We start from the raw sequence: 72089 nt of genomic DNA on the forward strand, positions 1-72089 counted from the left end.
AGACCTACAAAAACAAAAACAAAACAATTAAGAAAATGGTAATAGGAACATACATATCGATAATTAACTTAAATGCTAAAACTGAAAGTCGTAGACTGGCTGAATGGATACAAAACCAAGACCCATATATATGCTGTCTAGAAGAGACCTACTTCAGACCTAGGGACACATACAGACTGAAAGTGAGGGGGGGGGGTGGAAAAAGTTATTCCATGCAAATGGAAATCAAAAGAAAGTTGGAGTAGCACTACTCATATCAGACAAAATAGACTTTAAAATAAAGACTATTACAAGAGTCAAAGAAGGACACTACACAGTGATCAAGGGATCAGTCCAGGAAGGAGATATAACAATTGTAAATATTTATGCACCCAACATAGGAGCAGCTCAACACATAAGGCAAATGATAACAGCGATAAAAGGGCAAATCAACAGTAACACAGTAATAGTAGGGGACATTAATACCCTATATTCACCAATGGACAGATCATCCAAAATGAAAATAGGGCTTAGATGGTGGCGCAGTGGTTGAGAATCTGCCTGCTAATGCAGGGGACACGGGTTCGAGCCCTGGTCTGGGAAGATCCCACATGCCGTGGAGCAACTAGGCCCGTGAGCCACAACTGCTGAGCTTGCACATCTGGAGCTTGTGCTCCGCAACAAGAGAGGCTACGACAGTGAGAGGCCCACACACTGTGATGAAGAGTGGCCCCCGCTTGCCACAACTAGAGAAAGCCCTTGCACAGAAACAAAGGCCCAACACAGCCAAAAATAAAAAAATAAAATTAATTAATTAATTAAAAAGAATAAATAAGGAAACACAAGCTTTAAATGACACATTAAAAGGGATGGACTTAATCGATATTTATAGGACATTCCATCCAAAAACAACAGAATACACTTTCTTCTCAAGTGCTCATGGAACATTCTCCAGGATAGATCATATTTTGGGTCACAAATCAAGCCTCAATAAATTTAAGAAAATTGACATCGTATCAAGTATCTTTTCCAACCACAACACCGTGAGACGTAGATATCAATTACAGGAAAAAAAAACTGTAAAAAAATTAAAACACATGGAGGCTAAACAATACACTACTAAATAACCAAGAGATCACTGAAGAAATAGAAGAGGAAATCAAAAAATACCTAGAAACAGATGACAATGAAAACAGGATGGCCCAAAACCTATGGGATGCAGCAGAAACAGTTCTAAGAGAGAAGTTTATGGGAATACAATCCTACCTCAAGAAATAAGAAAAATCTCAAATAAACAACCTAAGCTTACACCTAAAGCAATTAGAGAAAGAACAACAACAAAAACAGAACAAAAAAAACCCCCAAAGTTAGCAGAAGGAAAGAAATCATAAAGATCAGATCAGAAATAATGAAAAGTAAATGAAGGAAACAATAGCAAAGATCAATAAAACTAAAAGTTGGTTCTTTGAGAAGGTAAACAAAATTGATAAACCATTAGCAAGACTCATCAAGAAAAAAGGGAGAAGACTCAAATCAACAGAATTAGAAATGAAAAAGGAGAAGTAACAACTGACACTGCAGAAATACAAAGGATCATGAGAGATTGCTACAAGCAGCTATATGCCAAGAAAATGGACAACCTGGAAGAAATGGACAAATTCTTAGAAAAGCACAACCTTCTGAGACTGAACCAGGAAGAAATAGAAAATATAGAAAGACCAATCACAAGCACTGAAATTGAAACTGTGATTAAAAATCTTCCCACACACAAAAGCCCAGGACCAGTTGGATTCACAGGTGAATTCTATCAAACATTTAGAGAAGAGCTAACACCTATCCTTCTCAAACCGTTCCAAAACATAGCAGAGGAAGGAACACTCCCAGACTCATTCTATGAAGCCACCATCATCCTGATACCAAAACCAAACAAAGATGTCACAAAAAAGAAAACTACAGGCCAATATCACTGATGAACGTAGATAAGAAAATCCTCAACAAAATACAAACAGAATCCAACAGCACATGAAAAGGATCATACACCATGAGCAAGTGGGGTTTATCCGAGGAATGCAAGGGTTCTTCAATATACTCAAATCAATCAATGTGATACACCATATTAACATATTGAAGGATAAAGAACCATATGATAATTTCAATAGATGCAGGAAATGCTTTCAACCAAATTCAACACCGATTTATGATAAAAACCCTCCAGAAAATAGGCATAGATGGAACTTACCTCAAAATAATAAAGGCCATAAAGGACAAACCCACAGCCAACATCATTCTCAATGGTGAAAAACTGAAACTATTTCCACTAAGATCAGAAACAAGACAAGGTTGCCCACTCTCATAACTATTATTCAACATACTTTTGGAAGTTTTAGCTACAGCAGTCAGAGAAGAAAAAGAAATAAAAGGAATCCAAATTGGAAAAGAAGTAAAGCTGTCACTGTTTGCAGGGTACCTGATACTATACATAGAGAATCCTAAATATGCTACTAGAAAACTACTGGAGCTAATCAACAAATTTGGTAAAGTAACAGGATACAAAATTAATCCACAGAAATCTCTTGCATTTCTATACACTAATGATGAGAAATCTGAAAGAGAAATTAAGGAAACACTCCCATTTACCATTTCAACAAAAAGAATAAAATACCTAGGAATAAACCTACCTAAGGAGACAAAAGACCTGTATGCAAAAAACTATAAGGCACTGATGAAAGAAATTAAAGATGATACAAACAGATGGGAAATTATACAATGTTCTTAGATTGGAAGAGTCAGCATTGTGGAAATGACTATTCTACCCAAAGCAATCTACATATTCAATGCAATCCCTATAAAACTACCAATGGCATTTTGCACCGAACTAGAACAAAAAATTTCACAATTTGTATGGAAACACAAAAGACCCCGAATAGCCAAAGGAATCTTGAGAAAGAAAATCGGAGGTGGAGGAATCAGGCTCCCTGACTTCAGACTATACTACCAAGCTACAGTAATCAAGACAGTATGGTACTGGCACAAAGACAGCAATATGGATCAATGGAACGGGATAGAAAGCCCAGAGATAAACCCACACACATAGGGTCACCTTATCTTTGATAAAGGAGGCAAGAATATACAATGGAGAAAAGACAGCCTCTTCAATATGTGGTGCTTGGAAAACTGGACAGCTATATGTAAAAGAATGAAATTAGAATACTCCCTAACACCATACACAAAAATAAACTCAAAATGAATTAAAGACCTAACTGTAAGGCCAGACACTATAAAACTCTTAGAGGAAAACATAGGCAGAACAGTCCATGACATAAATCACAGCAAGATGCTTTTTGACCCACCTCCTAGAGAAATGGAAATAAAACGAAAAATAAACAAATGGGACCTATTGAAACTTAAAAGCTTTTGCACAATGAAGGAAACCATAAACAAGATGAAAAGACAACCCTCAGAATGGGAGAAAATATTTACAAATGAAGCAACGGACAAAGGATTAATCTCCAAAATATACAAGCAGCTCATGCAGCTCAATATTAAAAAACAAACAACCCAATCCAAAAATGGACAGAAGACGTAAATAGATATTTCTCCAATGAAGATATACAGATTGCCAACAAACACATGAAAGGATGCTCAACATCACTAATCATTAGAGAAATCAAACCAAAACTACAATGAGGTATCACCTCACACCAGTCAGAATGGCCATCATCAAAAATCTACCGACTATAAATGCTGGAGATGGTGTGGAGGAAAGGGAACCCTCTTGCACTGTTGGTGGGAATGTAAATTGATACAACCACTATGGAGAACAGTATGGAGATTTCTTAAAAAACTAAAAATAGAACTATCATACAACCCAGCAATCCCACTCCTGGGCCTATACCCTGAGAAAACCATAATTCAAACAGAGTCATGTACCACAATGTTCATTGCAGCACTATTTACAATAGCCAGGACATGGAAGCAACCAAAGTGTCCATCAACAGATGAATGGATAAAAAAATATGTGGCACACATACAGTGGAATATTACTCGGCCATAAAAAGAAACAAAATTGAGTTATTTCTAGTGAGGTGGTTGGACCTAGAGTCTGTCATACAGAATGAAGTCAGAAAGGGAAAAACAAATACCTTATGCTAACACATATATATGGAATCTAAAAAAAAAAGGCTCTGAAGAACCTAGGGTCAGGACAGGAGTAAAGACGCAGATGTAGAGAATGGACTTGAGGACATGGGGAGGGGGAAAGGTAAGCTGGGTAGAAGTCAGAGAGTGGCATTGACATTTATACACTACCAAATGTAAAATAGATAGCTAGTGGGAAGCAGCTGCATAGCACAGGGAGATCAGCTCCATGCATTGTGACCACCTGGAGGGGTGGGATAGGGAGGGTGAGAGGGAGACGCAAGAGGAAGGGGATATTGGGATATATTTATATGTATAACTGGTTCACTTTGTTATACAGGAGAAACTAACCCAACAATGTAAAGCAATTATACTCCAATAAAGGTGTTTAAAAAAAAAAGAATAAATATGACCCTTAACTCCTATTCATACCATTTATAAGCATTAATGCAAGATGGATGATGTACCCAAAGATAACAGCAAAACGATAAAGCTTGCAAATAAAAACACTTGAGAAATTCCTCATGACGTGGTGGGAGGGTAGGGCTAGGGGCTGATGTATGTCAATCCTAATCTATCAGTTCATCCCACCCTTCCTTTCTCCCCTGTGTCCACATATCTGTTATCTATGTCTGTGTCTCTATTCCTGCCCTGCAAATAGGTTCATCTGTCCCATTTTTCTAGATTCCACATATATGCGTTAATATACGATATTTGTTTTTCTCTTTCTGGCTTACTTCACTCTGTATGACAGACTCTAGGTCCATCCACATCTCTACAAATGACCCAATGTCATTCCTTTTTATGGTTGAGTAATATTCCATTGTATATATGTACCACATCTTCTTTATGCATTCATCTATCGTTGGACATTTAGGTTGTTTCCATGTCCTGGCTATTGTAAAAAGAGTTGCAATGAACATTGTGGTACATGACTCTTTTTGAATTATGGTTTTCTCAGGGTATATGCCCAGCAGTGGGATTGCTGTGTCGTATGGTAGTTCTATTTTTAGCTTTTTAAGGGACCTCCATACTGTTTTCCACAGTAGCTGTATCAATTTACATTTCCATTTGTAATGTATATAGCTAGAGGGAACATGCTGTAAAGCACAGGAAGCTCAGCTTGGTGCTCTGTGATGCCCTAGATATGTAGGATGGGGGTGGGGTGGGAGGGAGATCCAAGAGGTAGGGGATATAGGTATACATATAGCTGATTCACTTCCTTGTACAGCAGAAACTAACACAGCATTGTAAAGCAATTACACTCCAATAAAAAAATTAAAAAAATAAAAGGTCTGAATATTGTTTCTTAAAATACAAAAAATATAAATTTTTAAAATTAGGAAGAAAAAGACACGATGAGCCATTAAAAATGGATAAATTTCACTTCTGCCCTTTGATGACATAATTAAGACAATGGAAAGGCAAGTCAGAAACAGAAAATAGTTTCAAAACATATACATGACAAAGACTATTGCCTGTTAAATACAAATACGAACTCACATAAAGATAATGCCAGGTTTCCCCTAAGTCTTCCTTAGAAACTAGTGGAAATTTAAAATAATACACCAGTGAAAGTGGAATATGGTAGAACTACTCTGGAAAAAAATTATTTATTAATTTAAATATATGCTTATCATTTAATCCTAGGTATTTACCAAAATAAATGAAAACATATCAACATGAATTGTACATGAATATATAATTTGTACAGAATATTAATAGCATATATATTCATAGTAGTCCAAAACTGGGGAGAAAAAAACACAGTAGAATAGAAAACTAAATTCTGTGTTACTCCAGTGGCAATACAATAGTGATAACTATTCAGTTATTACAGTGCATAATAATATGGATGATCTTAGAAACATACTATTGAGTTGGAGAAGATACAAAATTCCTTTTTGTATAAACTGTATGATTATAGCTATATAACGTCTAAACTGTCAGTAGTGTGAGAAGTCAAAATGGTGGTTACCCTTTTTTTTAAAAATTTTTATTGGAGTATAGTTGCTTTACAATGTTGTGTTAGTTTTTGCCGTACAGCAAAGTGAATCAGTTATACGTATATATATATCCCCTCTTTTCTAGATTACCTTCCCATTTAGGTCACCACAGAGCACTGAGTAGAGTTCCCTGTGCTATACTGTAGGTTCTCATTAGTTATCTATTTTATACATAGTAGTGTATATATGTCAATCCCAATCTCCCAGTTCATCCCACCACCCCCTTCCCCCTTTGGTATCCATAGGTTTGTTCTCTGCATCTGTGTCTCTATTTCTGCTTTACAAATAAATTTATCTGTACCATTTTTCTAGATTCCACATATAAGCAATATTATACGATATTTGTTTTTCTCTATCTGGGTTACTTCACTCTGTGTGTGACAGTGTCTAGGTCTATCCACATCTCTGCAAATGGCACTATTTCGTTTCTTTTTATGGCTGAGTAATATTCCATTGTATATATGTACTACATCTTCTTTATCCATTCCTCTGTTGATGGACATTACTGTTGGTGGGAATGTAAATTGGTACAGCCACTATGGAGAATAGTGTGGCGGTTCCTCAAAAAACTAAAATAGAACTACCATATGACCCAGCAATCCCACTCTTAGGCATATACCCAAAGAAAACCATAATCCAAAAGGATATATGCACCCCAGTGTTCATTACAGCACTATTTACAATAGCCAGGACATGGTGGTTACCCTTTGAGGGGGCAGTTTGTAAAGGGGCATGATCGTACTTCTTGAGTTCCAATGATATTGTTTCTTGATTTGGATGCTGCATAGAAGGCTTTCTTAATTTTTTAAAAATCCATTGTGCCGTAAACCTATGATTTGTGCTTTCTTCATCATCTTTGTTATATACTTTTTAAATTACACAAAAATGTTGTAGGATTTCAGAAATGGTCATATGAGCTTGAGGTAAAACTGGGATTTAGTATGACTTTTGAAACATGATTAGAATTACATTATCCCAAATATTTTTATTCTAATAGTCATAATTTTGTATACAACATCTAATGCAATGTTTGGGAAATAGTAGGCACACAATTGCATTCATTTTTGTTTCAATAATGAAATTGAGTGAGTTACTACTATATATAAAACCAAGTGTAATATTTATTATTATTTTCACAAAAGTAAAAATATGATGGGAGTAAAGGCACTCAGGGGTGATCAGAGCAATGTATTTTTCTTAATGTATTAAATTCTAATATAGTAAGATATATAGATGATCAGTCAAACTTGTAGCGACTTACTACACATGATTTTTCATTTAATTATTTTTTGCCATAACGGCTCTTGAAAGCTGAAACCTTTATTGACAATGGCTTGTTTTTTCAGTACAATGAATTTTTAATCCTAAAACATTCTAAATAACATGTATTTTTACATGACAATTTCAGGCAATGAAACACTCATTAATTTTCATGGCACTAGTTTATATTCAGAACATATCGTACAGAACAAAATTGAATTGTGCACCATTGAATTCTTAATGATCCCTACATGCTTTTCTTTGTCTATGTATGCTAAGTGAGAAGGAAGTGGAGGTAGCATCCTTGATAAATATTTGTTCGTATTTAGGTTTTGCATTTGTTTTTGAAGTACCCTAATGTTTGTCTGTAATTTTGCACCAAAAATACTTTAACTTAATATTTAAGTATGGACTGAGTGCAAGATGACTATGAACCTGTAAAGTCTGTAAAGCTGGTGAAGAAAATGTATCAAAAAGAATGAAATTTTTTCTAAAGAATGACTCCCTTACACACATTCTCTGCCAGTCACCAGCTACGATTACACATCCTGCTTTGGCAAGCACAATATAAATTCATTATATTGCACGTTATGTACAAACTACTGTGTTTATTTTCAAATTGTTACCTATCACTTGTATAAACTTGTTTTTATTACAAATTTATATAATTTTCCACCTGTAAAATTGTGTATCTTGGGTTAGGTTGGACCGCATCATAATTTTTCTTGTTAGAATTAAAGGAAAATATTTTTTCATGTTACTCTGTTTTTTCTTAGCAGTAAGGTTTATAGTAATGAGTTGAAGTAAGCAAGGGATGGGTGTGTATGATCTTCTGAGAAGACCAGTAACTCTAATTACAATAAAAATTTTAAGGAATTAGCATTTTACAGACAAAATATATTTTTCCTTTAAATGGAAGTGTCAACTATTACAGACTGGTGGTTCTTCTTAATTTCTACATTTGTTCACTTAAATCTCCTTCAGATTTCCAAGTTCAGCATGTTCAAAAACAAACTCATGATGTGCCATCCTCAAAAACCAAAGGTTCCCTCTTTTGAATTTCCTGTTTTGTTTAATAATCTTGAACTCACTTACCACCTTAAAAACCATGATCAATCCTCACCTCTCCTCTGTGAAATGCTTCCCTCAAAGTGTTAAAAAAAAATCTCACCATCAGTTCAGACATCTTTATAAATGAGCCTGACTTTTTCTCTGATTTGTGAATGCACATTTAATATGCACATACTCAACAGCCAATATATACCCGTGCTTATATTTTCTGTTCTCTGGGAAGTCACAATCTAGTGAGGTAGAGGGGTCTTTTGCTTTCTTCCTCTCCGCATACATTTTTTTCTTTCATTAATGTGCTCATCAGTAGAGAAGTTAGAATTATGAATCCTTCATCACTATTAAAAAACCTCTTGGGATGTGTCCAGGAAAAGCCAGCATTCCCATTAATTTATGCACTTATTCCAAAACAAGGGAATGTTTTTGCTTGTCAGGCCCCATATTACCAGTGGAGTGATATAGTGATGAATTAAGATGCAGGATATGCCCTGCAGGAATCAATTGTCCACTAGAAGAGAAAAGTATTCAACAAATGATTAAATAAAATGTGGTCAGGTCAACACAGTACTCTGTGGGAATATTGTGGAGAAACCTCTAAGCTTGTCTTTGACAGGACTAAGAAGGCAGTCTGGAGGAAATGACTTTTAAACTATGGGTAATCTGAGTTATCTAGGGAAGAACTGAGAGGAATATGTCTCATTTGAAAAATGTGGAAAGGATTGAATGCAAAAAGAGTCCTCTATGAGCCTGTAACTTCTGTAAAACTGGTGAAGAAAATGTATCAAAAAGAATGAAATGTTTCTGATACATTTCTTCTGTTTCTCTTCTTCCCCTGTTAGAGTATTATAGATGCTGTTTATCAACTACCCAATATTCAACACCTCAGTGTTGAATCCTCCTTTCTAACAGTAGCCAGATTTTCCTTTGGCCTTGCTCCCCTTCCTCAAGGCAACCCAGTGGAAAGTGACACTACCTCAGGCTCTTGGGTTGGGCACTCATTTATTTAAGCTAATCAGCACTTTCCAACCCTCTACCTTAAATAGTCCAATCCCAGTGAACTTCACTTGGAATCTCCTTCTGGGTGGGGTGATGTACACATGTGAAGACTAGAAATGCTGTAATGATTTTTCCATCATTGCAAGATATCAGCCGTGGAATGAAGCTGACACTGAAAGGCAGATCAGAAGGCAGAAAGAAATTAATTCCAGCCTCTTAATCAAACGAAGTTTGAAGACAAACTTATCTCTAAACTTTCAATTGTGTGAGACAGTAAATTCCCTTCATCATGCATTGCATGTTGGGTTTTCTGGGAAGTAAACTTTTAGCTGGAGATCAACCTGCAAGAAATATATTAGGCAGTGTTCATGGGATAAACATCCATGGAAGGGAAGGAAGAAGGCAGGATTAGGCAAAGGAAGAAATTAGGCTGCAATGCTAATTCCTAATTTGTCTGAACTAGGTATGGTCCTCCAGAGCAGTACCAAGTTCCGACAGGGGGGCTGGATGTGGACTGCCCTAAAAGGTGAGGTCATCTTAGTCACAGCAACTTGGTCAGCCAAGGTAATTCCCAATTCCCAAAGCATTCCTGTCAATTGGGAGACTAAGTCCTTAGGTCCTAAGGGGGATTAGGTGGTCCATTACTGTGGTCAATACATTGTTGAAGTCAGTTGGTGTTTGGCTTTCTTTTAATAGCTATAAACCAAAGGCATCCCCACGGATACAAGGAGACACTGTGACTTGAAGGAAAGACCGAGTATGTGTGTCCGTGGACAAGTTACTGCATCTCCTGGAACTTTCTCTTTTATTAATAAGGATTTTTGTACAAGTTAAATAATAAATTACTCAGCACATACCTTGCCAAAGGTATGAGAGTCCTTTTTCTTTTCCTCCTTTTTTGTGAGGTGACAGGGTGTTAAGGCTGAAAGCATAGACTGAGGAGCCATTTGGCCTGAGATCAAATCCCATCTCTACATACTTACTTGCTCTGGCACCCTGGGTGTGCTACTTACCATCTCTGTTGCTCAATTTCTTCATCATTAAAATAGGAATAGTATCAAAACACATAGATTTTAAGGCTATTAATTAGCTAATACATACAAAGCATAGTATGTGGAAAACAGTAAGCTCTTTATAAGCATCTGCTATTTTAAGTTTTATGTTACACACTAAGTATTTTCTATGACACATTTTGGCCCATCTACACAGTTTCAATAAAACTGTAAAATGATAGGCAATTACCCAACAGTCATGTTTAAGGTTTTATTCCATAAGCGTGTCTAAGAGATATTAGTTAATCAAACAATAAAACATGAAATAAAATTTGTACAGTCAACTCCAGTAATTTTTGGTAGAAGTTTCAAAGCTTAATATGGAAACTGAATCACTATGCATGTGAATCTGAAGGGATGGGGGAAGCTTAGTGGGGAAAAAAAAAAAAACTGAGAACCTCTACTATTTCAAGTGTGAAATTCTAGATTTGCCCATGGCAAATTGTTGATCAGATTCTTTAATGGCACTTGAAATATCAATTTTTGAATATATTACTAAAATATTCACTGCATTGACGGTTGGGAGAGAAACAAGAGTAAATTATATGGAGGTAAAATTTGTTCTTAAAATAAATCACAAAGAAATTTCTGCACATTCATTAAAACTCTTGACAATACTAATTTAAAGTAGCACTTTATCAAAAACGTAAATAAAGAGTGATATATGTTTATGTGAATAGTGATATGCATATATGCATATGTCCATATAAATCACATTGCTAACATAATGATTTAAAATTGACACTGTACTGCTAACAGAAAATTGGTCACATTGTTGGATTAATGAGAATATATATTTTTATTAAGAAAGACACTGTATTATGTTTCTAGAACGTAAGCTTGTCTAAAATATTTGAAACATAATTAATTGAGTTTGTTTCTGTCTTAGTTCTTATTTTAAAGATTAAAATTTCCCCTAAAAAAACTACCATTATTATATCTCCTGGATCTGTAAGGGATTAAGTCTCCTTTGCTTCTTAATCTTTAAAAATTTGATTTAAATTTGACTTTGGTATAAAATATAATTGTCAGAAGGAGATGCTGCAGAAAGTTCTTTGAACAAGATTAATGCAATTCTATATTTATTACTCCTGCCTTAAGCATAAAATCCAGAACTCCATGATGACATGTACTATCTCAGAGTACACTTTTTAATACATCTATTTTGAGTTATTTTAAAGTTTTCAAAGTATGAGTATTAAAGTAGGAATCTGATTCAAAGTGAAAGTCTCAGAAGTAAGAATTCAAACCATTTTCTTATAAGGCAGAGATAAGAAGTGGTATGGACAGTCTTGGATTCAGCTCAGAATATCCCTTGAGCTTTCTAAAGCAAATGTTGTTCAATTAAGAAAATACTGGGCTTGACAGTACACTATAATAATGAAATGTACTATATTTCCCAGTCTCTATTCCTCTTTTGAAACTTACTTGGGATAATTAATTTGCTTATTATCTCTTTTCTTGAGGGTAGTTCGATTTTAATTTGTTTTTCTCTTGTCTGCGGTATCAAATGAAATTCTTTTGGTTACAAGCAACAGACACCTCAATCAGACTAGCTTGTGCTGAAAGAAAAAGACAAAGAATAGAATATACCAGAAGAATATGGGCCATCTCAGTCAAAGGTGAGGTAGTATAGTTCTTCCTCTGAAAAAGAATGCACAAAAGAACTGGAATGGCAGAAAGGTATCTTTGTCTCTCTGGTGCTGTATGCTCTTCTGTCTCTACTTTTCTTTGGATGTGTTCTCATTTCACTCTCTACACACTGGTTTTTCTCTGCTTCGGTGCCCTAGTTTTTGGAAAACACAGACTCTTGTCACTACATAGAATCTCTTAATTCTAATTCCAAATACCAGGTAGGGAGAATACGAATGACTTCATTTGGGTTAGGTGTTCATCCAGTGTGCTATGGCCAAGGCTGGTGAGGAAACAGTGTAATTATTCGTTCTACAGGAGTAATAGGATGAGAATTAAAGCAGGGGACTTGGGAGCAGTGGATGTAAGTAATAAGGGAGGGGACAGGGGGGTCGGTAATAAGCACTTCTAAGGAAAGGAGGCACAGATCCAACAGGCTCACAGAAACATTGCCTACACTCACACTGACAGTGTTCACTTATCTGCATAGTTTAATACTAAGAATTCCTTGAATCAAAAATTTTGTACTTGCAATGAAAACCTACCCAATATGAAAACCTCATTCACATCAATAATCCTTAAAGGGTTTTAATATTATGAATATTATTATAACATTATAATTGGATTTGATAAAATTTAAGAATTCTGACCCTGTCAACATAAATTTCATAAGTTCTTTTAATCATACTTGATGTACATAATAAAATAGTCTTAAATATTTATGAAATAATTAAGAGAAAGTAGTCTTAAGGTCACTGGAAATAAAATATAATTGACAGAATTAAACATGATGGAAATAATATAGAGAATATTATATAAAGTAGGGAAGAAGTTTGTTTTTATTTGATTTTTATGGATGCCCTAAAATTTTTTTTTTTTAAGTTGAATCCAGAAGCATTGGCATGGATCACCGATGCTTCAGTTGAATGGAACTTTCCATTTTTTCCTTACCAGAAGAAGAGCAAAAATCCAACCTGGATTTGTTCAGCTCCCTCTTCACCTCCTGAGACAATCAATGCCTCCAGGATCTCAGCAACAGGCAGAATGTTGCCAAATGAAAATGTCCACAGGATTCTACTTTCTCATTTTAGCTACTGGCTTTGAGGAGTGCAAATCTCCCATTGCCTGCCCTGTGTGTTTCTCATTCTAAGGTAGTTGTGGGTCAAAAGTGAAACCAGCCCTCAGTGATAACAAAAGCAAATAACAGTCTTTGGATGATCAAATCAGGACTCATTGCAGATTATATCATCTTCCCCAGCTACTCAATTGAAATCTTGAATCAAGAAACAAAATGATGTGTTCTTTACTTTTCCTTTTTAACTTAAGTGCCCAAAACCAAATATACCTTGATGGCTTCATCTTAAAATGACATCAAAAAAAAAAAATGACATCAAAAACAACAGGCTTGGGACTTCCCTGGTGGTACAGTGGTTAAGAATCCGCCTGCCAATGCAGGGGACACGGGTTCGAGCCCTGGTGTGGGAGGATCCCACATGCCGCGAATCAACTAAGCCCGTGAGCCACAACTACTGAGCCTGCGTGCTGCACCTACTGAAGCCCGCGAGCCTAGAGCCCGTGCTCCGCGACAAGAGAAGCCCGCATACCGCAACCAAGAGTAGCCCCCGCTCGCCGCAACGAAGACCCAACGCAGCCAAAAAAAAAAAAAAAATGGGGGAAAAAAAAAAAAGCAACAGGCTTCTAGCTCAGTAGTTGTCCAAGGATGAGAGATAGTTCTCAAAGGTGACATTCTAAGTTTTAGTGACAGGAAAGAATATGATTGTGTAGGGTACTTTTTTTTTTCTTTTCCTGACACCTGCAAATAATTCTCAATAGCATTTTTATCTAATTTGAATGAAGCATTTTATCCCTTTTTAAAATAAATACAGTTAGCACCTGAAAATATTATCGTGGCCTATGGCTGATACAGTTTCTCAGCTCTACTAGTAATTTAAGAGCATGGAATAATTCCATGTATGATGTGTACAGCATATCAAATATAACTATACATCAGCAAGTGAAGGAAATATAAGCAAACATTTGGCTGTTTTGAAAAATTAAGTTCTACCACCTAAACAATGCAACTCCTAAATGGAGTTCTATTTCTAACCATGAAAAAACACTTGGTGGTATATGAAAGCAAATCTATCTTAGCCAAATTCCTGTTTTCTTAACACCAACATCTTGGTGAAAGAGATACTAAAGATAATGCCAAGTTTGCTTATATGTTATGAGTAAGTCAGAAAAGGTGATAAACTTTAAGAAAGTTTATTGCATGAGAGAAGGAATTTATATAAAGCCCTGTAAATCATATAGGATCATCATGTTGGGAGGTGAAATGAACTTAAAGAAAACCTAGTCAAAATTTCCTGCTTTTACAAATAAGGAAACTAAAAGGTGAAGCATCTTACCCTTAGCCTATTGTTTTCTCCTTTGTTTCATATTCTTTCAGTTAATCCTACTTTGGTTACATTTGCATAAAGGTTTAGGCAGTCAAAGTACTAGACCTCTCTAATAGTCAAGTTCTCTTAGTTGTCTAGGATTATGCGAATTTCTCAGTTTCTTCAAAGTGGGAATCATGGTATTCAAAGAAGTTGTTGAATGCTTTTTTGCACTAAATAAAAGCTCCCAGTTAAAGTTATGTTTCACAATAATTATTTCCTAATATATAATCAGAATACAAGGGGATTTAGAAAGGGGAAAAAAAGCTTTCAATGCTTTACTTGACTAGATTTAAGTTTTTTTCAAAAGGTTGAACAGTACTTGGGCTTTGCTTTTTTTTTTTTTAATGACACTTAGTAATATTAAAGTAGAGCCCTGATGATCTTGAATAAAGAAACTCAATCACCCTTGAACTGTATGAAAAGGAATTTGATGAACAGAATCATCTTGTTCATATGGTGATATTTTAAACTTTTCCTTTAGTGAAGCTTTCATGGAAACATCAATTTATCTTTCAGTTTCAATAGTATGTATAACAACTAAGTCAATAGGCCTTTATCTAATTCAAACAAGTTAACATTGTAATACAATTACGTTTTCTAGAACACTTTCCATGAGTTTGTTTTTCCTTTTAGGTACATTCTTACTGAATATTATATTACTAAATCTGTGTTCATTTCTTTAAATTGAAAAGCTAAATACAAACAAACTAATGTAAAAGTGCATGGCTATTTGCAGGAACTATAAATCAATTGTTTAAAAAACAAGCATATATTAGATTAGGCATTCAAATCCATTAAAAAGACTTTCATTCTCCAATAATTAAGGTTTTAAAAATCAAGGAACATTTTCTTAACATCAGTGATACTAGTTTTATTGGTTAAAACATTCCTGAAACTTTAGGAACCTTCATTAAAATTTATTTTTTTCACCTCCTAGAAAAAAGCTATTGCAAAACTACCATGTCTTTATATGGCATCCTGTAAGCCAGACACACAGGTTGTCTCATTCTAATAGTGACTATTTTCAAATAAAAGCTTCCTCCAGATGTGCTAAAGGAAACAGTAATCAGACCCAAGCTTCACCATCTCTAATATATGCTACTCCACTTGGAGTTTTTTCCTTTGAATTCTTAATTAAAAAAATCTTTTAATGAGAAGCAGCCTGAGTGTGAAGCTGACAGTTCTACCCTCATCCTTGATGCATACCAAAAAAAAAAAAAGAGAGAGAGATTTCACTTTTAAAAGAAGCTCCAGTTTCTTGAGACATTTGTATTCAAACATAACTCTCTCTTTCTCCTTCTTTCTCCTGGGAGAACAGCTCTACTCTCCAAATGAAAAAGAAATAATAAAACACGTCAGGAACAGCGGACCTCAGACCTAGCGTTTCTCTCCTTGTTTGGGAATGTTATTTCCATATAGAAATCTACTCTAATGGGACACTTGTAAATGGCAGGGAATTTAGCCCTTGTGGAGTCCTCTTCAGAAATTGGATTTTTGCTTAAGCAAACAGCAAACCATGCAGTGGGGGAAAAGCTATTTATCTGGCTGTCTGTTGAAGAGCCTTACAAAAATACAATTCAGTCTGCTCTGACCATTGAGTCCATCGGTATACATTGGAAAACAAAATCCAGTTACTTGTGTCAGGTGTCAGACGAGCTCTTTCATGTAACAGTTAATCTCAAATACACTTTAATGATATTTTTCTTGATTACCCTTTTCTTAGACATAACAGCTTTTGCAGTTTACTTTCACATTAAGGAAGGGTAAAAGGCTTATACAAGCTGCCAACTTCTATCCAGTCTTTTGAGAGATTATTTATAATCTTTGCTGTCCAAAAACAAGCAAATTTGTATTAAGGAAAGTTAATCTCCAGTTTATGCCATTTAATAATGTCATTCAAAAGTCCTTATGACAACACATTTACCTTCTTAAATCACATTTAGTTTCTAAAAGGTTCTTATGATTTATATGATAAATATTTCATAATCTTTTCATTTGCTTCCTAATTTAAGTGTCAGACATCCTTCCACACACATCGATGCTTTTCTTCTTTAAGCACGTACCTCCCCCACCAAAAAATCTTTTTCTAATGTCTCCAAAGTGTCCTTCTAAAGGATAAGAGGTCATATCTCTACTGAAGGATCTTCTTTTAGGGATAAGAAAGATAAAGATAATTCTTAAGAGGTGACAGATCTACTAATTTAAGCTTTGTGAATATTCGCTTATACTTGCTGACATTTTGGTGTGTCCTTTGCAGCAGGTAGAGCTGCTTTCACTGTATTTCTCAGAAACAGCTTTTCTACGCTAAAATGATTTCCTCCCTTTTACCAACAATTTCTGTAGTTAAATATCAATGAAGAAAATGAATACTTCTCTCTGATTTTTCCTTCTCCTCACCTCCCAACCTATGAAGACTTGATATTTCACTGTAACCAGCATTCTGCACTCTGAAGGAAAGTATGGAACAATGACAGCTTTCTAAGCCAAATATGTTTGTGATTTACAGCCAGCTCTCTCCCGTAAGCCCAAGAATGATTTGCTCAGGCAGAGATCTTTGTTAGTGAAACGTGTTAGAACCCAGAGCATTTAGAACTAGCATGGCTGGGCATTTTCTAGGCATTGTGGTGGAGTTTCCCAGGCAAATATTTAATCAGACTCCTTTGTTTATATTATGTGCTAGACAAGTTTTAGGTACTCAATATCATTGATGAGCATGTAAATGATTGTATAGATATTTTGTAATAATTTATAATATTCATTTTAAAAGTACATATTTCTTTTTCATTGAAGCGTTCATGTCTGTCCATAGTTAACATGCAGAAATCACAAAAGGTATGCACTAGAATGTACGTTTATTTAACATTATAGCAAAAGTCGTAGTTTACATTGGTGGGGGCAGGGGGAATAGTTCAGTCTACTTCTTTCTTTTCTCCATAAGAAATAAATGATATCAAGCCTAAGCCTTCACATACTGAGTAAGAAATTTAAACAAATGATCTTAACTGACATTTCCAAATTATAAATATTCTGTTCTAAACTGTATGGAGTGTAATAAGAAATGTTATCCTTGTTTTTTGTTTTTAAAGCTTTTTTAAAAAAATTAATTTATTTTATTTTATTTATTTTTGGCTGTGTTGGGTCTTCGTTGCTGCACAAGGGCTTTCTCTAGTTGCAGTGAGCTGGGGCTACTCTTTGTTGCGGTGCGCGGGCTTCTCATTGCAGTGGCTTTTCTTGTTGCGGAGCACGGGCTCTAGGCACGCTGGCTTCAGTAGTTGTGACTTGCGGGCTCTAGAGCGCAGGCTCAGTAGTTGTGGCTCACGGGCTTAGCTGCTCCACTGCATGTGGAATCTTCCTGGACCAGGGCTCGAACCCGTGTCCCCTGCATTGGCAGGCAGATTCTTAACCATTGTGCCAACAGGGAAGCCCTGTTATCCTTGTTTTTAAAGTTATAATTTTATTTCCGAGATATGATGTATAAGCAACAATTCATTGCAGAAAAATTATATGTAACAAAGCAATAATACATGCACATTTGCTTAGAAATGCTTATTTGTAATTATTGGACTTTTGTTCATAGTAGAGGTATTTAAAAATATAAAACATTATAAGGAAGAAAATTAAAATTATATATAATCCTGTTTCACTAATCATCAAAAATATGCTAATTAAAACTACAAAAAAATATTACTACATGCCCACCAGAACGGATGAAATTAAAAAAAAAAAAAGACAGAATAATGTAAAATGTTGACCAGGATGTGGCAAAACAGGAATCCTGCTGGTGGTAGTGTAAATCGGTAAAAAAACACTTTGAAAACTCTTTTGCAGTGCTTAATAAAGTTGATCATAGTCATGCTCTATGACTCCATTCCTAAGACTCTAACCAACAGAAATGCATATATACATGCTCTGGAAGAGAAGAAGATTGAGGATCTTTGTAGCAGCCCTATTTGTAATAACTAATACTGGAAACTATGCAAATATTTATCAAAAGTAAAACTGATATAAATATATTGTGTGTGGTGTATTCATAGGGTGAAATGCAATAAAGTGATGAAAATAAATGAATTGCAGTTCCACACAACAACATGGATACATTTCATGTACATGATTTTCAGCCAAAGAAGCCAGACATAAGAGTACATATCACATTATTACATTTATATAAAATTTGAAAGCAGTGAACACTAATCATGGTATTAAAAGTAAGGATAGAAACTTCCTTTTTTCTTATGTAGGGACTGAAAGGGCACAGTTGGTTTCAGAGGGTTTATCAATCTTTATGCTTAGGATTTGGGCATTTTCTTAATGTATGATAATAATTTTGCAAGAGAAAATCACATATACTCAAACAAAAAAAACATGCATTTGTGTGTTTATTTGCAGCCATTTAAAATGCTTAAAAATTGAATTTTTAACATAAAATTTTAACATAAAAATTGGAATCATAACATAAATTTTATTTTTTAATTTAATAATATAATGTGTATTTATCTTTCTTTTTAAGAACATAATTTTTAATAGTTACATGGCATCCAATTATGTAATAAATAAAAGCCAACAAATTTAAAATAATTTCTCTTGGGTAGTTTGCTATGCATTTTCAGTGGTATAAATAATGCTGCAACAAACATCCTTCTATATTGATGATTTTCTTCAGTATTAAATCTAAGTAGTATGATAATTGAGTCAAAAATATGATCATATTTTGGGCCTTTGATACATTTATCAAATTGCTTTAAAAATATTCTGTCAGTTTGTACTCCCATCAACTGATGGGAACAAAATAATAAAGTTTAACGATCTTTGCCAAATGGGCAAAATAATCTCATTATTATTTTAATTTGAAGAATATTTACTTTCATGTAGTTTAACTTTTTAATAAGCTTCAATAGATAACTATATTGTTTAATGTAGCTAATTTCCATGCATGATCCATTTCCATTTTAGCTGGGAGATGTTTTTCTCTTTTTTGCTTACGCTTTTTCTTTCCTTGATTTCAAAGCATTCTTTATCAATCATAATAGCAGTTTATTTATTGCACATATTCTTTCAAGTTACTTTATTGCCCTTACTTCTTGGTAATTTTTTTTAAGTAGAGTTTAAAATGTATGTATGTATCTTACTGAATTTTTTCTTTAAAACTTCTTGAATTTATTTTGACAATATGTGCAATAGTTTTATCTGTTACAGTTATTTCCCAATTACATGTTACTTAAATTAAGGTATACATTCTTGACACATAGTTGTCACACTGTAATGGGTTATTGAATGAAAGAATTGAATCTTTTAAATAATGAACTAAGAACCTCTCATCAGAATTTTATACAGGAGCAAATACAATTCCTAATCAGATATATAGAAGCTGGGTTTGAATGGATGTTTGATAATGATTAATTTTTATAAATTTTGAAATTATATTTAAGGCTTAGAGGCAAATTTTAGCATTTATCTAGTTAAATCAATCAAAAGATGATTGAATTCACTATGTAATATTTTTCAGTTTGTCTTTGCTCGCATTTGGAACATGTGACTCAGAATGGTAAATAATACTTCAAGTATGGTCTCCTTCTTTAGACATGTCTAGATCCTACTTTCAAACAATGCTGTCAAGAATTCGTGACTTTCCACTTCCTAGTTAGGCTTTCCTTTGTGTTGGCTTGATTCTCAGGCAAGTTGTTCCCATAGGTTACTAAGATAGCTGCCAGAAACTCCAGGCAGCTCCAAGCTACAGCTGAGCAACCTTAGTAGAAAGACAGTCTTCTTCTTAATAGTTCTAGTAAAAGTCTTGGAAATGGTTTGATTCACTCAGCCTGTATTACTTTCCTATGTCTGAACCAGTCCTGTGGCTACAGGGATGCAGATGTCTCATTGCCCACACCTAAATCACATGCCAACACCCAGGAATCTGGAAATGGGATCTGATATTAAGAGTCAGTTACTGGCCTGAGAGTTGAGCAAACTGGTTCTTTAATGGAAACCACGTTTCTGTTACATGAAGAGTAGATGGATTTAGGCATGCAAAAAAAAAAAAAGATGTTATATATATTTTATATACATATATTTAAACTATAATTTATATATATGAAATTATAATTATGTAATTATATATAAAATACATTATAAATATGTTTATATTTGTATAAAATATTTTTAAGGTAACCCAAACCCTCATCTACTCTTTACTTTTACAATTGCTTATTAGATAAATCAAAATGCAAGAATTACATTTACTGATAAAGTATCATCATTAGATTTGGTCTATCATTCTTTTTTTTTTTTTTTTTTTTGCGGTATGCGGGCCTCCCACTGTTGTGGCCTCTCCCCTTGCAGAGCACAGGCTCCGGACGCGCAGGCTCAGCGGCCATGGCTCACGGGCCCAGCCGTTCCACGGCATGTGGGATCTTCCCAGACCGGGGCACGAACCCACGTCCCCTGCATCGGCAGGCGGACTCTCAACCACTGCACCACCAGGGAAGCCCCTATCATTCTTAATATTTTAGATCTTTATGGTTCATATCTTCCAAATTAGGGTCATATGCAAATTTAGATAATCAGCATTAGATTAATGTCCCTGTGCAGGTCATCCAGAAAATGTTGAATGGTACAAGGTTAAGTTCATACAAACTTAGACATAGAGCTGTACACCACATCACTAGAGAATTTCCTGCAGGTTGTCACCTATTCTTTTATGAGGACCTCAGGATAAGGATTTAGTACTAGTTGTAAATATATCTAATTATATCATTATTAAATCATGCTTCTTCATCATGTCCTGTAAGGATATCATGAAATATGTTGTTAAATGCCTTCTCAACTCCAGATATACCATGTGTTTACATAATCTTCTGTCAGTCTAGTTCCATTACCTAAAAATACACTAAGCCAGTCATGATGCAAGCATTTTGGTATTGAATACTTTTCCTTGCTTTTCTAAATACTCATACATCATGCTTTTTGACATTTTCACAGAGTCAGTTGCAAGCTCTCTGGCCCACAGTTTATTTAATTTAGCTTATTAATGTGTTAGAAAAAAAAATCCTTGTATAAAATTCCTTAAATATTACTTGTCTGCCAAAAAATCACATTTCTAAGTTCTTTCAGGACAATGGAATGCAACTCCTCTGTATCTGAACCCATTTTAGATAGGCTTTTAAGAATAATTTATTCACTTAATTGGCCTTTAATTATCATTCTACATTTTCTAGTTTGAAGATCATTTTCTTGAGAAATAATATTGAGCAAAAATAGTATTTGACTGTATTATACCATATACCCTTCATCAAACATCAGTTCTTTGCCTGGTTGTTGCTTCTATTTTAAATATTACAACATTTCTGATCGTTACTTTTAGCATTATTCACCAGCTTAATTCATTTTAAGCTTTTGTTTTCCTATTATCATTTTTACAATCTAGTCAACCATTTATCTTCATCCCTGAAGTTTCTAATCCTTTTGTATCCTGTTGTGAAATTCTTTTTCACTGAATTCCTGATTTCTTCCTCATTAGGACTTCTCCTAATTGTACTGTCAGATGTTAAGTTTATAAGTCTCTGAAAACTCATGCAGTGACTTCCCCAACTCAAACAATAGGTTATCACCACATTTTTTCTGTGATTTTAAAAAATCAGATTTAAGCACATTTAACTATCCCCCAGATTCCCATACTTGAATATTATAACCTTAAGGTAACAAGTTCATTTGGCAGTGTAGACTAGAGAAAAAACTTATTAGTGTAGTGTTTCAACACCTAAATTCAAATTCTTGGTGGGTTCCGTGTTAGCTCTATATTCAGGGACATATCACTAAATAACTCTAGGTCTCATTTTTTTCTCAGTTGTAAGTTAGAATTAAAATTAAATCATGTAAATAATATATATGACAAAGATTCTGTGAGTATAAAAATAAGACAGAGAACAAAAATGATGTAGAAAGGGAATGAGAGAGAGAGAGAGAACTCAGTTTCATTTACTTCCCAAGCTAGTTCTGCATTGCTTAGACTAGAAGTTAACTGGTCACTTTCTCTTTATCCTAAAAGGTAGAGTGGTTGGCAAGTAGATAGTTTATTATTGAATGCTACTTTATTAACACATTTTTGACCGGGGATGTATTACGGCCACAGGCGTTAGTTTCTGCAAAAATCCCCCTGTCAATAATGTGTTAAATTTAAGGTGTATTTATTTTTCTGATTACCAAAGTAACATTTTCATGTTACAAAATAAATTTAGACATTTCAGAAATACAGTACAGAAATTCAGAAGCCTCTATAATCTCACTACCTGAGACAATCATTGCTAATTACTGCTGACAATTCCCATGTATATTTTGCTATATTTTTACCCTATATGTTCACTAATAAACATACTTTTATAAAAATGAGACCAAGTTTAGCAATGTGCTTATTTGCTTTACTTAATACACCTTGCATATTTTTCCATATCATTAATTGTTGATATGTTCATTCTTTTAAACAGGATTTTCTGCTGCTAGTGGAATGAAAAATGTGTAAAAGATATCTGGAAAGTTGGAGTGTTCTATTCCACTGGCTCCTGCCACATACCAATTTAATTGAGTGTCCTATAGAACATTCCCACATAAATATAATTTCTGGTTCGCTATTCTTTATTCTGAACTTTCTTTTTTGGTTGGACCACATGAAGTTGCTAATAGTCAGCGATTTTGGATCCACTACACAGCAGTTTCTTATACTTGAAACTAATATTCCTAACTTTAGATCCCATTTATGACTCCCTAAGACATTGCTCAACCAGTCTCCAGTGTCTGATTGCACATTGGTAGGACAGGGTGCAAGAACAGAGGGTGCTCGGACCTGGTGCTACAACAAAGTTATCTCATGGAAAATGACTGAGTCTATTTATACCCAGTTGAGATAATTTCTCCCTCACCAGTTATATCACTTCATGAAATTCAAAGTTAGGAAGATATATTCTTTTTTCTCTCTCCTGCTCTGCCCCCTCACCTCCTACAATAAGCTGATTTTTTACTTCAACAAGCCATGCAACTTCAAAGTCTAAAGCTACTGGTCTCAGAGGCTCTGTTCAGTCTCACAGGTCACAGATCCTTCCACCCTGTCCAAGCTTGTACAGATCAGCTTCTTTGTAGGATTCCATTGCGTTGATGTTTGATAGAATACTGGCCAGATCAGGATTTCCAGGGAAGCAGATTTGAGAGCATTTTGCTGTGGGGAGAAAATTTGGCAAGCTGTTCTTTAAAATTTTGTTACAATAGAAGGACATATCCACTATTGATAGAGTATTATGTAGTATATTGTTGGCCTTAATAAATGCCATCTAGGTTATAATTTAATAATAATAATGTACATACTGAAAGTGAGGGGATGGAAAAAGATAGTCCATGCAAATGGAAATCAAAAGAAAGCTGGAGTAGCAATTCTCGCATCAGACCAAATAGACTTTAAAATAAAGACTATTACAAGAGACAAAGAAAGACACTACATAATGATCAAAAGATCAATCCAGGAAGAAGATATAATAATTATAAATATTTATGCACCCAACATAAGAACACCTCAATACATAAGGCAGATGCTAACAGCCATAAAAGAGGAAGTCGACAGTAACACAATAGTAGTAGGGGACTTTAACACCCCACTTTCACCAATGGACAGATCATCCAAAATGAAAATAAATAAGGAAACACAAGCTTTAAATGATACATGAAACAAGATGGACTTAATTGATATTTATAGGACATTCCATCCAAAAACAGCAGATTACACTTTCTTCTCAAGCACTCATGGAACATTCTCCAGGATAGATCATATCTTGGGTCACAAATCAAACCTTGGTAAATTTAAGAAAATTGACATTGCATCAAGTATCTTTTCTGACCACAACACTATGAGACTAGATATCAGTTACAGGAAAAAAAATCTGTAAAAAATACAAACACATGGAGGCTAAACAATACACTACCAAATAACCAAGAGATCACTGAAGAAATAGAAGAGTAAATCAAAAAATACTTAGTAACATATGACAATGAAATCATAACAACCCAAAACCTATGGGATGCAGCAAAAGCAGTTCTAAGAGGGAAGTTTATAGCAATACAATCCTACCTCAAGAAACAAGAAACATGTCAAATAAACAACATAATCTTACACCTGAAGCAATTAGAGAAAGAAGAACAAAAAAACCCCAAAGTTAGCAGAAGGAAAGAAATAAAGATCAGACCGGAGATAAATGAAAAAGAAATGAAGGAAACAATAGCAAAGATCAATAAAACTAAAAGCTGGTTCTTTGAGAAGATAAACAAAATAGATAAACATTAGCCAGACTCATCAAGAAAAAAAGGGAGAAGACTCAAATCAATAGAATTAGAAATGAAAAAGGAGAAGTAACAACTGACACTGCCAAAATACAAAGGATCATGAGAGATTACTACAGGCAACTATATGCCAATAAAGTGGACAAACTGGAAGAAATGGACAAATTCTTAGAAAAGCACAACCTTCCAAGACGGAACCAGGAAGAAATAGAAAATATAAACAGACCAATCCCAAGCACTGAAATTGAGACTGTGATTAAAAATCTTCCAACAAACAAAAGCCCAGGATCAGATGGCTTCACAGGTGAATTCGATCAACTATTTAGAGATGACATAACACCTATGCTTCTCAAACTCTTCCAGAATATAGCAGAAGGAGGAACACTCCCAAACTCATTCTATGAGGTCACCATCACCCTGATACCAAAACCAGACAAAGATGCCACAAAAAAAGAATACTACGGGCCAATATCACTGATGAACATAGATGCAGAAAACCTCAATAAAATACTAGCAAACAGGGCTTCCCTGGTGGCGCAGTGGTTGAGAGTCTGCCTGCCAATGCAGGGGACACAGGTTTGTGCCCCGGTCTGGGAAGATCCCACATGCTGCAGAGCAGCTAGGCCTGTGAGCCATGGCTGCTGGGCCTGCGCATCCGGAGCCTGTGCTCCACAACGGGAGAGGCCACAACAGTGAGAGGCCTGCGTATCACACACACAAAAAAATACTAGCAAACAGAATCCAACAGTACATTAAAAGGATCATACACCATGAGCAAGTGGGGTTTATCCCAGGAATGCAAGGATTCTTCAATATACGCAAATCAATCAATGTGATACACCATATTAACAAATTGAAGGATAAAAACCATATGATCATCTCAATAGATGCAGAAAAAGCTTTCGACCAAATTCGACACTGATTTATGATAAAAACCCTCCAGAAAGTAGGCATAGAGGGAATTTACCTCAACATAATAAAGGCTATATATGACAAACCCACAGCCAACATCATTCTCAATGTTGAAAAACTGAAACCATTTCCACTTAGATCAGAAACAAGAAAAGGTTGCCCACTCTCACCACTATTATTCAACATAGTTTTGGAAGTTTTAGCCACAGCAATTGGAGAAGAAAATGAAATAAAAGGAATCTGAATTGGAAAAGATGAAGTAAAATTATCACTGTTTGCAGATGACATAATACGACACATAGAGAATCCTGAAGATGCTACTAGAAAACTACTAGAGCTAATCAATGAATTTGGTAAAGTAGCAGTATACAAAATTAATGCACAGAAATCCCTTGCATTTCTATACACTAATGAGAAATATAAAAGAGAAAATAAGGAAACACTCCCATTTACCATTGCAACAAAAAGAATAAAATACCTAGGAATATACCTACCTAAGGAGACCAAAGACCTGTATTCAGAAAACTATAAGACACTGATGAAAGAAATTAAAGATGATACAAACAGATCGAGAGATATACCATGTTCTTGGCTTGGAAGAATCAACATTGTGGAAATGACTCTACTACCCAAAGTAATCTACAGATTCAATGCAATCCCTATCAAACTACCAATGGCATTTTTCACAGAACTAGAACCAAAAATTTCACAATTTGTTTGGAAACACAAAAGACCCCGAATAGCCATAGCAATCTTGAGACAGAAAAATGGAGGTGGAGAAATCAGGCTCCCTGACTTCAGACTCTACTACCAAGCTGCAGTAATCAAGACAGCATGGTACGGGCACAAAAACAGAAATATAGATCAATGGAGCAACATAGAAAGCCCAGAGATAAAGCCACGCACATATGTTCACCTTATCTTTGATAAAGGAGGCAAGAATATACAATGGAGAAAAGACAGCCTCTTCAATAAGTGGTGCTGGGAAAACTGGACAGCTATATGTAAAAGAATGAAATTAGAACACTCCCTAACATCATACACAAAAATAAACTCAAAATGGATTAAAGACCTAAATGTAAGGCCAGATACTCTAAAACTCTCAGAGGAAAACGTAGGCAGAACACTCCATGACATAAATCACAGAAGGGTGCTTTTTAACCCACCTTCTAGAGAAATGGAAATAAAACAAAAAATAAACAAATAGGACCTAATGAAACTTAAAAGCTTTTTCACAGCAAAGGAGACCATAAAAAACATGAAAAGACAACCCTCAGAATGGGAGAAAATATTTGCAAATGAAGCAACGGACAAAGGATTAATCTCCAAAATATACAAGCAGCTCATGCAGCTCAATGTCAAAAAAACAACCCAATCCAAAAATGGACAGAGGACCTAAATAGACATTTCTCCAAAGAAGATATACAGATTGCCAACAAACACATGAAAGGATGCTCAGCATCACTAATCATGAGAGAAATGAAAATCAAAGCTACAATGAGGTATCACCTCACACCAGTCAGAATGGACATCATCAAAAACTCTACAAGCAATAAATACTGGAGAGGGTGTGGGGAAAAGGGAACCCTCTTGCACTGTTGGTGGGAATATAAATTGATACAGCCACTATGGAGAACAGAATGGAGGTTTCTTAAAATAACTAAAAATAGAACTACCGTACAAACCAGCATCCCACTACTGGGCATATACCCTGAGAAAACCATAATTCAACAAGAGTCATGTACCACAATGTTCATTGTAGCTCTATTTACAATAGCCAGGACATGGAAGCAACCTAAGTGTCCATTGACAGATGAATGGATAAAGAAGATGTGGCACCTATATACAATGGAATATTACTCAGCCATAAAAAGAAATGAAATTGAATTATTTGTAGTGAGGTGGATGGACCTAGAGTCTGTCGTACAGAGTGAAGTAAGTCAGAAAGAGATAAATACCATATGCTAATGCATATATATGGAATCTTAAAAAAAAAAAGTTAGTTCTGAAGAACCTAGGGGTAGGACAGGAATAAAGACACAGACATAGAGAATGGACTTGAGGACACGGGGAGGGGGAAGGGTAAGCTGGGACGAATTGAGAGAGTGGCATGGACATATATACACTACCAAATGTAAAATAGATAGCTAGTGGGAAGCAGCCGCATAGCACAGGGAGATCAGCTTGGTGCTTTGTGTCCACCTAGAGCGCTGGGATAGGGAGTGTGGAAGGGAGACACAAGAGGGAGGAGATGTGGGGATGTATGTATGTGTATAGCTGATTCACTTTGTTATACAGCAGAAACTAACACACCGTTGTAAAGCAATTATACTCCAATAAAGATGTTAAAAATAATAATAATAATAATGAAAGTGATTTCTATATATTTAGAGAGGAAAATATGGTATAGATCATCATGTCATGCTATGTTAAGTGTTACTTGATATAGAAACAGAGTGTTACCCAATACTTCCTGACTGAGTGGAATAACTATTGCTTATCTTTCCTATTAAATCACATCAATACTCCAGTGTCCTATATGTGTAGAGTTTGCTAATTCTTTTATAGTAAAAAATAGATTTAGCCTTTCTAGAATACATTTGTTTACTTCAGTCAAAAAAAGAAATTGACATTTTATTTAACTTTAAATTGCATTTCTTTTTGTATAATTCTAGTGTTGTTATATTTTATTTTAATTTCCTCTTGGTCTTTTGATTTGTTTTTAGTAGAGCAGAAAACTTGCTTCTTTGTATCTTATGCTAGTTTGAAAAACATAAAGAAAAGTTCATTTCATTCATTTTTCATTGTTTTATATTAAGCATCCCCTTGTGGATTTGCATTTTGTGTTTCAAAACAGATTAGTGGAATGAGAATAATGACAAAAATCTTGTTTCATTTCTAACTGTCCTTAAATCACTTATATTTCTGCCTTAAACATTTGTTACAGTGGTAGGAAACCATGACATGCTTTATACTTTCTAGTTAAAGCAGAAAATATTTTAATGGTTTGGGTGAAGAAATCTCTCCAAAGACTTCTGTCCAATTGTAGTATTTAAGTGTCAATTCAATTAGAGCTAAGTGAATATTCACCAAGAGAGAAAATGGACTTTATAAATTTAACAAAGAGGCAGGTGATGATTAATTCTTTGACTTCTTTCTCTCTTGCTTAATATCGAAATGACTCAAGTGCATTATAGAAGGAGCAGTCCATTGGAATTTCCTTCCTTTATGGAAGGTGTGGAGAAAAGGTAGTATTCTCTAACCACTAGAGTCCAAAATCATGATTTGGGCTGTTTTCCTTAGCATCCACTGGTGGTCTGGGGAGAATAAATCACAGATAGTCACTGAGAATGCCTATTAATTTGAGGGCTGAATTTGTGAATAGCTGATATTATCCTATTACCCATAATATTGAAAGTGAGAACACTTTTATAAATGTTTAAAGTATTTATGGAGAAATCTAAATTTAAGTATCAATATAAAACTTAATAAATGAAGTCTTCCTAATGTGGAGAGGTATATTTCTTTTCTCTTTCAACTAGTTTCCTTGGTGCTTTCCCATGGAAATAGGATCATCTTATATATTATACCTTAGCCTGTATGGCTATAGTCCCTTAAATATCAAACTGCATCATATGCTTCATGAAAAAGAAAGCCAGAGGTTTCTAGATAATAAGATACTCAGTCAAATTGCGTCAAGTCAGTGTTTCTGCAAACATGTTCAAACCCTTATGAAAGGGCAAGTTCATGTTCACACCTTTATGAAAGGGCAAATTGTGTTCTTTTAGTTTTGTTTTTTTTTTTAATTGAGGTAACACTGGTTTGCAGCATTAATAAGTTTCACGTGTACAACTTTGTATTTTGACTTCTATTTACACTACAGCATGCTCACCACCAAAAGTTTAGTTTCTGTCTGTCACCAAACAGTTGACCCCCTTTACCAGTTTTGCCCACCTTGCCCCTTCCCCTCTGCTAACCACTACTATGTTCTCTGTATCTATGTGTTTGTTTATGTATGTATGTTTGTTTTTTTATTCCACATGTAAGTGAAATCATACGGTATTTGTCTTTTTCTGTCTGACTTATTTGACTTAGCATAATATCCTCAAGGTCCATCCATGTTGTCACAAATGACAAGATGTCATCTTTTTATTTTATAGCTGAGTAGCAGTGTTCTTTTAGATTTTTGAGGGGTTGGCCGTTAGATTTGACCTAATGACAGTAACAATGTGTACTCGTGAAGTACTTAATATATACTATGCCCCTTTCCTAAGTGTGAGACATCTATCATCTCATTTAATCCTTACAGTAACTTTATACAGTTATTATTTTATATTCACATTTTCCAACTGAGAGACTAAAATATAAAAAGAAAATAAAACATTTCCAAAGATCATAAGACTAGTTCACAATGGATCTGAGATTCATATTCAGGAAATGTGATTCTAGATCCTGGTTCTTAACTACTGTATAAAAAGAGGTCTTCCCAGACCACTGCATATAAAATAGTAATCACTCCCTCCACACCATTAACATCAAATTGGCATTCTGTATCCTCTTATCCTGTCTTTTTTCTCTACAGCTCTTATGATCCCCTGCATATATTATATATATTTAATATTTTGTTTGTTTGTTTATTTTAGCTTCCCTCTACTTGAGTATGGGTCCTTGTGGGTAGGGACATTGTCTCTTTTGTTATTGGTTATATCCCAGGTTCCTAGAACAATGTCTGACTGAAGTAGCTCCCTGCTCTCACCCAAATAGTTAAGTACATAAGGAATGTCAATCTTTGGGAATTTCCAGCTGGAGTGAAACTGAGATGATTCAAGGAGAATTCAAGGCTCTCACAATGGGGAGACATAGATAAAGAGATGATTAAATGATAGAAGATGAGAGGAATTCCAGGAATAATATCATATGCATGGCCAGAAAGTGGGATCAAACCAAATAAGGGCATGGATCCTGAGCTGGAACTAAGAAGTGTGAGTGATACCTGGTGTGGCAGGCTAGAATTCTAGAAGCTAGAATGCTTCTTTGGCAAGCAATATAGATGTTCTAGGAAATCCCTTTGCTTGCACAAGATCTGAAGTTAATGATGCCCTTTATCCTAGGTCTTTGCAATCTGTTTGGCTAGCTGTAAGCTAGACAAATTCTTCTCTATCCTGAAGAGCTCCCTCTTAACAAAGGCTGTACCTTCAGTAGCAAGGACCTCTTGTTTTACACTGGAAAAATCAGAGATTTAACCTTTTGGTTCTTCTTGTTGAAGTCCTCCTTTGCCAAGGGTTTGACATGATTCCAGGAATAGATTTGGGTCACTCTCATTCTTTCTTTGATACACAACCTATTATTTCATCTCTACAAAGCAAGGTAGAAAGTATCTGTGGTAACAGACCATTAGGCTACAATCTTTGTCTGAGGCTATAGATTGAAAGACCGATCGCTTTTCAATTAATATACTTTCCATAATTCCTATTCAGTACATTGATAGGCATTTGAACAGGGACACAATAGACTATCTTGGTCTCTGTCCTCAATAATTTTAAATTTTAAAAGAAAGTATAAATTTTAAAAGAAAGTATAGGTAATATGTAAATTAGTAACTCCATAATGGAATAGAACATAATTACTCTAGCAATACTCAGTATAAAAAAATTGTTTTGGCTGGAGCACCCTCCCAAGGAGATAAATGGCTAGAGTTTGAACTAGGCCTTTAAAAATGGGTTAGAGGACTTCCCTGGTGGCACAGTGGTTGAGAGTACGCCTGCCGATGCAGGGGACACGGGTTCGTGCCCCAGTCCGGGAAGATCCCACATGCCGCGGAGCGGCTGGGCCCATGAGCCATGGCCGCTGAGCCTGCATGTTGTGCTCCGCAACGGGAGAGGCCACAACAGTGAGAGGCCCGCATACCGCAAAAAAAAAAAAAAAAAAAAAAAAGGGTTAGAAATCAATAGGTAGAGAATCAGAAGGAAGGTATTCCAAGTGAGAGAGAGCAAGGACATAGTGTGAGCATGTGGACATTTACTGGCATTACTTATTAATATCTGGCTTTGTTTTAGACTGTAACTACATAAAGGCATGGTCCCTTTTTGTTTTTATACCCCTAAACTGGTACTGTAAATATTGCACAAATTAGGCACTCAATAAATAACTGTTGAAAGAATTAACAATGAAATGAATGTTTGAAAAGCATAAGAAATATTTCAGAATATTGAATATACCAGTTTGACTGAAAGAGAGATAATAGTTCATAATAATAACAACTTTTATTGAGCCCTTATTGTGTGTCATGCACTAATCTAAACACTTTGCATTTAACTCTTTTAACTCTCAGAAAATCCCTCTATGGTAGGTACTTTTATCATCTCTATTTTATAGCTGAGGAAAATGAAACAGAAAAGTGAAGTAAGTTACCCAGTGTCACACAGCAATTACTGGTAAATAGGTAATTCCAGCCACTCTGTCTATGCAGTCTGTGCTTTTAACCCTATGCTGTACCTTCTCTTTAAGATAAAGCTGTAAACATGACTAGGAAAAACTTTTTTCTGAAGGTCATTGGATGCCAAGTTAAGATAAATTGTGCAGTTATTTGGTTTTTGTTTGTTATATTCCTTTTTAATCTTCTTTTTAAGCTTTATTTGGCTGTAATTGACAAATAGAAATTGTATGTACTTAAGATATACAACTTGATGTGGGGTTTTTTTGTTTTTTGTGTTTTTTTTGTGGAACGCGGGCCTCTCACTGTTGTGGCCTCTTCCATCGTGGAGCACAGGCTCCGGACACGCAGGCTCAGCGGCCATGGCTCACAGGCCCAGCCGCTCCGCGGCATGGGTGGGATCTTCCCGGACCGGGGCACGAACCCGTGTCCCCTGCATCGGCAGGCGGACTCTCAACCACTGCTCCACCAGGGAAGCCCAACTTGATGTTTTGATGTATGTGTACACTGTGAAGTGATCACCATATTAAGCCAGTTAACACATCCAGAACCTCACATAGTTACCTTTTTGTGTGTGTGTGTGTAGATGCGTTTTTTAAAAAAATTGTTTTGTTTCCTGTTTCTTTTTATTTTTTTATTTTTTTAATTTTTTATTAGTTTCTGATCTATAACAAAGTGAATCAGTCATACATATACATCTGTTCCCACATCCCTTCCCTCATGCATCTCCCTGCCTCCCACCCTCCCCATCCCACCCCTCCAGGCGGTCACAAAGCACCGAGCTGATCTCCCTGTGCTCTGCGGCTGCTTCCCACTATCTATCTACCTTACGTTTGGTAGTGTATATATGTCCATGCCTCTCTTTTGCTTTGTCACAGCTTACCCTTCCCCCTCCCCATATCCTCAAGTCCATTCTCAAGTAGGTCTGTGTCTTTATTCCCGTTTTACCCCTAGGTTCTTCATGACATTTTTTTTTTAATTCCATATATATGTGTTAGCATACAGTATTTGTCTTTCTCTTTCTGACTTACTTCACTCTGTATGACAGACTCTAGGTCTATCCACCTCATTACAAATAGCTCAGTTTTGTTTCTTTTTATGGCTGAGTAATATTCCATTGTATATATGTGCCACATCTTCTTTATCCATTCATCTGATGATGGACACTTAGGTTGTTTCCAGCTCCGGGCAATTGTGAATAGAGCTGCAATGAACATTTTGGTACATGTCTCTTTTTGAATTATGGTTTTCTCAGGGTATATGCCTAGTAGTGGGATTGCTGGGTCATATGGTAGTTCTATTTGTAGTTTTTTAAGGAACCTCCATACTGTCCTCCATAGTGGCTGTACCAATTCACATTCCCACCAGCAGTGCAAGAGTGTTCCCTTTTCTCCACACCCTCTCCAGCATTTATTGTTTCTAGATTTCTTGATGATGGCCATTCTGACTGGTGTGAGATGATATCTCATTGTAGTTTTGATTTGCATTTCTCTAATGATTAATGATGTTGAGCATTCTTTCATGTGTTTGTTGGCAGTCTGTATATCTTCTTTGGAGAAATGCCTATTTAAGTCTTCTGCCCATTTTTGGATTGGGTTGTTTGTTTTTTTGCTATTGAGCTGCTGTTTCCTGTTTTTACTGGAGGGGATTCTATAAAAGGGTGAGGTTGAAAGGCGTCTTGCAGCAGCATATACAGTGGGTCGGGGGAAAGTAATGGAAGCTTGATTTCACAAGCATCACGGTAGTTAAGTGTATGAACCCAGGTGATGGCAGTAACTGGAAATGCATGAAGGAATGTGTGATGTGATAAAAGTTGGAAGAATATGATTCCAAAATGATTCTTCTTCTCAGAATTGATTGTCAGGGAAAATGATGATACTCTTCTGATCTGGAGAATGTATTTCTTGGGGCCAATTTTATGAGAAATATTATAGGTAGATAAGACATTTGAGTCTGCCGTAACTTCATAAAATCTAAACAGATGTGAATAGCAGGTAGAGCATAAAGTGAAGATTATTCCCATGGTTAAAAGGGAAATTCCTGTTCCTTCAGGGAACCTAATTCTTATTTTAGGAAACTTATAATTAGACTCCAGACACAGTAAATGCAGATTAACTAAACATTTGTTTGTGGAGAGAAAAAAAATATTCTAGGAGGAAATTCTGGATGTTGAACCATAATTTAAAAAGCTGCAATCCACCTTAGAGATAATCTGGTCCACAAAGCAGGTTTTACTAATGAGATTCTGGAGATCTAAAAAGGTTAAGGAACATTTAATGAAAGACAACATTAGTCTTAGAGTGAGAGAAAAAGTCAGTCTCATCCTCCAGGTTACTGGTAGTTACACTGGAAAGCCAAGTACAGTAAGTCCCCTACATACGAACCTTCAAGTTGCGAACTTTCAAAGATGCAAACGTGCATGCCAGCCCTTGTATGCCAGCTGTTGTACTGTACTACTGTACTTTTCAAGGTACTACTATACTGTAAGATTAAAAATGTTTATTTTTTGTGTTTGTTTTTTATGTACATATTACTTTTGTGAAAAGTATTATAAACCCATTACAGTACAGTACTATATAGCCAATTGTGTTAGTTGGGTACTTAGGCTAACTTTGTTGGACTTATAAACAAATTGGCCTTATGAATGCACTCTTGGAACAGAACTCATTCGTATGTAGGGGACTTACTGTACACTGATGTCATCTTTCAACCAGCCTCCTACCTTCTCTTCCTACCTACAGTAGGTGCTGTTGTGCCCTTCCTACATCCTCTTTGCTTGACAGGACAACTTTCCTCAAGCTGATGTGATTATTGATACTAAATGGCTAATAGAAACACTTTTCTCTGTAGCGTTGCCCTTGCCCGATGGGAGTCACTACACACAGAGATATCTGCAAGTATATTCCCCTGCCCATCCCGCTACCATGGCACACAATAGTCAATATGACTGATAATGCTGGGCCCCCTCCCGTCAAGGTGGAATAACTCTATGGTATTCCTCGTGCTCCAGAGCTCCCTGGGGGATCAGTCTGAGGTGAGATTTTCATAGCTGCCACATCTTTACTTGGCTTTATCCCATGCTCTTTTCTGCTCCTCTCATTTCCCTATCGGTCTGTGATTGATGGTTTTATTCTGAGGGCACTCCCTCAGTATATCACCTGTACAAGCCTCCGTGTCTCAGACTTTACTTCTCAGGAACCCCGTCTAAGACAGTAACCAATCCTGACACTCAAAGCATCACTCATAGCTGCAGAATTCTAACACAGAACTGTTTGGTGATGCGATTTGTGCTGTTTTTGTTGGGAGTCTGAGCAGCTGATCATGGAGTCTCCAGAAGCAGCTTGGCTAAAGAGTTGACTGAGAGCCTGGGGTCAGATAGGAGTCAATCCGGGTTTACGTTCCATTGTGGGACAGGTTGACTCTGTGTTTAAAATAATCTACTTGCCTCATGGAATTTGTCTGAGAGTAATTAGTAGAAAAAAAAATCATAGTTTAGCCATAGTGACTTTGAGTGAATAATTAATAGTAACAAAAAATAACATTTCTATCTAGATTATATTAACAGCAAAATAACTGTAGTACATTTACTTAACATTAAAAAATAATTCAAATCAATAATCTAACCCTCTAAATTCTAGTTGATAATTTTATTTGTAAGCTATCACTCTATATAGAACAGGGAGATTTATCAGAATGGGGAACAATGGAAAAAAATAGTTTATCACTCACCCCACAAAAAACATTTTTGCTTGCCTGTGATGGGTGAGTAGGTTGGTATTTTCAAGCATAGCTTAAGTATAAGTATAACTTTTCCAAAAGCAGCTCAATTGAGAACTGAAACATTTCTAATTTCAGAGACCAGATTTTGTAAATGCTAGTGCGTGTTATTTTGCTTATTTGTTTGATTTTTCCCAATCTACTGAGTAAGAAATTTTCATCCACAACCAATGGGTATTTTTGTGTTTAAGATTCAGAGATGAGAAAACAAAAGAATTGGCAGTAAGTGACCTAAAATGTTAACCTCTGATTTGTATATTGGTGCTACCATGGTGATTTTTAGAGTCATGAATATTTTCTAGCTTGAAATGAGGTGAACAAATATTTTTTAAAAAGAAAGAAATGAAAGGAAAAAAGGAGAAGAAGAAAAGGAGAAAAAACACTATCAATGAATATGATATAAGCACCCTTCTGGTCAGAAGATTGAATAAAATATATTTAGAAAATGTATCTTCTAATCAGCTTTCCTGGGTGATTTATTTTTAGTCATCCCTATGCTTTTACTACATGGTACCTGGCACCTGATCAATTATTAGTTTGAGCATGGAGTGCTGCTTTTTAGAGAGCTACCAACCCCCTTGAAGTAAATTGTATCCTGTGGCTAAAATTTGACATGGTTCAGGAAACACATACATCATATATTCTTCAGCGGTGGGTTGCTATTTCTCAGACCCCTCAGAGGCATTTACATTCTCAGTGTTTGAGCCAAACTTTTCAGGGCTTGGATTTTTTGAACACTTCAAATGCTCTGTACTGTTATCAGACCAGTGGTGAAGCTGATCTCAAAGTCCACTATTAAAACTCCCCTCAAGGACATTTTCATTAGAACTTTGTACATGGGCAGTTCAAAAGATCCAGCTATTGATTTTTGTTCAGAAGTCCTGTCTCCACTATCATATTATGCAACTTTTTTGACAGACTTTCAAAAAACCACAAACTGTGGTCTGCCTGTGATTCCAGCCCGGATTTTGTGCTGCTCATTTGATTTCCTCAGGCCACATCCTTCTCGTGTCCTTGTCAACATTGCAAGGAGAAGAGCTGTCTTAGAAGATTTGCTAAAAAGCAGAAGCAATTTCACAGCCATAGAAGAAAAACATCTGACCTTTCAATGCACACAAAAAATCTCACTTAAGTAAATAACCTTTTGAGCTGTAAAATTTTGTTGTGGCATTCATTTATCAGGCACATAGATAATCAGAGTGTTTATCTCTTTTCACCGTTTAAAATTTCATAAAAGAAGTCAGGAACCAATGTGAGTAAATTGTAGCAAAGAGCCTCTAGCATATGTGCTCAGCACACATTTAATGGAATTATCTATTGGAGAGTAGGTGGCAGAGACAGCTGAGGAATTAATTATTGGGATGGATATTTTATACCTCTCTGCCAGTGCCATGTGAAATAAGACTTGTCTCCATATTACTTCTGTCACTTTGTGTGGCCTTTCAAAAGTGGCAGTTTCTCAAAAAAGAGAATTGGATCATGTGTTTGGTCCTGAGCTACACCGTGAGCATTTCATGGCCCACCAGTTCATTCTGAATAGAACAATTTTGGTAGAGTGTGTGGAGTTCAGCTGTGAGACAGCTAAGTGGAAGCAGTGAAACAGTAGGGACCTCACTGGTTTCAAATGTGCAGATATTGTACAAATAGAGCTTTATATATCAGAATAAAGAACAAACTCTGTAGGAAAATCTATGTAGTTCTTTTTTCACACATATGAGTCTTCTAGTAATATTACTATTACTCATTATTAGAGTGAGCTTTTTACTGAGTGGTTACTATTGCTAGGCATTGTATGATTGACTTCATGTACATTATCAGATTAGTTCTCATAATAACCCCTTGAAATAGGTGGTATTAATATTCCCATTTTATGGATGAGGAAACAATGGCTGAGAGAAAGTAAGAAAATTGTTCAAAGTCTATAACTAGTAAATTTTGAATGTAAGACAAGATGAAATTTTTGCTCTGTTTGTGCCGCTAAAAAGAATGAGCCAGAAGTTATGAGATCCAAAGATTGACCCAGCACAGAGAGCGCTGGAATTCCAACTCCATGAGATCCTTGTTATAATATTGCATCCCACTAGGGGGCAACATAGACTTTCCATCTACTTGAGCCCCTTTGTTCCCAAAATGTGTAAAAGACCCATGGAACAGCAACAAAAAAAAAGACCAGTAAAAGCACATAAACCAAACACTTCAGTATTTAAAGCAGAAATAATACTTTATTAAAATGTCAGTTGTCCCTTATTAGTGATAAAAAAAAGTCACCTTATTTATCAAAGAAAAATAGACTCTTACTGATTTGAGTGCTTTAACTAACTGCTTTATCTTTTTCTTTCCTGACCCCACTTCCCTCCAAACTCAACTTGCAGTCTACCATACAGTACAATGACAACCAGACAGTGAAACATGGTCTCATCTGGGTTTTCTTGTCAACCTTTTCAAGGAAGGATTGGAAGTACAGTAGGTTTACCTCACATAAAACATTGTATCCAAGGCCAGTTTTAAAATATCAGACAGTGAAGACTTCCATGCTGCCACCATTCAGGATGCTAGTGGACACTGGTGAACACTCAGATGTGTCTCTTTTAGATCAAATGTAGGAAACGTACTGTTCCTATAAAAAGCTGTTAGCAAGTTCATGAACCTGATGGCACAGGGCAACAGCTTCCTATTGTAGGAAGAAATGAAAGCATATGATACTTGGTTTTCCTGATACTTCTCTCTTATTTGATCCTTTTGAATTTATTTTCATACTCCCCCTGCTGGACTTAATCAGGCCTAAACAAATGAGTTTGGGTGGTTGAAGCCTGTTGACCCGTGGATGACACATTTCATATCAAGTTGCCCAGGAGTTCTATTCCTTTATGCCTTGTTGAGTAGAAATCAGTCATTTGAGGCCAACCACCATCTCACCCTTTTGTTATTTATTGTATGCTGAAACTTATAAAAGAAGGGCTAAATTCTGTACTGTGTGATTAAGCTGTTTCAGTTCCAATAAAATGTCAGAAGCAAATGAAGTGCTCCTGTAAAATACTACAACAAGAGTCAGATTCAAGAAATTTGGCAAACAATCAGTTTCGTTGACTTTGGGGAACCAAAAATTTACACAGAGTATATGAGAGATAAAATCATGTGGTAATTGAAGAAAAACAGTATCTAGCATACTTATCTTTTATACTGCCTTAAAATACATACATACATACATATAGATATATTTTCAATATTGAAGATAAACACAGAAATAGAGATCTCTTCATTCTTGGATTATTACAATTACTAGCTATTTATTGAGTAGCCTCTGGGAGTCAGGCTCTAAACTATGCTCTTTGTAAATAAATGAAAATCTGTAAATAGAAATTGGGAAGTTTTTTTTCATGTCACGGTTCTTGGACATCTCTTGCCCCAGATCAAGAATTGAATTATGAACAAGTGACATGTAAATTACAGGAGATTCTTTTTTCATGGTAGCATTTCAGTCCTTCTAGTTCCAGTTCCTACAGCTTCCTGGCAGGATGACAAAAAGAGGATTGGGAGAGGGAGAGTCATCAGCTTGCCTCTGCTATTTTTACTCCTTATTTGGAACATTGCCCTTGAAAGTCTCTTATCTTATCCTTATGAGTCTGTGGCACTATGTGACATGTATATACTCACACAATTACTGATGGCTTTCAGCCTATTTCTTGTGCTCCTCAGGTGTTTTGGAGGGTCCTCATTTAGCTTCAGTGAATGTGTTGAATGCCAGAATCCCATAGATCCTACATATCAACTAGTAAGAAGAACAAGATAAAATATTATGAGACAAATAGAGTGCAGTTTATCCAGGTTGTTCTGTTTTAAAAATTAGAAATACAGAAAGTTAGAGAGCTTAACACTTCGAGAAGAAGGAGAAATGTGATATTAATAGAAAAAACTTAGACTTCACGCCACTCTATTAAATAGGTCCAGATTAGCTGTCTCCATTTTTCCTGACAACAAGCTCAACACATTGCCTCATGTAATCTTCAAGTACATTCTACAGGATTCATATTAATCACATTATCAATCCCTATCCTCTTAAGAGTGCCTCAAAGAGATCCTTCCTGGCCATCCTTTTGAAAGACCACCACTTTCATTTTTTTTAATGTTTTAAAATTATTTTACATGATTTCAGGTATTTTTTAAAAATTGTGTGCTTAGACTAGTTCTGAAATAGAGTAGGTTTTTTTGCTTGCTTTTTTTGTTTTGTTGGATAAGTTCCACCTTTTTTTCCCCTTTTTATTTTTCCCAGTTTTACTGATATGTAATTAACATGTAACATTGTATTAGTTTAGGTGTGTAAAGTAATGATTTGATGTATGCATATATTGTGAAATGAGTGCCACCATAAGTTTAGTTAACATCCATGACCTCACATGGTTGCAATTATTTTTTTCTGTGGTAAGAACTTGTAAGATCTACTCTTTCAGTAACTTTCAAATATACTATACAGCATTATTAACTATAGTCAACATGCTGTACATTACATTCACAGAATTTATTAATCCTGAAACTGGAAGTTTATACCTTTTGACTACCTTCACTCATTTCTCTCATCCCCACCTCTCACCTGTTGCAAGCACCAGTCTGTTCTTTGTTTCTATGAGTTCTTTTTGTTTTTTTAAGATTCCACATATAAGTGAAATCATACAGTATTTGTCTTTCTCTGTTTTATTTCACTTAGTGTAATGCCCTCAAAGTCCATCCATGTTGTCATAAACGGCAGGATTTCCTTCTTTTTTAATGGCTGATTAATACTGTATACATATATACTGCGTTTTCTTTATCCATTCATTTGTGGTTGAACATTTAGGTTGTTTCCATGTTTTGGCTGTTGTAAATAATGCTACAGTGAACTTGGGGTTGCAGATATCTCTCAGAAACAGTGATTTTTGTTTCCTTCAGGTATACACCTGAAGTGGGGTTGCTGTATCATATAGTAGTTTTTAATTTTTTGAAGAGTACCCATACTGTTTTCCACAGTTGCTGCACCAATTTACATTCCCACCAACAGTGCACAAGGGTTCCTTTTTTTCCACATCCTCGTCAACACTTGTTATCTTTTGTCTTTTTGCTAATAGCCATTTTAAGAGGCGTGAAGTGATAGCTCAGTGTGGTTTTGATTTGTATTTCCTTGATGATTAGTGATATTGGGCACCTTTTCATGTACCCGTTGTTCATTTGCATGTCTTCTTTGGAAAAAAAATTGTCTATTCAGTTTCTCTGTTTTTTTTTTTTTTTTTTTTTAAGTTTGCCCCTTTAATATAGGTGTCCTGAGCACCTGGAAGGGTACCAGACATGTATTTGGTATTGAATAAATATTTATTAAATCCATTGTAATCCTGTTATTTGGGACAGTAGAAGAACAGCAGGAAGATCATTATGTGCAAGTCTAGATATTCACATCCAATATACTGTAAAAGAAAAGGTCAGCCCCTTTGTGAAAAAGAATAGGGAATCTTATGACTTTACATAAAACATTGGCCTCTGAAGCAATAACGGTAATATTAAAGATTTAATGAACCCTTAACAATGTGCCAGATACTATGTGAAACATTTTAAGATATTTGTTGGAGTACTCGCAAAAGCATTTGTTTTAATCAGTATGGGAGACTAAATCTTAGAAAGGTGAAGTTACTTACCTAAAATCACTTGAGTAGCAAGTGGAATTGAGTCAGTGCTCCAACCTAGATCTCCTAAGTTACTCTCTTTATTGCCTTTCTATGATCCTGCAGGATTCCCTTTCAAGTTAGATTATTTAAAATCATGCTTATCTCATATTTGCCACTCACAATCAGTCACAAAGTTCTATATAATCTGTTTCAGAAATTGCTCACCAATTTATTCTGCATTTTGTACACTTATGGTATACCTTTTATAATCTAAGCCCTCCATAATTCTCATCTGTGTTATTTTGATAGTTTCATATGGTACTCCTAACATAAAACTCTCCTATCTCCCAGTTCAGTGTTGTTTTGTTTTGTTTTTGCTTTCCTAGTATTCCCAAAACTTACATTTCTTCAAAATATGCCCTCACCCAAATTACCTCTTCAAATTTATTTCTTCCAACACGACATCATAAATCCTAGACTTTGGCCACAGGGAACTTTTCACAGTTTATCCACGTTCCTCATATAAATCGTTCATCTTCGGCTGTGTGCTTCTCATGAATTGCCTCTTTGCCTTAAATGCCCTTGCATACTTTCTCTACTTTGAAGTGCTCTATTTATCCATCAAGAACATGTTCAATTATGAAGCTTTCACTAGTTTTTCCAAGGCAGCATTATTCCTATAGTCCCACAGCACTTTTCACGCAATAACTCTAATATATCATCAGTAGAATTTACATATTTGTCTCCTGTTTTAGAAGTCATGTTTTATTCATCTTGTATTTCTGTTAAGTATCACATTCCTAGCCACATAGTTTATGTTTATAAACATTTTAGGAAAGAACAAATGAGGGTAAATATTTAGTCAAATATTTAGTTAGTCTCAAATCCTTTACAGAAAAAAAAAAAGGGGGGGGTTAGTGGCAGAAACTCTTTACCAAGAAAAATTTTACATTTAAAGTTCAGTATTAAAAAAGAAAGATGAAAACATACTAGGAAGAGTGAACAGCCCACCTCTCACACCCTAGAGTAGCCTGCAAATAACCCTAAGATTCTATGCAACTTCATGTAAAAAGCACAGGCACATGATGTCAAGAAACCTGTGTGAATTTTCATTTTTTGTTATTATTTTGGCAGCTCATATTTGAAAGCCAGTTCACTTAAAAGAAATACTCGTGTTCTAAAGTGCATTCATGTGATATTCTTCTTAATTTGCATTTCTCTAAAATGTTTTCTTTTCATTACTGACTTTATTATCTACTTCTTTGTGGACATTTTATCTGAGAATTCCAAACAATGTACCTGAGAAAATACTAAAACAATGTTGAAAGGGTCTTTCTAACATGTACTTGGATCCAACTAAGAAAGCTGACAGCAATTTGGGAAAGATTCTCTGAAAGAAAGAAACCAACTCTGGTGAACTAAGAAAAAAAAAGTGTTTGCCTTTATCTTAGTAACTTACTGGTTCAAATGCAAAGAGTCATATAGGGACTGTGGCTATCTTCATTAAACCTATTTGAGTTTTAATTAAGTCTTTCACTTAAAAAGCAGCTGTTGGAATTAAAATACTTCAAGAAAGTTATTTTAAATATGTAGAAATATTTTGTCACTTATCAATATATGTGTGTTTTTATCCTCTTATTAATGAAATTAAAAACTATGATTTATTAAAGATTAACGAGGCACTAGGAATCCACTGTTACAGGTACTTTGGGTTACTATGATGAGCAAGAAAGGTACCTTCCTGTCTTTAGAATGCTTAGAATCTGTTATAGAAGACTGATATTAAACATGTAACATCTAGTAACACCAAAGAGAAATACTGTGGAAATACCTAATTGTGGGAGCCCCCTGTGGTGTGGAGAGTCTCAGGGATGGACTCCCTAAGGAAGTAAAATTTTAGGTTGAGGCTTAGAGAAAAATTGCAAGTTAGACTAACTAAGAAAGGGGTCTGGGAGTGCTCCAGGGAGAGGGGAGAGCAGGTGACAATTCATGACTACATGGATTTGTAACTACTTTAAATTTATGCAAAATTTCATTAGCTAGAAATGAAAAATCATCTTAAATATAGGAAAAAATTGCACAAACTTGCTTACTGAACCATCTTTTTTAATAATAAAATGTTGTAAACCATCTATATGTCCAACACTATGAAATAGACTAGAAAACCTGGGTATTCCCTTGCGATGTTTAGACCATTTTAACCATTCAGACACTGATTGCATTGAGGATTGTGATGCAACATGGAAAACACATAATTCATAACATTATATGGAAATATAGGATGTTATTATATAAGTCCCTCATGATTGTATGAAAAATGGATATGAAAGACACTGGAAAATATATTAAAATTGTGTTTGTATTAAAAATGTGGGTTCCTATGCCAAAAAGATTTATTTTCCAACTTCGTGCAGTATAGTCATATAACTTTAAAAATGAACAAAAGAAAACACTGGATAGAGGAAGTTCTGTTTTAAAACTTACTACAACCAAGCAGAGTAAATCTCATTTTGAAATGAATAGCATGAAGAAATTTTTCAGAAACAAAGAATTCCAGCTCCAGTAAAAAGAGTAAAAATGATTTATCATGTTCCTTTTAATGAAGCCAAATAATGGCATGTATTCTATTTTATTGATATAATAGCGCATCTCACAGAATGGTAGAGCTGGAAGGTTACTTTATGTTAATCTCACTCTATTTCCTCTCTTTGTAGATGAGGAAACTGAGAAGGGTCATATATGCATATTGAGCAGGCATTATGAACTTGTGTATTGTGTTATCAATGAGCCAGACACAGTAAACGAAGGAATACAAAACTGTAAACTCAGTCTCCTGTCCTCTTTGAGATTAAAATTTGTAACAAGAGGGAAGATATAACGAGTATCTCCTAACTCTCGTTTCCTAGGCTCTTTCCACTTTCATTTCCATCATGGTTGTAAAAATGCACAAGAGTTTTTAGAAAGCAAACCACACATTTTCTATTTGTCTAACTACCATTTCTCTCATCATAGGAAAAACTGACAATCTGTGCAGAGTGTTACAGATTCCTCACTGCCACAATAACAAATGGCTCTAAAAAATGCCATACTAGTCGTCTTCCTGCTCCCCTTGTTGGGAACAAAACCGATACAGAAGGTTTGGGCTGTGAGTCAAGAAAGTAGATAAACAAACCAAACTAACAGTTGGGAGTAGGATTAGAGAAAATGTTCTCCTGAGATTTCTATTGTTAGAAGAATGGCTAAGGCTGCTAACAATAAAGCCAAATAAAGCAGTACGCACACATGAAAAGACAAACTCTCAACTTGTTGCCAGCAAATAGGGCAAGAGACAAAATTGGGTTCAGCAGGAATGGACAGTTGTGGGGTTTTTGTTGTTGTTGTTGTTGTTTTTTCCCCTGAAAAGTATTGGCTCAGCTTGTATTTTTTTCTTATTTTCGTCTTGTAAAGTTATATGCTAATTCAGTTTACAGAGTCATTATTTATTCATAGCTTTCACTAGACATATAGTTGTTGTTTATGGAGTCACGTATTGTTCAGACACAATTTTTTCCTACCTTTGGCCCATTTTGAGGCAGGTTAAATGAAGTGGGAAGTTATCATTTACTGGTGAGATCAGTAAATCTGAGAGCCAAAAGATAATTTGAGCTCAATGAACATTTTCTGCAAAATCTCTCTTAGAGGATAGAGTAATTGTTGATATGTTTTTCCAGATATGTTTGAGTATTGACTAAAAATTAGTCAATTCAAATAAGTAGGCGAATGTACAAAAATCAGTCAAATTAGATATCTGAAACCTTGTAAATATCAATACCATCACCTGCTAGATTAACATTTAAACCATGCTTTGCAAAAGATGAGATTCTGAATCATTGAAGGCCTTTGTTTCCCATTTTGTCAAATGGTGATACTGGGTTAGATTATCTACAAGGTCTTTTCCACCCCTAAATTTTGTAACTTTTTACTTAAAACATATTTTTGACTACTGCTAGGGTAAGAACATGTTTTTGACAGAGAAATTGGATTTCTCACAACAGAATTTGACATCTGCCTTGACGGCTAGCCTTACACACTGGACCATACTGCTAAATTTATAATTTATAATATTATATTTCATGCTAAAACACATTATTTCTAATTTAATCTTGTAGTTCACATCTGTTTTAATGTTTGCAAATACATATTCATAAGATATCTTTGTCTTCTCTTCTCAAAAAAAGCAATTCAGCCAAATATCAGTTAAAATATAATTGAAAACAACAATTGGGAAAAACACATATTCTGATTCTTCAGTGAAATGCTCTATAGAGTCATAAATTTATGTCAAAATGCTTAATATTTTAACCAAATGTGATTTTAAACTTCAGAATAATACATTTCTACTACAGCTTACAAGTTAAAGAAGTCCTAGACTCTGATTTATAGCCTGGGTTCTGGGTTCTAAAAAGCTTCTAGAAACTACTCAAGACTGGCTGTAAAACTGCCCCAAGGGTTTTAATTTCTGGCCTATAAAGTCCAAATAACATCTTTGCCTTCCATGTCCTTTTATTTTCTAAAAGGAAAAAGAAGTTTTACAGATTTCAGGGAAAAGAGAAACATCAATAAAAGGAAAATAGTTGGCAATGTTAAATCTAACCAGAAAGCCAAATATTTGCCCTTTTCACTAGGACACTTTGTCAGGGGGATGGATGGAGTAAATCAGGCATTAGGCTCTGAGAAGTGAATCTTTGTTTTTATATAGATAGCCAGAAAGCCAGCTTGTTGGTAGAAAAATATATGAAATGACTTAGTAGCTTAATGGATTATGGATCATACGTGTGTATGTGCATGTGACTTTTCTTCTCTCAGTAATGTGGCAACCTGTACTTTTGAACTGAAAGGGAATTCCAAGTTGTTAATACCTGATGGAATGTTTAAATTCTGAAAGAAACAGAAATAAGAGGAGAGTTAAGGTTTAAACTGAATATTTCAGGCTTTTATCCTGAAAAGAATTTTATCCAGATCCTTCACCTTTCTACAATGTAGCTTCCAAAGTGTCAATATAATTAATGCTTCTCCTAAATAATGTTCTTGTTGTTGCCTAAATTATCATCCATTTGCCGCTTAAGTCTTAGACATGATTCCTTGATCTCCTAATTGTCTTATCCTTTTTCTGATTTTTCTTCACATCAAGGAGGAAGTTGGTTCAGTTTTATAGACTCCCCCTTGCTTGTCAGAGTTATACCTCATCAGCATTTCTTGATGTAGTCTCCTCAGTAAAATTGTTAAATTTACTCATCTCCTTTTTATTATATAGATCTATCACCTGTTTTAATTTAACAAGATGAAAATGTGCCTCTTTCTCATCTTTAAAAATATTATTTATTAATCCAAGTCCAAGTACGTCACACTTTTTTAATCAGCCAGTGTGTGAAGCACCTGAATTAATTCTAATGGGTTAAGGTGTAATCCTTTTGAAAATTAACATCTACTTCATAGCAAAAAGCAAGGTAATGTGTTTCATAATAAGCCACTGAACAATGCAACATTAATGGAAGTGGAACTCTCTGATACTACTATGATATGTAATTCTTTAGTATGATCATTTTTATTCATTATATTTTATTTGTTTACAGGCTGGAAAGTTTTAAAGACATTTTCTTTATTCCTTTTCTTCTGATATTTCCTGATAATATGCTTCAGCATAAATCCTTTTCAATTCAGTCTGGAAGTTTATATCCTTTGCTTCTGACAAATTATAATTTATTATTATTATCTGTTAATTTACTTCATTCCCATTCTAATAGTAATCCCTTTTAATTGGACATTGGCCCTCCTTGTTAATCTTCTCATTTCAGTTTTTTTAATGCGATTTTTTGGCTCTCTTTTATGTTCTACCTCTTTGTCTTTAAGTTCTATTTTGGGGAAGATTTCCTCCATTTTGCTTCTAAGCCTTCATCTACTTTTTATTATATTTATGCTATTATTTTTATTTATACAAACTCTTCCTTGTACTCAGAATGTTCTTCTTTTAGAATTGTTTTTGTTGTCATTCATATGCAACATTTTTTGTGTGTGTTTCTCTGAGTAAACTTGTTTTGAAGTATTTAGCTTTCTCTACATTATTTCTTGCCTCCAGTATCTTTGAATTAGCTTATATTTCCTTTTTTTTTTTTTTCAAATAGGAGAGTTTGAATTTTGATTATTGACTTTACTCACACTTAACAGGGAGAAACTATGTAAAAGGTTGAATGTTCTGTGTGCAGGAACAAGCCTTGTTTTCTGGTGTGGAGTCATAGTGGGGACATGACCACTTTCTTGGGAACCATTCAAGCTTTGGTATCTGAAAATCTTGTATATGGGGCTTCTCAGCTTCCAAAGAGAGGAGTAATACAGTATTCTTCCTTGAGGGTAGGGGAGATGTGAATGCCAGTGTTCTGAGAGTCCCCTGTGTTTTAGAGGGCCTTCTTTGGCAGAAGTTTCCCTCTCATGCCTTGGACTGCCTGGGGCCAGTAGAACCATCCAGGAAGCTTTGAGGATGGGGAGAGTCCTGAGCCTGGACTCCAGATCTATATTCCATTTCTCCACTTTGGGGCACTTTCCTCACCCATTCATGTGAGGTCAACCAGATACCCTGAAGAAATCCAGGACTGAAACCTCTGGGTCATCCCAGGTCTCCATGGCTGACCCCAATTACCAGAACAGCAGTCTGGTAAGTGAATCACTCCCACTGACCAGCAAGATATTTCTTTTATAAAATTGTGTGATTTGGGGCCACAAGAATGGTACCAAAATATCCACTTGTGGTGACTCTTACTCATATCAGACACAGGATGAGATCAGATCTCTTGGCTACCAATGGTTTATCACTGACCTGTGAGGTGGAGCCTGTGTGTGAGCCCATGTGTTATCTGTTGTCATCCTTGTTCCCCCCACAATGCTCCCTCTATTCTACAGCCTCCAGTGATGGTAGGGTGGCAGTAGGTAGTCTTTACTTTATTCATACTTTGCCAGTGTCATCAACCCACTGCAGAACTTACACCAAATGTCTGATGATCTTTCTAGTGCCTGTGTCTATCTCCTCCTAAAATGTTCAAGGCCTTTGTTTTGCAATTCTGATTTCTTGCCTCTGTCTTACATGGTGAGGTCCTAGTCCCCTAGTTTGGTGTTCAGCCACGTTGGACAAAGGATGGACATTCCTTGTGTTAATGGCTCCTCTCACTCTGCCCATCAGCCCCTTCCCTGTCCTTCCTTGTGGTTGAGGTGGTATGGTAATGTCAGCACCATGAACACAGTGATTATAGCCTATAGAGCCCAAGTGAAGACATAGTTGAAGAGTGTGTTTTGTTACCTTTATGCTAAAATTCTAAAATGATGAGAAAAAATTATCCTTCCCACATTCCAGTGTGCTCTGGTCAGACTTGTACTTATGTTCTTCATCAACAAAGCATAGTTATAGCCTTTGAGAGAGTCAATAGAATCCATTACTCCTGAGCAACATAGTGAATAATGCAGTGCCATGAGAAATGATTTAACCTTAATTAAATAAATGGTAGTAGATAACTACAGAGGTGAGAAGGTTTATATTGTTTTAATATAAAAAGAACGGCATTGCTACCTTTTTCTTTCAGTAAAATGTATGAATTACCCAGAAATGATATATTTGACAATCTAGAATGTGAATATATGATTATGAAGTTGAAGATGAAAAGATAGCACCTTTAGACTATGAAGAATCTTCACGTGCACTGAATGGATAATAAACAAATATGTACATACATTACTCCGTTGTTCAAAGTGTTAATCGATAAATCGTATGCCTTACATGAGCTCATGCAGCTCTATTAAAGTATTGTCCAGGCCCCACACACTCTAGTGGTTGTCCCTTCAGCCAGTGAATGACTCATATGAGGGTACAAAAACCTACCTCCTTTCCTGAAGGGGAGAAAACTCAGTGATGCCATTCCCACTGTACAGCTTCCCATTGGATCAGTCTGAGATTAGATTTCAGCAACACCACATTTTGTTCAGCTTCCTCCTCTATTCTATCCTGCTTCCCTCATTTCCTTATAGACTTCTACTGAAAACAATCCTTAATGAATCAAGTGCATAAGAATTCTCATCTTAAGCTATTTTTCTTAACATCCATCCCTACCTAAGGCAGAGTCTAACGAACGACTGTTTTATTCAGACATTTATTTTCATCTCTACGCCACACTTTTGCCTTAAACTTTAGTGCCTTGAATCCCGAAGCTTGTCATAGTTCTACAACACACTTAGCCCACTTCTTGTTAGCTCTTACCACTCTCTCAACTCACTTGAAGGAAATTCATTTTTAGCTTTCTTCACTCTACTAAGTCAGATGTCAATCCATTTTGCTAAGTCAGATGTCAATCCATTTTGCATCTTCCAAAATTGGTCTAGCTTCTATCAACTGGTTTTGCCTCTTCTCACATTATTTTAGTGTTTTTTTTTTAATTCCCTTATTGTAATTTTACTTCTATTTTGGAGGGAAAGGAGAAAAAACATTTGTTCAATCTACTTACTTAAAAAAAAAAAGGGGGCTTCCCTGGTGGCACAGTGGTTGAGAGTCCACCTGCCAATGCAGGGGACACGGGTTCGTGCCCTGGGCTGGGAAGATCCCACGTGCCGCGGAGTGGCTAGGCCCGTGAGCCATGGCCGCTGAGCCTGTGTGTCTGGAGCCTGTGCTCCGCAATGGGAGAGGCCACAACAGTGAGAGGCCCACATACCGCAAAGAAAAAAAAAAAAAAAGAAGTCCTTAAAGGTATGTTACATCATAGGTGCAGGTAGGACAGGCAGCTGAATTGACTGCATTATATCTTACATTAGTAATTAAACAGAGGCCCATATTGTGACAATGAGGCAGGTATCTATGTTACCATTAGAGAGTGTGAGGAAGGCATACTGGGAATGGGATGATATGGATGAAAATGGAGTTTTCTAAATTTTCATCTGGAAGTTTTGTATCCAAATCCTAACACTAGTCTTGAAATCAACACATGTGCAGCAAATAAGATAAACCACAAACAAAATGACCAAATTTTAAGCCACCAGTTATTTCACCGTGATGATTTCCAACCGCACAGTAACTATATCTGGAGTATTTGCTTGAGAGTTAAGGATAGATTAGGAATTGGCAATTGCAGACAGAATACAGGCAAATCCTCCTAACAGACTAAAAAGCCAACTCTGATCTAGTAAAACTCAGGCAAGACAAATATCATCTGCCCCTACCATAATCACCTGCCAAAAAGCAAAACTAAGTCCCTGGAGGAAGATATCCAGAATCTCAGATTATTTCTGTAGTACTTCTGAAAAAGGAAAACATGACACTTGGAATTTTAATTTAATCACCTTTAGTAAATGCACCCCTTTCCTAATCCTTGTCCCCTTACATTCTTCCCACTTTGAAGAAGAGCAAAATTAATTCCCAGTCATAGCAGGGGTGTTGATGAAGTGTTTTCACACTCCTTACCTTGCCAGATAGCTACCGTTTTCCAGCATTGGATAATTTCCCCTTTTTTGTCCCACCCTGATGCAGACAACCAGTATACACATCCTCTGTTCTCTCTTGTCTCTTTTCGTCTTTAAAAAGCCACTGATAATTGCATTTACATTAAATTTTCACGTCTCCAATGGGACATTTAATTTTGTAGATAAAACAAATCTTTAAAAATGTATGAGTGAGGATCTGATTTTGGATTCCTTTTTTTTTTTTTTTTTTTTTTTTTTTTTGCGGTACGTGGTCCTCTCACTGTTGTGGCCTCTTCCATCGCGGAGCACAGGCTCCGGACACACAGGCTCAGCGGCCATGGCTCACGGGCCCAGCTGCTCCGCGGCATGCGGGATCCTCCCAGACCGGGGCACGAACCCGCGTCCCCTGCATCGGCAGGCGGATCCTCAACCACTGTGCCACCAGGGAAGCCCTGATTTTGGATTCTTATCTATTAGTCTCCTAGCAAGGGAGGTCTTCCCACTGCCCCTGAAATTTACTTTAGACCTTATTTTATTTAATATTATTAATATTCATAATAAATAATTTCATCATTCATGAAAATTTGCTTAAATATCCAGTGCTACTTAGTAAAAGTGAGAATTAACTTTAAACACAGGGTGTGATTCCATATCCTTAATTGCAACTGACAGTTACGTTCTCTTAGCCTTTTGTGCTGTCCTACTTTGTCATCTTTAACTCTCATGTATTATTCAGTTACTTCATCAGATAAGCCTTTTCTGATTTGAGACTGGATCCAATCTCATTCAGTACTCTTATAGCACCTTGTAACTCTTTTTCATAATGCTTATCAGAATAGGACTTTTATATTTATTTGTGTGTTATTTCTATAATGTTCTTTTAGTGAGTTTTGTTTCTTAAACAATGTTTATTTTGGCAGAGCACAGAGGATTTTTAGTGTAGTGAAAATACTCTGTATGGTACTGTAATGATGGAGACATGTCTGTTTACATTTTTCCAAAGCCATAGCGTGTAGATCACCAAGAATTAACTGTAATGTAAACTATGGACTTTGGGTGATATGACGTGTTGATTCAGGTTCATCTATGATAACAAGTATCCCACTCCATTGGGGGAATGTTAGTAATGGGAGAAGTTCTGCATGTGTGGGGACTGAGGGTATGTGAGAAAGCTCTGTACATTCCTCTCAAATTTTCTGTGAACCTGAAACTTCTCTTCAAAAAGGTCTTTTAAAAAACACACACATGTCCACACAAAAACCTGAACACAGGTATTTATAGCAGCTTTATTCATAATTGCCAAAACTTGGAAGTAACCAAGATGTCCTTCAGTAGATAACTGGCAACTGTTCGCACAGCATTTACATTTTATTAGGAATTACAAGTAATCTAGAGATCATTTAAAGTATACAGGAAGATGTATGTATGTTATACGCCAATACTATGCCTTTTTATATAAGGCACTGGAACATTGGTGGATTTTGGCATCAGCATCCTGGACCAATCCCCCACAGATATTGAGTGATGAGAGTATTTTAAATGTTTAACAAATGAGAGGAAACCATGTCTGAATAATTAAAAGAAAGTATGAGATTCATGTCTCATCAAATACATATCCATACAGAGATAGAAATTATTAAAATGAACCAAATAAAAATCCTTGAGTTAAAAAGTACAATAACTGAAATTTTAAAACTCCTAATCACTGTATGAGTTTAAGTTGTGCAGCATGATGGTTTGATTTACATATATTGTGAAATTATTACCACAAAGCTTTAGTTAACATCTGTCATCTCATACAGGTACAATAAAAAGAAAGGAAAAAAGGGCTTCCCTGGTGGCGCAGTGGTTGAGAGTCTGCCTGCCGATGCAGGGGACACGGGTTCATGCCCCGGTCCGGGAAGATCCCACATGCCGCGGAGCGGCTGGGCCCGTGAGCCATGGCCACTGAGCCTGGGCATCCGGGGCCTGTGCTCCGCAACAGGAGAGGCCACAATAGTGAGAGGCCCACATACGGCAAAAAAAAAAAAAAAAAAAAAAAAAAAAAAGGAACAATGCCTTAGAAACTCAAGACATCATAAAGTATACAAACACACAGAGAGGCAGTTCCAAGAGGAGAGAAGGAGGAAGGGGCAGAAAGGATCTTTGAAGAAATAATGACCAAAGATTTCTCACATTTTTGGAAAAAATCTGCACAGCCAAGAAGCTCAACAAAATCCAATCAATCAGGATAAACACAAAAAATTTATACCAGGTCTCATAATCAAAGTGTCAAAATCCACAGACAGAATCTTGAAAGCAGCAAGAGACGTGACTCATCATATCCAAGGAATCCTCAATAAGATTAACAACTGATTGCCAGTAAGAAACCATGGAGCCCAGAGGTAGTGAGATGACATAATCAGTGTGCTAAAGGAAAAAGATGGTCAACAAGGAGTTCTGTATCCAGCAAAACTGTCCTTCAAAAAAAAAAAAAGACTTTTTTAAAATAAATAAGACGTTGCCAGAAAAACAAATCTGAGAAACATTTTTTTGCCAGCTGACTTGCCCTGCGAGAAATACTAAAGAGAATTCTGCAGGCTGAAATGGAAAGACAATAGACAGTAACTAAAATCCACATAAAAAATAGACCACATATATAAATATACAACACAGTATAAATGTATCTTTTGTTTGTAATGCTTTTCTTTATGATATAGGAGACACTTGCATGGAACAATAATTACAAATCCATGTTCATGGGAATACAACATGTAATATGTAATTTGTATGACAGTAACAACACAAAGAACAGGGGAGGGGATGGAGCTATAAAGGACCAAAGTTTTCGTCCTTGGTTTTGTTTTTGACCTATTTAAATTAAGTTGGTGTTAATCTGAACTAGAATGTTATAAATTAAGATGTTAATTTTAATCCTCAGGGCAACCACTAAGAAAACAATTTAAAATATATGTTAAAAGAATCAACAAAGGAATTAAAGTGGTACACCACAAAATGTCTATTTAACACAAAAGAGTAGAGGAATAAAGAAACTAAAAGTTATAGGACATATATAAAATAAATAGCAAAAATGACAGACATAAATTCTACCTTATCAGCAATCGCATTAAATATATGTGAATTAAACACTAATTTGATTTAATTAAGAAAAACTCCTATTAAAGTGCAGATATTAGCCAAATGGATAAACATAACATGATCCAACTATATGCTGTCTATAAAAAATGCACTTTAGATCCAAGACACAAATAGAGTTTCCTCAAAAAATTAATAATAGAACTACCATATGATCCAGCAATTCCACTTCTGGGAATATATATTTTAAAATGGAAATACTAATTTTAAAAGATATTTACACTCCCATGTTCATAGCAACATAATTTATAATAGCCAAGACAATGGATGAATGGGTAAAGTTGTGATATGTACATATTTATATACTCATATATATGAGTATTTATTATTCAGCTATTAAGAAAATAAGGAAATCTACCATTTGCAACAACATGCGTGGACCTTAAAGGCATTATGCTAAGTAAAATAAGTCACACAGAGGAAAGATAAATACTGTATGATCTCACTTATATGTGGAATCTAAAAAACAAACTCACAGAAAAAGAGTTTGGATTTGTGGTTACCAGAGGCAGGGGGTTGGGGGAAGGGGAATCAGAGGATGGTGGTCAAAAGGTACAAACTTCCAGCTATAAAATAAATAAGTACTAGCACTGTAATGTACAACATGATGACTATAGTGAACACTGTTCTGTGATATACAGGAAAGTTATTAAAAGGGAAGATCCTAAGAGTTCTCATCACGAGGAGATTTTTTTCTTTTATTTTTATCTATATGAGATGATAGATGTTAACTAAAGCTATTGTGGTAATAATTTCACAATATATGTAAATCAAACCATCATGCTGCACAACTTAAACTGATACAGTGATGTATGTCAATTATTTCTCAATAAAGCTTAAAAAAAGACACGAGTAAGTTGATAATAAAAGGATAGTAAAAGATACATCAGAAGAAACCAAGAGAGGGCTGGATATAATAATATCAAACAAGATAGCTTTTAAGACAAAATTTGTTGCTAGAGAAAAATGAGCACATTTATAATGAAAAAGGATCAATCCAGCCAGAAGATAAAACATAAATATATATGTACCTGACAACAGAGACCCTAAATACATAAAGCAGGAGTATGAAGAATTGAAGGGTGGAATAGATAATTCAACAGTAATCATTTGAAACTTGAAAAACTCCACATTTAATAATAGATAGAACAATTAGACAGAATATCAACAAAGACATAAAATACTTAAATAGTACGATAAACCAACTAGACCTAACAGATACTTGGAATACTTTTCCGAGCTACAATAGTATACGGTTTTCTTCTCAAGGACACATGGCATATTCTCAAGGACAAACTGTATGCTGAGCCATAATACAAGTTTTGGTAAATTCAAAAAGGATTGAAATCATTCAAAGTATATTCCCTTACTGGAATGAAATTAGAAGTCATAATGGAAGAAAACTTGGGAAATGGGCAAATATGTGGAAATTAGACAGTGCATTTCTAAATAACCAGTGTGTCAAGGAAAAAAATAACTAGGAGAATTAGAAAATATATTGGGATGACTGAAAACAAAAGCTTCAGTATCTGGACCACTTGTGCATCTGTTTTTATTGTCTATATTCTTCTTTTAATTATCAAACATATTTTCTTCCTGCTTTGAATGCCTGTTAATTACACACCAGAGCTTCTGAGTAGTGAAAAAAGAGAGTATTCTGGTGATTTCATCTAGTTCCATAGAGTTTTCTTTTTAATCTGTTAAGTAGAAGAGAGAATGATGACCTCAATTCAATCAGGAATTAAGCTGGCTGGGGCCAGGTTGCTGTTTTAGTAAGACTCACTTTATCTCACTTTTACTTTTGATTAGGAATTAGGCCTATTGGGCTTTTATTTGAGAGCCTGGTTGGTATATGTCTTTTCAGCCGTGAAATCCTGTGGAAAATTCCTTTCTTACTTCAGAAATTCCTAGCCCATCTTTCTATGGTTATACAAAACAGAACTTTAAAATAGAATAAATATCTTAAGGGAAAGACTATATACTTGAGGTAGACCCTTTCTCTCTAGCAGATTTGTTTTATAAACACTATGAGGAAGAAGGAGATTTTATTTTGCCTTTTAGATTTCTTTATTGTGTACCCTGTTTCCTCAGACTCCTGCAGCACAGCCCTAACTCAGCAAATGCCCCTTAGAGGAATCTGGCCATACTTTCAAGACCACTGGAATCTTTAAATTTTTTTGTTCCATCACGTGTACCCATTAGAAAGTTTGTGGGTTTCCTTCCCCCCCCTACAAAGGCCCTCTGGCTGTGATTGTTCTGATCTTCCATCCATGTCCATAATTAGCAAATGTCCCCTCGAAGAAAATTGTTTCTTCTCTTAAGGATTTTAGTTCATCTAGTCCTCTTTGCTTCCCCACATCTCTGAGGTTTTTAACAATATGATTTTTAAATTTTTATCTAGATATTTTCTAGTTGTTTCAGCAGGAGTCTTCCATAACCTATTGGAAAGTGAAAGTTGCATTTCCTGTGTTTTAGGAGCAATCACTTTCCATCTTAAACAAAGTGTTTCAGAAGTGAAAAAGCTTATTTTAAGACTGGTAAGGAAGACCTTACTAAGAAAGTGACCTTTAGCAGAGTTGAAAAATGAGGGAATGAACTGTGCTGCTACCTGAGAAAGGAAACTTGCAGATAGAAGGATCAGCAAGTGTGGATTTCTGGGGTGGGACTGGTCCTAGAATTGTAGGAATAGCCAGAGGAGAGGGTGGCTTGAGCAGAGTGATAAAAGGGGAAAATATTAAGGTATGTATGGTCAGACATGGTAGTAATGATAATAAAGTTAGTATTGGATAACACAGTCTCATAGATCTCAGGAATGCCAGAGTCCTAAGACTTTCTGAAATAAACCTAATCTAACGTGTCCATTTTACAGCACTGTAATATAGGAACAGAGAGGAAAAAACTGTCATACAGTTTTATTTTTTCAAGTTTTCTTTACCTAAGATGTTTCGGATATGACTAACTCCACTTCTGCATAGAATCCCCACACAAAATCACCTATCCTATTTAGTTTAGTAAGGAACCTCCTTTGACTATTCAGAAACAAATTTATCTGACAATCTAGCTACAAAATATATTTGCTTTGTGTACTTTATTTTAATTTTTAGTACAATGGCCATTTTCAGCAAGAGCAAAACCATAGAATGTGCACAGTCTAATGAGCACTGATAAATATTACATTCCCTTACAGTGAACAAAATCTTGCCCCCTGCTGTTTCCTTAATAGCTTACATTAACAGGCCATGATTGCTGGAGTTTCATTGCTCTTCATCAAAGAAATGGCTGTGATCGTCTTTTTCCCACACTCTGCATCCATTCATCACAGAGACTCTGAGCTGTAAATATAAACCATTTCTATTACTAATGGCTTAGTCTGTCTTACATTAACTGTCTTCCAATTTAGCAATGCATCTCGAAGTCTTTTTTTACTGAGATCATTTGTTATGCTATTATGTACTATGCCAGTCTCTACAGTATACTCTTCACATGCTTTAATTCTTCATTTAATTTTCACCAATCTACAGGTTACACATTGTCATACTAATTTTGCAAATGAAAAATGTAAGGTCTTAGAGACTTTGTTTGCTAGAAAGTGGCAGGGCAAAGATTTTAATCTAATTCTTTCTCCAAGCCCGCACTCTTTCCAGCCCTCCCTATTGCCTTCTTTTTGTTCAATTCTCAAGACTTTCTTCTCTTTGGGGGGAATTCTTTAGAATAGGAAAAGTCAATTATAAAGTATACCATTCACCCACATCCTGTAATTTTGAGTCGTATTATTACTTTATGGAAAATGTTTGTGGAATTCTAGTTTGGGCCACTAGACCCAAGAGGCTAAGGCGAAAGGGGGGATCATATTTAAAAAGGGATTGATATTGGTGCAAAAAACTAAAATAATGGCTGCACTATGTCAATCAAACTTTTCTTCAAAATTTTATTATGAAAAATTTTAATTATACAAAAATGTTAAATAATAGGATAATAAACATCCATATTCCCACCAGCTAGCCTAAACAGTTGTCATATTAATTTGTCATATTAATTAATAGTAATATCACTTTAAATAACTAATATCATCTAAAATCTAGTCCACATCAAAGTTCCAAAATGTCCCTAAGAATTATTTTTGTTTGCTCTGCTAAACCAAGATATAAACAAGTTTTGCTCCTTTATGTAACATCTCATTAGGCTCTTCTAATCCCTGCAGTCTATCTCCCTACCCACCCTATTTTGTCGTTGTTTCCCATGACACTGACTTTAAAAAATATATACCATAAAAGTTTCCTTTTAAAATACCCTGCATTTGAGTTATTCCTAATTGTCTACTATACAATTGAGCCTGGGCCTTGTCTCTTGTATTTCCCATAGCCTGAAAGTTAAATCTAAAGATTGAATAGATTCAGGCTAACTAACATCCTTTTGGTGTGATGCTATTTACTTCATATTGCATCTCATTGGGCTGCAAACGATGTCAGGTTTTCTCACAGTTTGACAATAAAGGTGATTACTTGGCTCGGGGCAACCATCAGAACTCTTCAGGTATTTTTTTTTCCCCTTAGAAGTAAGCTTTATGGTTAATAGTTGGCAACAAATAGTGTTTTTAACATTTATCAACCCTTGCTTGAAACAAAAATTTTACTGGGAGTTGCAAAAAGTGATTTTCTAATTCCAACTTCTGTAATTCAAGGAAGGATGAACTACCATATCTCTTCAAAACACAGTGGGTAAATGCCTCATTCTTACCCTTTAATTACCAGTTTTTTTAGTAAGTTTGTAACAGTACCTCCAATGGTGGCAAATAAATTCATCTCCATTTTTTCCCTGTTTCCCCTCCCACATCTTTACCACTGTGAACTAAAGGGTTTTTATTTATTACACATTACAGTTTCTTTTTTCTTTTGTTTTTAAATTGAAGTATAGTTGATATACAATATTACGGTAGTTTCAGGTGGACAGCATACTGATCCAGCAAACAAATACATTATGAAATGATCACCACAAGTCTAGTAACCATCTGTCACCATACAAAATGATTACAGGATTATTGACTCTATTCCGTATGCTATATATTACATCCCATGACATATTTATTTTATAACTGGAAGTCTTTGCTTCTTAATTCCCTTCACGTTCCTCCCCTCTGGCATCCACCAGTTTGCTCTCTATATCTATAACTCTGTTTCTGTTTTGTTTTGTTTCTTTGTTTTTTGATTCCATGTATAAGTGAGATCATATAGTATTTGTCTTTCTCTCCCTGACTTATTTCACTTAGCACAATACTAGATCCATCCATGTTGTTACAAATAACAAAATTTCATTCATTTTATGGCTGATTAATATTCCTTTACACACACACACACACGCACACACACTACGTCTTCTTTATTCATTCATATATCAATGGACATTAAGGTTGCTTCCATATGTTGGCTATGATAATTAATGCTTCAGTGAACATAGGGGTACATATATCTTTTCAAATTAGTGTTTTTGTTTTCTTTGGGTAGGTATCCAGAAGTGGAATTGCTGGATTGTATGGTAGTGCTATTTTTAAATTTTTGTGCAGACTCCATAATGTTTTCCATAGTGACTGCACAAATTTACATTCCTACCAACAGTGTACAAAGGTTCTCTTTTCTCCACATCCTCATTAATACTTGTTATTTCTTATATTTTTAATGATAGCCATAGTAACAGGTGTGAGATGATAACTCATTGTGGTTTTGATTTACATTTTCTTGATGATTGGTGATGTTGAGAATCTTTTCATGTGTCTGTTATCCATCCATGTCATTTTTGGAGAAATGTCTATTCAGATCCTCTGCCCTTTTTAAAGTCTGATCATTTTTTGTTTTTGTTTATCTTTTTATATTGAGTCGTGTGATTTTGGGGGGTATAATTTGGATATTAACCCCTTATCATATATGTCATTTGCAAATATTTTCACCCATTCAGTAGGTTGCCTTTTTGTTTTGTTGATGGTTTCCTTTACTGTGTAAAAGGTTTCAGTTTGATGTCATCCCATTTGTTTAGTTTTTCTTTTGTTGCCCTTACCTGAGGTGACAGATTCAAAACAAAATATTGCTGAGATTGATGTCAGAGTACATACTGCCTATGTTTTCTTCTAGGAGTCTTATGGTTTCAGATCTTGCATTTAAGTCTTTAGTCCATTTTGAGTTTATTTTTATATGTGATGTAAGAAAATGATTCAGTTTCATTCTCTCACATGTAGCTGTTCAGTTTTCCCAACACCATTTATTAAAGAGGCCGTCTGGGCTTCCCTGGTGGTGCAGTGGTTGAGAGTCCGCCTGCCGATGCAGGGGACACGGGTTCGTGCCCCGGTCTGGGAAGATCCCACATGCCGTGGAGCGGCTGGGCCCGTGAGCCATGGCCGCTGAGCCTGCGCATCCAGAGCCTGTGCTCCGCAACAGGAGAGGCCACAACAGTGAGAGACCCGCGTAGTGCAAAAAAAAAAAAAAAAAAGAGGCTGTCTTTGCCCTATTGTATATTCTTTCCTCCTTCGTCATAGATTGTTTAACCATATAAATGTGGGTTTATTTCTGGGCTCTTTATTCTGTTCCATTGATCTATGTATATGTTTTTATGCCAGTACCATACTGTTTTGATTATTATAGCTTTGTAGTGTAGTTTGAAATCAGGGAGTGTGATATGACCAGCTTTGTTCTTCTTTCTCAAGATTTGGCTATTTGAGGTCTTTTGTGGTTCCATTCAAATTTTAGGATTATTTGTTCTTGTTCTGTGAAAAACGCCATTGATATTTTGATAGGGATTGCATTGAATATGTAGATTGCTTTGGGTGGTATGGATATTTTAACAGTATTAATTCTTCCAAACCATGAATATGGAATATCTTTCCATTTCTTTGAAATCTGAAAATCTTTTATCAATATCTTACAGTTTCAGAGTACAGATCTTTCACCTCCTTGGTTAAATTTATCCCTAGATATTTTATTCTTTTTGATGAAATTGTAAATGACATTGTTTTCTTAATTTCTCTTTCCGATAGATTGTTATTAGTGTACAGAAATGATACAGATTTCTGTGTATTAATTTTGTATCCTGACATTTTATTGAATTCACTCATTAGAGCTAATAGATTTTGGTGGAGTCTGTAGGGTTTTCTGTGTATTTTATCATGTCATCTAGAAACAGTGACAGTTATATTTCCTCCTTTCCAATTCAGATGTCTTTTAATGTTACTTGCCTTACTGCTGTGACCAAGACTTATAATACTGTGTTGAATAAAATTGTTGAAAGTGGCACCTTGTCTTGTTACTGATCCTAGAAAAAATGCTTTCAACTTTTTACCATTGAGTATGATGTTGGCTGTGGGTTTCCCATATATGGTGAGGTATGTTCCCTCTATGCCCACTTTGTTGAGAGATTTTATCATAAGTGGATATTAAATTTTGTCAAAAACTATTTTCTGCTTCTGTTGAGATGATCATATGATGTTTATCCTTCATTTTGTTGATATGGTGTATCACATTGATTGATTCATGGATATTGAACCATCATTGCATCCCTGGGATAAATCCCACTGGATCCTTTTAATGCATTGTTGAATTCAGTTTGCTCATATTTTGTAGAAGATTTTTGCATCTATGTTCATCAGTGGTATTGTCCTGTACTTTTCTATTTTGTGGTGTCTTTGACTCGTTTCCATTTTAGGGTGACACTGACCTTGCAGAATGAGTTTGGAAATATTCCTCCCTCTTCAATTTTTTGGAACAGTTTGAGAAGAGTAGGTGTTAACTCTTCTCTGAATGTTTGGTGTAATTCATTTGTGCAAATGTCTGGTCCTGGACTTTTTTTTGGATGGGAGTTTTTATATTGCTGATTCACTTTCATTACTAATAATTGGTCTGTTCATATTTTCTATTTCTTCCTGATTCAGTTTTGGGAGATTGTATATTTCTAAGAATTTATCCATTTCTTCTAGGTTGTCCATTTTATTGGCATATAATTGTAGTAACCTCTTTTGATCCTTTGTATTTCTGTCTTATCATTTTGAACTTCTCTTTAATTTCTGATTTTATCCAGGTCCTCTCTCTTTTTGTCTGCCTAAAAGTTTATCAATTTTGTTTATCTTTTCAAAGAACCAGCTCTTAGTTTCATTGATTTTTTTCTTTTATTTTTTAGTCTCTATTTCATTTATTCATTCTCTGATCTTTATTGCTTCTTTCTTTCTACTAACTTTGGGTTTTGTTTGTCCTTCTTTTTCTAGTTCCTTTAGGTATAAGGTTATATATTTAAGATTTTTCTTGTTTCCTGAGGTAGGCTTTTATTGCTATTAATGTCCTTCATAGACCTGTCCTTGCTGGTCCCACAGATTTTTAATTGTTTTGTTTTCATTTTCATTTGTCTCCAGGTATATTTTGATTTCCCCTTTGATTTCTTTAGTGACCAATTGGTTTTTGTGGCATGTTGTTTAGATTTCATGTGTTTGTATGTTTTTTCAGGTTTTTGTTGTTGTTGTTGATTTCTTATCTCACACTGTTGTAGACAAAAAAGATGTTTGATAAATTTCAGTCTTTTAAATTTATTTAGACTTGTGTTGTGGCCTAGCATGTGATCTATCCTGGAGAATGTTTCATATGCACTTGAAAATAATGGCTACCCTGCTCTTTTGGAGTGAAATCCCCTGTGCATATCTGTTAGGTACATCTGATCTAATGTGTCATTTAAGGCGAGTGTTTCCTTTTTTATTTTGTCTGGATGATCTGTCCATTGACGTAAGTGGGGTGTTGAATTCCCCTACTATTATTGTATTACAGTCAATTTCTCCCAATATGTTTGTTAATATTTGCTTTATATAGTTAGGCATACCTACGTTGGGTGTTTGGTGTACATATACTTACAATTGTTATGTTTTCTTGTTAAATTGGTCACTTTATCAATGTTAAGTCCCTCTTTGTCTCTTGTTACAGTCTTTGTATTAACATCTATATAGTTTGATATAAGTATTGCTACCCCAGATTTCTTTCATATCCATTTTTATGGAATACCTTTTTCTATCACCTCACTTTCAGTCTGTGTATGTCTTTCAATCTGAAGTGAGTCTCTTGTAGGCAGCATATAGATGTGTCTTGTTTTTTATCCATTCATCTACCATATATCTTGATTGGAGCATTTAGTTCATTTACATTTAAAATAAATATTGATTGGTAGGTACTTACTGTCATTTTGCTAATTGTTTTTGTAGTTCTTTTATGTTCCTTTTTCTTTTGCTCTCTTCCCTTGTTATATGATGACTATTTTTTAGTGTTAGGTTTGGATTCCTTTCTTTTTTGTGTGTGCATCTAATGCAGGTTTTTAATTTGTGATTACCATGTTTTATACACACACACACACACACACACGATTATTTTAAGCTGATGATCTCTTAAGTTTGACCACCTGCTAACCAGCCTACATTTTTGCTTTCCCCACTCCATGTTTAATCTCTTTATGTCTTATTTTACATCCATTTTGTTTGTGTATCCCTTAACTACTTATTATGGCTATAGTTGATTTTTACTACTTTTGTCTTTTAACATTCCTACTAGCTTTATAAGTAGTTGATCCACTACCTTTACTGTATATTTGCCTTTACCAGTGAAATTTTGCTTTCACAATTTTCATGTATTTAGTTGTGGCCTTTTCTTTTCTGCTTAGTCTCTTAAAGATTTCTTGTAATGCTGGTTTAGTGGTGCTTAATTCTTTTAGCTTTTGCTTGTCTGTAAAATTTTTTAACTCTCCTTGAAATCTGATCAATAGCCTGTTGGGTAGAGTTGGTTGTAACTTTTTACTTTCATCACTTTGAATATATTGTGCCACTCCCTTCTGGCCTATGAAGCTTCTGCTGGAAAGTCAGCTGATAGTCTTATGGGTGTTCCTTTGTATATAACTAGTTACTTTTGTTGCTTTTTAGATTCTCTCTTAATCTTTAATCTTTGCCACTTTAATTATAATGTACTTTGGTGTGAACCTTTTTAAGATCCTGTTGTTTGGGACTCTCTGTGCTTCCTGGACCTGGATTCTTACTTCCTTCCCTAGGTTAGGGAAGTTTTTGGCTATTCTTTCTTCAGATAAGTTTTCTGTCCCTTTCTTTCTCTCTTCTTCTTCTGAGACCCCTACAGTGTGAATGTTATTACACTTGATGTTGTATCAGAGGTCTCTTAAACTCTCCTAATTTAATTTTTTTCTTTTTTCTCTTCAGCTTGGGTTATTCCACTACTCTGTATCCCAGTTCACTGATCCATTCCTCTGTATTGTCTAATCTACTGTTGATTCCATCTAGTGTATTTTTTATTTCAGTTACTTTACTGTTCAGCTGTAGTTGGTTATTTACATATTTTCTAACTCTGTTGAAATTCTCACTGTGTTCTTTCATGTTTCTCCTAAGTTTCATGGACATCTTCATCATTACCTTGAAATCTTTATCAGCTTAGATTGCTTATCTCCACCTTGCTTATTTCCTGAAGTTTTGTCTTGTTTCTTTATTTGGAACATATTTCTCTGTCTAATTTTGCACATTTTCTGTGTTTTTTTCTGTGTGTTATATACGTTCGTTAAGTAGTCTGATCTTGGAGAAATAGCCTTACATGGAGACATCCTATGGCATTCAGCAGCATGCGCCCCTCTCGTCACCAGAGCTATGTGCTATAGACATGCCACCTGTGTGGGCCACATGCACCCTTCTATTGTGGCAGGCCCTACTACGGTGGGTACACTGGAAGGCAGGGCTGGCCTTGTGGCCCAGTTAGCTGCTAGGCCATGTCGCATGGCTGTGGGCCTGCTGGAGAGAGAAGTTGGCTTCCTGTGTGAATGGCTATGTGATCTGGCGGTGCACAGGGCTGGTGTAAGCCTGCTGGTAGGTGGCGCTTCATGACTGCATGGCTGCCTCTGTGGCCTGGGACTACTTGGAATTGGTGCAAGCTTGCTCTAGGGCAGGGCCATTACTTCATGCAGCTAGATGTACAGCCTGGGTGGGCTTGGGGCTGGTAGGCAGGGTCAGGTTCCTGTATCTAATAGCTAAAGGGAGATTCCAAAAAGACACTTGCCAGTACTGGTGTTACTGCAATACAACAAGCTCCCCAAAATGCCTGCTGCCAGCATCTCCATCCCTAGGAAAAGTCTCAGTTACTTCCTGCCCCTTTGAGAGGTTCTCCAATATCAGCAAGTGGTTCCAACCCAGGCTCCTTTCAAACTCCTACCTCTGTTCTAGGACTCAGAGCATGTAAGATTTTGCATGTGCCCTTTAAGAGTGGAGATTCTGTTTCCTATAGCCCTCTGGCTCTCCTGAACATAAACCCTGCTGGTTTTCAAAGCCAGACATTCTGGGGGTTCATTTTCCCTGTGCAGAACCCCAGACTGTGACACCCAATGTGGAGCTGTGACCCCCTTTTTCCTTCAGGAGGGACTTTATGATTGTGATATTTCTCCCATTTGTGCATTGCTGACCTAGAGGTGTGTGTCCTGACTGTTCCACATCTCCATCCCTCCTACCTGTCTTGTTGTGGGAGGCTTTTTTGGAGGAGCTCCATTGCTGGCTGAGGGGCTATTTTTGAGATGCACTGACTCTGTTGGGTCTGCAGCTAACTCTGGTCAGAATGAGTGGTGCTATTAGCTATTAATTTGGGTGGAGAGAATCAGAAATGGTGCTTGCCAGCAGGGGAATGGCTAGGTAGAAGGTAAACCACAAAAAACAAACAAGCAAACAAAACAAAACAAAAAAACTGTTGCCCACCAATTTCTCTGTACCCAGAGAAATTTCCAACAGATCCCTACCCCTCAACTACATGCTTTAAAATTAGTCAGTAAGTTTCCTTCCTATATGACCCAGGTGCTTTTCAGACTGCTGCCTTTGTGCTAGGACTCAGAGTGAGCTCATTTTTGTGCATGTCCTTAAGAGCAGAGACTCAGTCTATAGCAATCTGGCTTTCTAAGACATAAGCCCTCCTAGTTTTCAAAGCCAGAGGTTACAGGGGCTCATCTTCTTGGTTCAGGTTCCCCAGACTAGGGAGCCCCTTCTGGGGTTTGGAGCCTTGGTCCTAAGGAGAAGACTCTGAGGCTACGATATTCCTCCTACCTATGAGTCACAGAGCTGGGGCTGTGGGTAACTGCCAGACTGCATCTGTACCCCTCCTACCCATCTCAATGTGGCTTTTCCTTTTTATGTTTACTTGTGGAAAATCTTTTCTGCTAGTCTTCAGGTTGTTCTCAGAAATTGTTTCTCTATTTGTAGTTATAATTGTAGTGTGTCTGTAGAAGGAGACAAGACCAGGATCTTTCTTACCCCACCATCTTGCCCTGCCCTCTGTCATAATCAGCTTCTGAAGTTCACTTTCCCTAAGTCACAACTGGAATAGAACATTTCTCCAAGAAGACTTGGTTCCTCTTACTTATGTGTGGTATGTGGAAAGCAAGATCTGGTCACTAGGTGTACTCATTGATACTGAGTTGTCATTGCTCTGGGCTTTCTCAATTAATAGGAGGAGAAATGAAATCTATTGCCACCTCTATGCTTATCTTTATCTATGTATAGATTATTTGATGAGAAAAAAGTTTTTAATTTTGATAAGATCTAATTTAAGGTTTTGTTTTCTCTGTCCTGTCTAAAAAATTTTATTACTCTCAAGTCATGCTGATATTCTCCAGTATATTCTTCCAATAGATTTATAATTTTAGCTCTTATGTTTAAGTCTATAAATCCATCTCTAATTAATTCATTTTGTATATGGAGTGAAGTGGAGGTTGAGGTTTATTTTTTTACAGATGCAATTGTTCTAGAACAATTTCTTATAAAGATTTTTTTTATCGTTCTCCTCCATTGGATTGCTTTGGCATTTTTGTCAAAAAATCATATAACAGGGAGGTTCTGTTTTTGAACTCTTCATTTTATGTCATTGATATATTTGTCAAAATTTATTCCAGTTTCACATTGTCTTATTTACTGTAGCATTATAAGAAGTCTTGAAATCAAGTACTATAAATCCTCAAACTTTGTTATTTTAAAGATGACTTTGGATAGTTTAGTTTCTTTGCATTTGCATATAAATTTTAGAGTAAGATTGTTGATTTCTAAAATAAAAATAAAATAAAATAAAGCCTGATGGATTTTAGTTAGAGTTGCATCAAATCTATACGTCAGGGCTTCCCTGGTGGCACAGTGGTTGAGAATCCACCTGCCAATGCAGGGGACACGGGTTCGTGCCCCGGTTTGGGAAGATCCCACATGCTGTGGAGCGGCTGGGCCCGTGAGCCATGGCCACTGAGCCTGCACGTCCGGAGCCTGTGCTCTGCAACGGGAGAGGACACAACAGTGAGAGGCCCGCGTACCGCAAAAAAAAAAAAAAAAAAATCTATACATCATTTTGGGGATATATGACATCATAAGAATATTGAGTTATCTAATCCATGAAAGAGCTATATGTATTTATTTAAATCTTCTTTAACAACTCTCAGGGAATGCTTTGTAGTTTCCATTGTAGAAATCTTGCATGCCTTTCATGAAATTTCTTTCTTATTCTTTTATTTATTTATTGGCTTTTGTGACTAGCACCTTTTTAAAATTTAATTTTCCAAATTTTTGCTACTTGTATATAAAAATACATTTCATCTTGTACACTAAACTTGTATCCTGCAATCTTGCTAAATTTAGGTGGTAGCTAGTTTTCCTAGTTATTTTGTAGATCCCTTAAGGATTCTTAAACAGTGCAGTTGTAGACAAATAATGACATCTTTATTTCTTCCTTTCCAAACTGATGCCTTTTTTTTTCTTTATCTTGTTCTAATTCATCGTCTGTCACTTCCAACAATGATGAATCAAAATAATTAAGGTGGGTATTCTGTTTCTAACCTTAGGAGAAAACTGTATGACATTATAAGGACTCGGGTGTCTACCTTTATGGAGACGTATTACAGGGTAAGTTTTTTTAATGCCTTTTTTGTCAGGATTTGGTATTTGGATAACACTAGCTCATGAATGAAATGTCTTGCACAGTGTAAGGTTGGTGTCATTTCTTCTTTAAATATTTGAAAGAATTCACCAGTTAAACCCAAAAGGACCTGAAATTTTTCTTTTGTGGTTTTTTTGTTAGTTGTACCTTTGGAGGAATTTTTACCTAATATTTGTTGTCAAATTTATTGGTATAAAATCCCTTATTACTTCCTTAGTAAGTAAGGATTTGTAATAAGAATATTCTTTTCATTCCTGACATTGATAATCTGTTTTTTTTTCTTGATCAATATGGAGATTTATCAATTTTGTTGATTTTTTTTCAAATAAATTTTCACTTTTTATTTTCATATTTTTCTGTTGAGTATTTCATTGATCTAGTGTTATCTTTCTCCTACTGTGCATTTACTTTGCTGTTTCCTTTCTAGCTTATTACAATAGAATCTTAGGTGATTGATTCTAGATCTTTCATTTCTAATAAAAGTATGTAAAGTTATATATTTTCCCTGTCACCACCTTAAATTATCCCCCATTTTTTTATATACTGCATGTTCTTATTATTCAGTTGAAAATGTTTTCCAATTTCCCTTGAGATTGACTTCATAGTTTTTATATTTAGGAATTTGTTGCTTTATTTCTAAATATTTGGGCTTTTTCTAAATATCTTATTGTTTTTTATTTCTAATTTTGTTCTGTTTTGAACCTTAGGATATACTCCTCTTTAATTTATTTTTTAAGAGTCTTGTTAAAGTATAATTGATATTCAATAATTTATACATATTGAAAGTATACAGTTTGATATGTGTTTGACATAGGTATATACCTGTGAAACCATCGATAAAATTAAGATAGTATATTTGTTTCCTTTAAAAGTTTTCTCATTCCCCTTTGTAATGTATTCTACCTATCTTTCTGTGTTCTCAGCCCCTAACCTTAGCCCATCCATAATCCAAGATAAACAGTTTCTGTCACTGTAGACCTAGTTTCTGTCACTGTAGATCAATTTACATTTTGAAAAAAGTTATATAAAGACTATACAGTATATACTTTTAAAAATCTTCTTTGGTGAAATATCTGCTTTACACATATTTTATTGGGTTTTTTTTCTAATTATTGAATTTTATAAGTTTCTTATACATTATGGATAAAAGTCCTTTATGAGCTATATGATACAAATATTTTCTCCTAGCCTTTGGCTCTGAACAGTATCTTTCAAAAAACAAAATTTGTGTGTTCCTAATTTTAGTAAAGTCCAATTAATCAATTCTTGTTTTATGGATTGTGCTTGGGTATTACATTTGGGTTATATTTGCCTAATCCAAATTCACAAGTTTTTTCTCCTATTTATATTATATTATATTAATCACAATGTTATATCATAGAAGTTTTGTAGTTTAGGTTTTCCATGCTCAGTTCCACTGTTTAATTTTGAGTCAATTTCTGTATGTGGTGTGGAGAATGGATCAAAGTTTATACATTTGCACATGGATATCAATTATCCTAGACTATTTGTTGAAAAGACTATATTTTCTACCTTGATAGGACTAAAGGTATATTAGATAGATACAGATGTAGTTACAGATATACATGTGCATATAGATATACATAGACAGATGGAAGATAGATCCATGTACCAAAGAGATATAGGAAAGCAATGTATCAACAAGGTAAATATTTTTTGGTGGTGGGATTATGGTTGAATTTTCTTTACTTTATATTTTCTTCTATTTTAGAAATGTTTTCTAGTGAATGGAGACTATGTTTATAATCAGAAAGAAAAGATAAACATTCATTGTCAAAGAATGTGTTTTTTTTCCCAAGTGGTGGCTCAAATACAATTATATTTGCATTTAGTTCAGGCTTCATTAAGATTAATTCAGTTTGTGCCACAATTTTGGTCTTTTTATTTTCTTCCAGTTTTATTGAGATATAATTGGCATACAGCACTGTATGTCTTTTTGTCATTCTTTTTTCTGGTATATCCTTTCAAAAGCATTTGTGTCATCACACTTTTTTCCTGACTATGTTAACTTGAACTTTGCTCTATTTATTTGACATTTTTAAAAAAGAACAAGCTTTTTAAACTTATTTATTCTTTATTATTTCTGCTTTTATCTTTATTGTTTGCTTTCCTCTGTTTTTTTCCTGTTTACTCTGCCCTTCTTTCCAACTTTTTGAGATGAAAAATTAATTTTTTAGCATTAAACATTTTTCATAACATATATTGATATTTTAAGGATCTGAATTTTCCTATGATTTTTGCTTCACTTATTGAATATATCCTACAGATTCTGATATAGTTTTATTTTAATTATCATTAGTTTTAATAAATATTTAATTTTGTTCTGCACTTCTTTTTTTTTTTTTTTTTTTTTGTGGTACGTGGGCCTCTCACTGTTGTGGCCTCTCCCGTTGCGGAGCACAGGCTCCGGACGCGCAGGCTCAGCGGCCATGGCTCACGGGCCCAGCCGCTCCGCGGCATGTGGGATCTTCCCAGACCGGGGCACGAACCCGTGTCCCCTGCATCGGCAGGCGGACTCTCAACCACTGCGCCACCAGGGAAGCCCTGTTCTGCACTTCTTATGGATGAGTTATTTAACAGAGCATTTGAAAATTTCCAGGTAGAATGTTGTTTATAAAAATTTTAATTCCCTTCTAGTTTTACTACATTGTCATCAGAGAATCTTATTCATATTATTCCAATGTTATGGGACTTATTTTGATTTTTAGAGTTATATAATGTTTTGTTAGCTTTTAAAAAATTACTCATGTATCCTTGAAAAGAAGTTGTATTATCTATTATTGCTGTGCCCAAATCTCTCCCTATATGATTATCTTCTTACCTCTCTCTTTCAATATATCCATACATACCCATAATATCTATGCTGTCTAGTTTTTCTGTATGTTCTCAATTAAATTTGTCCTATTGATTAATCAATTTAAAGAATGAATCTAACTCTGTCCTGACATGATATTCATATATTCTGCTTGTTATACTTTTATTGGTTTATTCCACAACATTTATTCAGCACTCACTATGTTCTCAGTACTGTGCCAGCGTCTATGAACATAATTATTAAAAAGACCGTCATTTTTCCTTCTTTTTTGGGACTTTTCTGGGACATCAGTCTTGTGATTCTATGGCATTTGCATCTTCACAGAGATGGTGACTTCTTTTTCTTATAATAATCTGTCAAAATATGGATCTTAAACAAAAGTCTTCCATCTAGAAACTATTGCAATCTCCATGAAATATGACCACAGAAAAATGGAAAACATTCTCCATTCTTACCAAGCCTCAAAACTTGCCCCACAGAAAACATATGAGCAGTTTTGAAAGATGTTAATTATTAAACAGTTTGATAACATTTTATAAGCTGAAAATGGTTTTTGGACAATCTTTTGGAAAAATAGTAGGCTTTAAAAAATTCTGATCTCTTTGATATAATTTATCTCTCCTATTTATTTGTTGTGTTCTGATTTTATGAATGTTATACATCTACCATTGAAAGCAGAGACTTTATCCCAAAACGCTGTAATGAGAGATGCTTAAACATTAAACATAATTGGGCATGTCATTGTCATTTAATCATTGGATTAAATTCCAGGTCGTAGTTCATTTTTGAAATTCATTTGATGATATCATGATGTTCTTGTTATATTAGAGCATCATAACATCTAATTATATTAAAGAAAAACATGTAGAATATTTCCTTCACTTTTAAATATCAGCAACACAAGATGACCAGTAGTTTTCTAGAAAATTTGATGGGTTTTCATAATTAAAGCGCACAAGGAAATATAGATGTTGAACACAATGACTCTGTTTTTTTAATTGATAATAAATTTCCATTTCAAAATGAGTTTTGCCTCATGATGTAGCCCATAATGT

This window comes from Hyperoodon ampullatus (assembly GCF_949752795.1).
Source record: "Hyperoodon ampullatus genome assembly, chromosome: 4".
Classification (NCBI taxonomy): domain Eukaryota; kingdom Metazoa; phylum Chordata; class Mammalia; order Artiodactyla; family Ziphiidae; genus Hyperoodon; species Hyperoodon ampullatus.